This window comes from Coloeus monedula (assembly GCF_965178545.1).
Source record: "Coloeus monedula genome assembly, chromosome: Z".
NCBI lineage: Eukaryota > Metazoa > Chordata > Aves > Passeriformes > Corvidae > Coloeus > Coloeus monedula.
Genome location: NC_138822.1, coordinates 9,412,064 through 9,479,604, shown reverse-complemented (window position 1 = coordinate 9,479,604; position 67,541 = coordinate 9,412,064). Strand labels below are relative to the sequence as shown.

Genomic DNA, 67,541 nt, shown 5'->3' with positions numbered 1-67,541 from the left:
GTACATTCACATACTCGAGCATACAAAGGACCAAAGGGCCAATGTAAACATGAAGATTAATTAAAAAGACTCCTGCTGCATTCTTCCTTCATTTGATATGCTGAGGCTAACTGCAGACTGGGGCAGATCACCTGTGCCAAGCACAAAACTCACTGTTTCCCTTTCCAATGCCTTTGAAAGCAAGGCATTTTTATTTCTACAACAAATTGTTTGTACAGCTTTGAACTGTGCAGGCTCTTAATAAATGTATTTTATTTTAATGCAGTCTGAAGCATCAGATTATGAGTAGCTGTTTATTCAGAAGAAATTATACATTATTTAAACACCTTGTGAGCCATCTAGTGTTCCCGTCCTTGTAATTTTCTTCAGCTCTATTTCGCTGGTGTTGTCATAACTATGGATCTTTACTGCAGCATGGACAAGGAATGTGATGAAAGAAGCATATCTATGGGGTGAAAAACACCATAGGAAAAGGGACTGGATTTCAGCATTTGTCATGCTGTCAGCACTGGGGAGAAATAGGGTTGTGATATAACCATGCACTTCTTGATGAAGAATATATCAGAAAAGACATTTCAAAACAGGTAAAAATGTTGTACTCTATTTCAGTGAGACTAAGCAAAGCTGGTATGCAAGACAGCCTACGAGATACAAAGGACACTGCTGGGTTTCAGTTCCAGCTCAGCTGTGCCACCTTGGGCAATTATTTCTATGCATATTCCTCTACCATATTTTATCTATCTGTATTGTGAACTCCACAGGACAGACCTTTTTCCCCACTAGTTTCAAGACAGGTATCTGTGAAAATGGGCCACATTTTTAGCACAGTGTAGGAATATTCTAAAGCAGCAATTACCATTAATCACACCAGCTTTAATATGTCTATAGGAGAAGTGTTGCTGCCTGCTTCGAGCTGCCCTTCCCCCTCCCTGGTCAAACAAGCCAGGACTTGACCCTGCCATGTGCTCTGAACTCCTTTGTTCCAAGCGCGGACAAAACCAAATGTAACTCAAACTCTTTAGCAGTGTCTCATTGGCCGCTCATCCCGGGTCCGCCCCCAGTCCGCCCCTTTCGCCTTCTCCGAGTAGAAGAAGGACCCAAGAAGGGGCCTGCCCTCTTTGGCCTGCATCCCTTCTGCAAACATTTGTGTGTCTCTGTCTCTTATTGAAAGCAGGACTATAGCTTAAGCTGAGAGCTGTATTTCTCCCTCTTTGCTTCTACTGGTGGTATCAGCTTTGCAGCTACCATTTGCCGCTTTCAGAGCTATTGAAATACTGGCTTGCCCGTGCTACCTCGCTAGGCTGCCCGAGGCTTTCTAAGGCATTGAACTACAAGAGCTAGCTGGTAAAAAGCTGTGAGTACTTCCACAGAGAAGGACCTAAATCTTGGGAAAAAGTGAGTATTCAACAAAGGCTGAGAAATAGTGTCTCTTTGGAGAAAGAAATTTTAAACAAGAATCAAGGTATTAAAACCAGGTTCCCAAAGCTTTAAAAGAAGGCTTGCAGTTTCAAATAACATCTTCATTCAACAAAATGTGCTTAATTATTAATAATTGTTATCAGGAGTGTTGCTGCTGTCTTGTACAAGTGTTTACAGAAATTAGCTTCAGCAAGGTTTGCCTTGGCATGTTATTAGTGCCCACATGCACTGCACTGCTAGAGCGTACTAAAAGTTGAGTATGTCTCCAACTACCTGAGAAACACTTCAAAGCCTGAAAGTGCGCACCCTCCTCTGTTGTGCTGTAACCAGGAAAAGACTTCAATTTTACAACTTACTTTCTATAACATTTATCTTGTAATTCTGACATCTGTGAAGGAGGTAGTGTAATGCAGCATATCTGTCCATGGCTTACTGTTTTGCAGGTCTTTCAAGATGGAATATTTGTTACTTGAGTAAGTGAAATACACTTCACACCTTCACAAAATTATTATTTCTCTTGCTTAGTGTGTATTTCAACATTTCGAGGTTGAGTAGGGTTCCTCCTCAATTCCTATGATACCCTTAACAACTTTTGATCCCAAATGCTACCATGTTTAAAACTTGTGTCTTGGAGCCCATCTTGGGCTTTGAACCTACAGAGAGATCTGCCACCCAGATGAAACTTCAGTTTCTCTCTTCTCTTACCGTCTCTTTGCTTATGAGATGCAGACATGCAGCTTTATATTGAATGGAAAGGAAAACTAATGGCTGGAGGGCAGTTGTGAAACAGACGTTCCCTCTCTTCCTTCCTTCAACCAGCATGACTTTTATAGAGTAAGAATGAATGTCTGACCATGCCCTCAGTGTCATGCTGGAGATCAATGCAAAGCAACTCTGCCAAAGCAGCAGGAAGTCTGAATGTCCTATCACTTTTCATACAGGTAACTGGCCTGAAAGAGTTTTATTTACAGCATTGTTACAAACTCTTTAAAAGAACTCCAGAACTGTACTAGTGTTGGAAACACCCTGAACAATTCCTTTGTACATCCCTCTGGCAAAGACACATAAGCCCATCTATAGTGCTCTGCCCCAAGGAACCACTGAGACTAGTCCAGTTCCCTTCTGGGAATTTGGCAAGAGTTAGACAAAAAAAATAACAATTTGTGATGTCACACTCCGGGTTTTGTTCTCAGTCAAGGTTATGCTGACAGGAATTAACAAGAGTGCTTACTACAGACAAGGTCTGACTTTATTCTGAAGTCTTCTAGAGTGAGGTGAAGCACAGATCATTGTGACACTCCAATTGTCTTGGAAGGACACAATTTCATAGGTAAAGAAACAGGCCAGCTACATGTTCAGTCCTATTCATGTAATATGTGCTGCAGGTCCCACTGAGTTTAGTAATACCGACTGAACATTTGGAAAACTGGACTTGACCCTAAGTGTGCATGGTTTGAAAACATTAACTTTTTAACACAGGTTTGTTTGTTTGCTTGTTTGTTTGTTTCGTGTGAGCATGTGTGCACATAGTTCTACTGGGGATTTAAAAGAATGGCCAGATAACAAGAAATAACTGATTTCAGATGAACAGTGAATCTGCTCCAGGCTTGCAGGACTTGCCCTGAACATACCGATCATTATTCTTGCATGCACAAACGTCTGAATATGTGGACTTACTGGATTTAAATTTTAAAATACTCACAAGTATGAACTGAGTAAATTACAACTGTAAGGATTCTCTCAAAACCCCATGTATTAGTATTTAATAGTCTTCAAAATAGTATTATTGTTAAAAAAGCTCTTAAGTAGTTTCTTTAATCTTATTACCTCTGGCTGGAGTTTTTCAAGAGGCATTTTCAGGTGTTGCCTCCCGAACATGAGAAAGTAAGATAAACGTTTCTCTCTGTCTCTCTGAGTTTACAACTGTATGCTACCTTGGCTTTAGTCACCTTCCCTGCCCACTGCTGCCAAGTACTTCTTGGTCACTTTTACAATAATAATACAAGGCAAACTTATGGTTAATTAACTTGTTTCTGACACAATGCCCCTTCAAGACTTCTCAAAACCAGGGAAATTCATCATTGCTACTGATACGACCAACCACATCTTATATTATACAAGTTCTGAAAACACAGTTTGAAACCAGAAGCAGAAATATAAACACAGTTAAGGATTTAGACCAGTGTCCCCAACTCAGAAATTAACTCTTTGTAACTTCGATCCAGTATCTCATAGAGCCTGAATTAAATCCTTGGATATCAGTGCAAAAGTCTTGCAGAATTAGTCTCTGGTTCTTAAAGTACTGCTCTTACCATAAGTCAGACTAAAATTACTGCTATCCAGTGCATTATATAAATTTAAGTTCTATTTATAGCCAAATATGCTAGGCCACTCTTTTATACAACATTTTTTATTCCATCAAACTATAAAGGGCTCTTAATATCCCAATATATTTTAACTGAAATAAGGCACCTCCTCTAAATCTGAACTCTTCATACTATGGCCAAAGGATATTTGTACTTGAAAACAATGGGGAATAAATACTACCAGGTATTCCTACTCTGAGCTGTCCAGAGGGAGGAACACAAAGAAATGCCACAAGAAACGTATGAAGAGAATGCATACTGCAACTGCTTGATGAATTTTCTCAGTTGTCAGAGAGTTCTCCTGAGGAAGCAAAAATAAAAATCTGTTAGGAGAATGGTGGATTGCTTCACTAACCTACCTTATCCCATCAAACAGTGGAACAGGCTTCTCAGAGAGGTCGTAGATTCCCCAGGCAAGAGGTATTTGGACAACACCCTTAACAAAACGCTTTAACTTCTGGTTAGCCTTGAGGGGCCAGGCAGTTGGACAGGATGATCTTTGTATGTTCCTTCCAAAGAAAATATTCTATTCTGTTCTATTCTAGTCTAGTCTAGTCTATTCCCTCTTGTTGCTTATCTGTAATATACTAAAGGCTGAGTCCTGTGGGCCAGTTGCTAGGCAAACACGGAGTGCATGACTAGTCCTGCTCTGAGGAATGGGCAACCCAAAGAGAAGCAAGAGGTTGGGTACATGAAAGAGCAAACCAACAATGTAGTCATTAGAAGAGCTGTTGTAACTCTTTTATAAATCATGATTTTGACAGATGTCCACCACCTTTTGGTAGCATTATCAGAGATACCCAACTTTCCCAAATGAGCATCTTATCCCACCTGTGTTCAAGTACAGTCATACACAAAGTTGATTAGTCATTCCTTAGAACTATGGGAGAAAAAGGAGTCATTAAGAAAGAAAAAAGAGAGTGGAAAAGGATTCTCCTAAAAGCTGTGCCAAATCTCTATTGGTCAGTTCCAGCTCCCCACACTCACTTCATCCTCTGCTAGATTATCACCTTTTCTTTAGCGCTATTAGGTCAAGTGTTTGTAAGACAGGACTCATCTGAGCTGACAGAAGCGGTCTTCTTAAATAAAACTAAAGGCACCTTTTTCATATTATTTTCTAGTTCAGCCTAAAAGGCAAAAGAACTCCTCATGTTCATTTTGCAATTTTCTTTTTCACCCAACAGTTAGTTAAAAAAAAGCAGAAGAGAACTATGAATGGAAATACATCTTCACATAGGCAGATGTAGCCCTGTAAATCTGCCAGGAATATGGATGGCTCCCTAAGCAGAGAGGACAGGTCTTATCAAAAGATCATTCAGGAGAGTCTACGAACAGTTTGGTACATTAAAGAAAGCCTAGGTTTGTGCAGATTGTTATGAGCAGCAATTAAAAGCTCTTCTGATGGAAGAGGTATAAGACCAACCACAAAATTACCAGATTTGGTCTCAGTCCTTCAGCACTCTTCTAGGCATTTAGACCATGACCTGATAAAAGACACAAACAGACACTATGCTACAGCCTAGAAAGTTTTGGCATAAACAGCTTAGTCTAGAAACTAAATATTATTTAGACCCACGGGACTGCAAGTAGAGAGATTAATCTTCATGCCAGGAATCTCAGAAATTGCCCACATGGCAACTGTGGCCTGTTGGTGAACACATATGATCAAAATGCATGAGCAAAATTGAGTTCAAACTGCGACTCTGGGAACTCTTTGGTACCAAGTAATTCCAAAGAGTTGTGGAATAGAATTATTAACTGTAGTCAAGAAATACATACTGCTTTAACAAGTAACACTGTGCAGTTACAAATTATCCTTACTCCAGGTGTCCAGAAATCAAACATAGCAGTTGTTTCCCTGGCTAAAACTCCTCACCCAGTCATGTATATGCTGGTACGCTCAGTTATTTACAAAGTTCATGTGAGACAGTGCTTCTGTATCTGTTTGTGGAACAAAGCTTGTAGAGCTGGAAACAGTAATTTGTTAAATATAATGTGGGAATGAACTCTAAAATCATACTGGAGCATCTTAAGGGACAACTGACCAATGACAGATGTATAGAAAAAAACAAGTTGTAAACATGATACTCTTTCAAATTGATCGAAGTCTGTAAGAGACAATATGCATACTGAGAAAATCGCAATTGGCTGCTACCTGCCAAAAATAGATTCTTTGAATATTTGGAAAGAAAAAATAATGCAAGTGTGCTAGACATGTAAAATAAAGATGTGCTTCAATTTGTTAGAGCCATGCCCTGGTGGGAAATTTGGTCCACTAATGAAACTTGCTACTGAAAACTCATTGATAGCACTGGAAGAATGTCAAGAAAATTCTTCAGGGACAAAAAAAAGGTGCTGTGTGATAATGATATTACACTCTAACACTTATCAGCTAATTAACCATCTTGGAAGCTCTGCCATTTCCCAGACACTTCCAAATATGCTATAAACAAACAAAGCTTACCACTGGCGGGTATTGTTATGTCAAGCTGTAAAAGAAAGGCACCTGGAGGTGCTAACAAATTTATTACACAGGTGTTATGTCAAGATGTAGCAGGAAGGCACATGAAGGAGGTAAAAAACCTGTTATACCCATGTGGTGCTGTTCACACAATAAAGTACAAAGGCTTCTCTATGGAAAAGATGTGATCATTTCTCCATTATTAGGCACAGCAGTAGCCTCAGTGGAATAAAAATTGAGAAAACTTACAGAGTTTTACAGAAGAGGAGCTGTACCAGAAATCCATGTCACAGAATGTCAAGATGTAAGTACAATAAATTAGTGTATGTCCTAAAAAGTAGATGGTTAAAATAGGCAAGATAGGTGTTTCTCTTCAGTCAACAACCTAGTCAGCTAAGAAAACCTAGGCCAAATGATCTCCAATATTCAGAGTTTCATTACCAAAATTATTACATTCTGAGGATATTCTCATTAGCTACATTAGCTACATCATAACTCTTAAGTACTGTTAAAATACAAAGCTAATAATGGGTTTTTTTCCCCATCTGGGGAAAAAATGAAGAGAGAAAAACATGAGACAGAGTGTTTTGATGTTATCCAGAAGGCTTGGGGCCGGAATCTCTTTCAGTAGAAGATGCTATCACTACTCTGTGTCCCATCAAGGGAGAAAAAGTAAGAATATTTCTTCATTCAAAAGCAATGTCTGCTTTTCCAAGAGACATTCTGCTCAAAAGAAACTCTGACCATTAATTTTCTTCCGAACAGCCCCTCACCACTAGTGAAGATGAAAACCTTTCTTCTGGCTTTTCTTCATCATGATATCCCATCTTCTTTCTGCCTTTGAAATAAACAGTCAATGGGAGAGCCCACACCCACTACGTCCCTGACAGGAACCTTGATGACAAATAGGCTTTGGTTGCCCTGACAAGCCTCTCCCAGAGGCTCCATCTACACCTTCAGACTGGAGCTTCCATTTAACCTCATGCCTGGGCCTTCAGTCTCTGTTTAGCTACATCATAGGTACACTTGCCCCTTCTGTGCCTGAATCATTGTTTGGATTCACCTGCCTCTGGTGCCAGGGGACAGTGCTCTGTTGCCCAGGGGACTGCCTGGCCTGCCTTGTGGCTGCTCTCCTCAAGCCTTCTTTTGGGAAACAGTCTCTTCTTGCTGCTACCTGACCTTCCCATGATAAAAAGAGACTTGGCTGCCTAAAAGAGTCCCACTTGTCCTTACAAATAGGATGGTAACTTCAGCCTCTGCAAGCCCTCCTTAATAACAGTCCTTAAATGCTTCTCCCATCTGCTACATCCAGTAACATCTAAAAGGTTTGTAAATGGTGGCAGTGAGTAACTCAATTCAGCATAATAAAAATGCAATAGGAAACAAGATGCAATATTCCCTCACTGTCTCCAAGTATGCATTATGTATTATGTATTAGAGTGAGAACATACCAAAATTTTTGATGCACCCTCAAAACAGCCACCTCATTAGTGATGCATTACATACATACCCAACATTCATACCAATTGGATCCTGGGAGAAGGGCAATGAAAAGGACTAAGAATTAGATCTTTGCTGCCACATTTACTGTGTGGACTCCTATTAAATTTTTCTACTTTTTTTTTCTCAAGGACAAAGGGTGTCTCAAAATGGTCAGACACAACAGGAAGTGTTTGGTATTGTCTCTTCAGCACTGAGAAATGGTTATCCTGAGAGTTGAAAGAGCAAGTTCTCCTCTTGCTCCATGCCTGTCTTTTGTCTACTGATCCTCTTCTCTGTGATTCAAATGGCCACCATTGAGCTTAAACATGGATTTGGGGTGATATTCTGGGTTTCCTCTGAACTGGCCAATGCCAAATATTTATTTTAAAAACAAAATGTATTTACTTCACTGGGGGTGGGGGCTGCATGTTCCAAACTTTACAGATTCTGTCAGTTCTATGCACAAATAATGATTTTGGAGTGTAATTTTACATCTCAAATTTGCTAGATTTTTATATCAGTATTTACTTTAAGGTCTGGTAACAATTTAAAATTTTATACCAACAGGCACAATTATAATATCTTTCAATTTCTGCCATTCCTAAATATTACATACCATTTCAATGCTCTTGAAATCCAAACTCTGCCAAAGCCTTTTATTGTGCTCACCTGATCTTTTGCCACCTGCTAAAGCATCCAAGGGTCTTGCCAGCTCTGGACTAAATTGATTCGGCTACAGTTAAGAGGTTAGTTATGTTGTTTCCAACACTGGTAATTTAGTTAGTGTATTCCATGAGACAGACATACATTAATTTGTTGCCATTTGCCAATAAATGCTGTTTAGGTTTACTGTGATCTTAGAATGATTCTGCATTAAAATCAGGAGATAAAACAGTCTCAAATGGTAGGTGAGTCCTAACTAAAAAACTGTTTTCCTCATGTAAGGGTATTACAGACAGTGTAGCTAAATTCTTTAATAGTAACTTAATCTTTGACTATAGCAAGAGCAAATATAACACATTCTCACACTCACCTGAACAGAAATTTCTGGAGTTTATCTCAGGAAAAAAAACCAACCAACCTCCCCCATCCCCAGACCTCCCCAAAGACAGCTGCTGCTGAACCATGGCCACACTGTGATTTCAGTCTGAACTGAACTCAGGTTTTTGATAAATACAGCTTTTAGTAGCTTAGCAAAACAATTTTTCCCTTTTCTTCGCTGCCAGTAAAATTCTGCTGAAATTCTGCACCCCGTTTTCTGTAATGCATCAGACCCCTTAGTGGAAGACAGAGAATTTTAAATCATGATATCCAAATGTGACTTTGAGTGGTTCACTTAAAGGAACTGGTTTGGTCAGAGAAAGCATCTACTTTAGTTTCTCTCCAGAAGTGATTAGTAGAGTCAAAGATGCCGCTTGTATTTCTGACTATCAGTGCAGGGAGCAGTTTAGTGGAGTAGCCATAGCTTACCAGGAGCTGCCAGCCTGTATGGAGCATGGTAAACCAGAGAGGGGTTGGACCATGGAAATCCACGGCAGCTCTCTCCAGATGTCTGCTCTGCTACACTACTGTACTAATCCTAACCAAAAAGGTGGAGGAAGTTACCATTTTAAATCCAGCTTGTGGAATGACCTTACAATTCAGTTGCACCAGAAGAGCTGAGGCGCTGGTAAAATTGCAGCGAATCGGTTTAATCAGGACTGTTATTTCTTGAGCTACAGTCTCCACTTGAAAGCCTTTTGTTGTCAGGCTGGATCAAAGTTAAATGACCTAGTCAATGACTACCCTGCTAAGAAATCTCTTAGGGTTTTTTTCCAGGAAACTAAACAAAGAAGTTCCTACTAGAAGTGGTACTGTGTAGTATTCTGAGAAACATAATTTATCTGGTTACATAAACATAATATGATACAAAGAACTGGAGTTTTCATAGGAGAATTACCTGAAAAACAACAATGAATTGAATTATTCTGAGTAAACAGGAGCTACATAAAATGGATAATAGGCCCTCATTGAACAGAGAGCAGCTTAGAAGACACCTTTTAGCCGCCAAATACTAATTTATGTCATAAATACTCCAACCCATGAAATTATAATCACAACTGCAAAACAGAAAAACAGGTATATTTTTTTTGGTTTGTTTTCATAGTATAAGCAAATGTTAGCAATATGGACAACAACAATATCAATAACGTATGAAGGAGAAAAGCACAGTAGGTGTCAGTTTCTTTAAACTTGATAGAATAACAGCAAAGACAAGTAATTTTTGGTAAAATACTGTGCCGCTAAAAACAGATAAACATAGTTTGTTTAAAATAGATCAGGTTGACTAATTGCATCTGTCAAATTGTATTTGTATGCTGAGCAGACAAAATATTGTGCACCCAGGCCCTGATGCTATAATTGGATCTGTGCATACAGATCTCTGTTCTTCCTCGAAGTTCTATTTAATTAAATTACACTATATACCTCTTTAAAGTAAACAAGACCATCATTCAGTTTATATGTCCTTATAAAAGAGGCAGCTGGAAACAACACATCCATTCAACACAATCACACGCGCCTAATTTATGGACAGTACAACACCACGGACTTCCCTAAAGTTGCAAGAAACACGAATTTGACATAGATCAGGAAGAATACAGTTTAAATTAATGAGAAAAAAAGCAACAGACATAACCAATCAGGGAAGCAAGCAGAAAATAAATTAATACAATTAAAATTAAATTATTAAAAATAAGTGGACCAATTAAAAACAAACAAACAAACAAAGCCACAAACAAACAAAACCTTCAAACCCCAAACAAACAAAAAACAACTAAAAGTGTGACAGGCAAAGTAGAAATATAGCTTCCAAAGCTCAAGTTTGCTTCCTAGAAGTGTTTTCCCTCACATTATCTTTATCTCTCTCCCCTTCACTCCTTGCCTCCCAGGAAGGGAATGATCAAAGTTTTCTTCCTTTCTGTTGTTCCCTGCTTGTGTTAGCAACCAGCGCACAGGCCCTATCACAAAGGATTTATTTTCTTTTTCTATTATAACTATCTATCAAAATTTCTATTGGCTTTGTGAATTGCAGTTGAAAGTTAATTTAAAAGCATTCTTCAATGGCAGCAAAGTCTAGATTACTGGCAAAATGCACTTATTTCTATTTTTATAGTATACAGAGCAATTACAGGAGAACCCTTACAGTATTTTTAAATTACATTGTATATTTAACTTGTAACAAGAAACATGTGTGCTAAGGGATGAAACTGTATGTCATTTTTCACAATCTGACCTCTAAAGAAAAGTTCTTTCAAAGGACTCAAAAATCCTTAATTTTTAAATTTATGTATGTATAAAAAATCTAATTACTAACATATAAAAATATATTCCAATACATTAGAAATAATGAATATATCAGCATATTCTCATATGTGTATGTTCTCATATTAGAATATCTAAAAGAGATACATATATATTCTCACCTCCTTTTCTCATAATAACTGATTCAAATATAATCTTTTCTGAGTCTGCTGTTATGTCTAAAATTTATTTTTGAGCCTTGTGTTATGACTAAAATTCAGGGTTTTTTTCAAACTATTACTCCCCAAAGTACTTCTTTGATCATGATGATTTGTCTTGTTCCTGTAGTTTGTGGGGGAAAAGCAAACTTGTAGATATTCCTATATTCTTAGGAGTGAAGTCTATCAGACTCACAGGACATTCAAGAATTGTCATGTGACTGTCATCCATTTGATTGAGGCTGCACATTTCTTCAACGACATAGCCCAGAAAAGGAGTTAGCTCAGGGAAGTCCTCAAAGTCCACCCTACACAGGACATACCCAGAGCAACACAATTCCTTGCAGATACGTGAAAAGCGGATGTCTCTACCTGGTACCTCCAGGGCACCTCCTGCCCTTGGGCGCCCACTCCTAGGGTGCAGGATGCAGACGCAGCTCACCTGACCCATGCACAGCCACGAGTCCTTGCCCAGCATCACTCAGGAGCTTGCCGCTCTACCCTCCAGTCAGGGGACCAGGCATCTGCCCACTGTCCCACCTATGGATTTCAGAGGCACCAGCTCGAGCTGTTCTTTTGTTATTTAGTTATTGCACCCCAGAGGATGCGGACGTCTGAAACCCTGCTGTGGGAAGCCTGGGGTCGAGATGGTGAGGAAACCTGGTGTGACTGTGTGAGTGTGGGGGTGTGAAGGGGCCTCGGTCCCAGCTCAGGTGGTGCAGGAGTGACTGCCAGAGTGGCCCATGTAACGAAGTTTCCTTAACATATGGCTCAGCGAATTTACAAACCCACATGTCTAGCTTTGACACGGAGAGCGCAACAGCCACCGCTGAGGCTGCGCCACACGGAGAGAGAGACACATGGCCAGCATCCAGCTCGGGGCCGGCACCTGACTCCTGCCTGGTGGCCCCGGGTAAGCGGCCGTCTTTCTCCCTCTGTCCTGGCTGTCCCAGGTTGTCTGCGGAACCCAAAGGGCAGGACACTGGGGACCTCGAGGGATGGCGGGGCCCCCGAACTGTGGCAGCTGCCCTGACCTGTGGCTGCCCCCCTGAACCTTGCAGCGCTACGGGCTGGGGGAGGAGTGGACAGGAAGCTGCGCGGCAGGAAAGGACCTGGGCGTGCCGGTCGATAGATTATGAACATGAGGCAGCAGTGTGCCCAGGTGGCCAAAAAGGACAGTGTCTTTCGTCTTGACTTGTACCAGCAACAGTGTGGCCAAGAGGACCAGGGCAGTGACCATCCCCCTGTACTGGGCACTGGTGAGGTCATGCCTCAAGTCCTGCTTTTAGTTCTGAGCTGGAAAGACGCGGAGGTTCCGGAGGGAAGCCAGAGAAGGAAAATGGAACTGGGGAAGGGTCTGAAGCACAAGTCTGATGAGGAGCCTCTGAGGGAGCTGGGGTTGTCTAGCCTGGAGAAAAGGAGGCTCAGGGGAGACCGTACTGCTCTCTACAGCTCCCTGAAAGGAGGGTGTAGCCAGGTCGGGGTCGGTCTCTTCTTCCAGGCAACCAGCGACAGGACACGAGGAAATGGCCTCGAGCTGTGCCAGGAGAGGACACTACGGGGAATTTTTTCACAGAAGAGGTTATTAAACTTTGGAATGGACTGCCCAGGGCGGTAGTATAGTCACGGTCGCGGGAGGTGTTTAGTGAAGGAGTGGACGTAGTGCCATGGTCTAGTTGACATGGTCATGTTGGGTCGCAGGTTGGACTCAATGACCTCGGAGTCTTTTCCAACCCAAGTGATGCCGAGTGATGGGTGCGGTGTTCCCGTGCACCGCGGCGAGCAGCCGAACCCAGGCCACAGCTCGGCACCGCCGCACAGCGGCGGCACGGCCGCACTGCGCAGGCGCCGCGGAGGGAGAGGCGGCGGGGGCGCGGGCCCTCGGTGCGCCTGCGCCGCGCTCCGCTCCGGGGCGGCCCCGCCCGCCCCGCCGGGCCGTGCACGGGGGTCCCGCTCCCCCGCCGCGCCGGGGCCGCGCTGAGGGGCGGGCGGCGGCTGCTGCCCGCGGAGAGCGCCCGCCAGCCCCCCGAGGGTTTCACCTGGTGCCGCCTGGAGCGGGGCGGGGCGGTGACCGGCACATCCCGGCTCCTTCTTCCTCTGAGCAGCGGGGGTGGAGAGAGAGGGGCTGGGGGAGGTCCCCTCCGCCCCCGTCGGAGGGAGCGGAGCGAGGGGAAAGGTGGGTGTTGGAGAGGGGCTGGGTTTCGGAGGGGCCGGGCTTGGGGTGGGGATATTCCCGAGGGCTGCTCCGCCAGGTACTTGTGGAAGGAGGAAGCCGGCGGCCGTCGCCGACCTGGAGCTGAGGGGCCGGGCGCTGCCGCGGGGAACTTTGTGGTACTCAGGGCGTGCGGGTCTCGCTTCCTTTCTCTTCCTCTCTCTTTTTCTCCAGCGCGGTCGGAGTCGCGTTTTCCCCACGGCCGTGGTTTCCCGCCCCGCGGGGCCGTGGCCCCGCGCCCGGCTGCGGGCCGGGATGCGCCGGGAAGCGCCGCTCCGCTGGGCTGGGCGCGCTCCCGTCCCTCCGCGGGGCGGAGGTGGCGGCCGTCGCTCGGGGCCTGCGCTTGCCCGGTTTTTAAACTTTATTTCGGAGTTACCCCTGTTAAGGTGGCAGAAAATCCTTCGGCGCCCGGGTTTCTTAGCGGTGGGTCGCGATGAGTTTTTGGGTATTTGCGGTTTTGTGTGGTGGCTGAAGTTTAGTACCCCAAGTTTGGGGGGTGCTTGTCTGTAGCAGAGAAAACGTGGAGCCGCTGCTGTTTGCCTTGTCGCTGGTGCCTGGTGGAAGTGCATATGTGGAAGCGAACTGATTGACATCTATTCTGCAGGGTTAATCAATAATCAGAATGGTTATTCATGTAATGCATTTTTATAGACCGTACTAAAAGCCTTGACTATGCAGTAGATTGTTACAAGTATGAAGTTTCTACAGCATGTCGTCCTCAGAAGATAAAAATATTTTTAGCAAGTCTGAAGTATTGTGCTCCCCTTGCTGGGATAGTGTGATAGTAGCTGACTATCTGTCATATGTCTTGATAAAGTTTCTCAACTTGAAACGAAGTAATAAACCCAAGTTCATTATGTGTACTGCCAACTTTGTTCACTACTTTCTAAGTGAAAATGTGATTGCTGATATTTTCCTTTTACCTATTGATATTTCAAAATCCGAAGTCCGGGAAGCTTGGTCATGGTGGCAAATTCAACCATCCCAGGAAACTAACCATGCCTAATGTTTATTTTTTTTCATCATAACAGTATGCAGAGGTGAAAATGGAAATGTTCACTGAAGTCAGCACTTCTTACTTCATGCAAAGATGTAGATGTTACATTAACTTAAACTTTCATTCTGTATCTTAGTGTCTTGTAAAATGTTTGCTGTTCTGAAAATCTAGGTATTCTGATACAGAAGTTAAGGCGGCTTCTTTTTTTCCTTGTGATTCAAAAAATTTTCTGGAATCTTTTAATACTGTTATAGTAGGAGCCTTTATAGGGAGACATGTTGACAAGAACAGTTGTGTATAAATGCTGATTAATCGAACAGCAAATAGTATTAAGAATTATCTTTTTGAAGAATTTAATTTTAAAAATTTACTGCGTAATTTTGCTATGATTAGTATTTTTCACATTTGCTTTAAAACTGCATTCTGCAAGCTTTCGAGAGAAAATTCAGAAGGTTCTCAGTGGAGTGAGAATTTGTTTTTATTAATCTGTCAAATGTTCTTATGGAGGAACATGTAATTTTGTTTTTTCTTTGTTCTATTTGAGAATACAGTTGTTTTTATTCTTAGGTTGTGGAATTGCTGTCTAATGTGGGCGTATGGTTCCTATGCTGCCATACAACTAATATGATGAGTCTCTTCTCCCAAGTATTAAAAAAAAAAAAAAAAAAAAAATTCATAAAGGTTTTATTGTTTCAGTTGAGAAAGGAGGGAAAAAGAGTAATCTATCAGTTGATGTACTGCCCTGAAATACTAGAAAAGATAGCTTCATGTTGACATTCTTTCTGGTTTGGGTAGAAATGATGCAAGTAAAGTATGTGTAGTTCTTGAACTGTACAAATGTAACATCTCAAAGTAGAACCTCCCTAATGCACTTCCTTTTCCAAGAGTAAAACAAAGACTGTAGACATATTAAAGGTGAAGCAACTGAGTGTTTTTGAGGAAATTTTCTGAAGAGCCTTTTATGTGTTTCAGTGAAGTACAGGTGGTTGGTGATAACTGCAAGTTTGAGTATGTTCTGAGATGCAAAGTGCTGCCTGTGATGCTTCAGGAAGACCTGGGGCTTTGGGGTGATTTTGGGGTGGGGTTTTTTTTGTCAGAAGATGCTAAATACCTTTGGAGAATTGAATTTCATTGGGTGATCTCCAAACTGTTAGTTGAAAATGCAAGGTGTTACAATAGCTGTTGGTTAAAACTGCTTTAGTAAACCTAAAGTAAAACAAAATCTTTCAAAAGCTGTCTTGTGGCTTATTCTCAAGGGTACTTAATCAAAAAATTAGAAAGAAAAAAGTAAAAGAAGAAAAATTGCACTTCCTTGCTGCATTAATGCCAAAATGAAATACAGCCATTAATTTGTTTCTGTGGAATGCTGAGGCTAATTTAGATCCAAACCTTATATTTAGGGGTAAGAATACATGAAAGTGAACACAGAGAAATCATTTTATTTGGATCAGAAAATTTCTGTAGAAAACTGAGAATTTCAGTTTTATGTTAAAGAAATTGGGTCTTTATTTAAGCTTATTGCCTTAAGAGGAAAATGTGTCTCAAGTTAAACTGATAAAATTCAAACGAACCAGAATGATGTGAACTGTAATTTTTGTTGACTATCAAAAGCAGGCCAGATATGTACCTAGACCTGTGGGGTTTTATAATTGAGGTTAGTGGCCTCCTTGTGGGTTAGTAAGTGGGGAAGATCAGGAACAACACTAAACACAGCAGCTGTATTTATATTTTCAAGTTAGATTCAGTCATTCCGGTACCAGAAGTCTTCAGGTTTAACAACACTTTGGAATTCTGGAAGATGATGCTTTTAAAGAGTCATCAACCACTTCCATATAATTATCCATGTGTTTCTGGCTCATGAGCCTTTTTTTGATTTATTTTCTATATAGAGTTACATAATTTGCTTTTTTCTGTAGTTACTTCATAAATACCTGTTTTTAACCCACTTTGAGCTACGTGGTTGTGGGAAACAGTATAGCCTAGTATGAATGAAGTTATCCCTCCTTATGAGCTCACTGTTCACTCGCAACTTGTTTATTACTACTGTCTGATATAAGCAGAAACATGAAAATAGAAAAATATAAATAAATCTCCTAGTTTCCCTAGGAGTTGACTAATTGTCGTTCATTTGATTTGGTCTGTAGTCAAGAAAATTAATCTGCTTTGTGTACCCCATCTGGGGAGATAAGCAGTTGATTTGGGTTGTACCAGGGAGTATTTATCAGGTGTTCTGCTGACCTAATCCTGTGTTAAGTGATAAGCACAAGTGTGTATTCATCAACTTTCTTTTAAAGGATATCCTGATTAAACATAATGTTGTGTCAAAACATGAGGATGGGAGTTAGTTATGTCATAAAATTATGCCTACAGTTGCTTTTTCAAGGTACACTTCTTAATTCTTTTGCACTCGTTAACTGTTGCATGTAATTGCACTCTTGCTTTTGGTTTTCCTGCTTTTGACCACTGTATATATTTTGTACTTTTAGTTTCATTTTGTGCTGCATATTTTTTATGAAAGGCTATATTTAAGAGGCTTTTTTTTCCTTCTTCTTTTCTCATTTCAGCATGTGAAAAGTGTGCCTATTTCTTCAGGTCTGTGGACGTGAGTTTTACATTGGAGTTAGAGGCAGCATTTTTGGCACTGCTTTGCAGAGTGGGTAGGTGAAAAAGTATTTTGTCTACTCCTGTTGATACCACTCTTCCCTGCTCTTGCTGTTTCCCGCTTGGCTGAAGTTGTTCAAGCTCAGGTGTGCTGCCAAAAGAGGAGCACCATCCTCAACAGCGCATTTCTGCACCTCCCTCATAGTGTAGCAACTGTCATATGTGAACTGCATGGTAAATTAAATTATTCTGGTACCATGCTGCTTTGCAGTTGTTAGTCACTGCACTGAGAGTCATGAAAACACAAGGGTGAGGAATGACATGACTGCCTTTGCTCACTGCAGCCATAGATCAGCTTAAACTGACCAGGAAACCTCACCCTAAATTTCTTGTGAAAGCCTATGGAATGAATGCTCATATAATTCAATAAACCAACCATTATCTTTGCAATTAACTTCCTTAATCACACTGAACTGCTAGTAATTTAACTTGTTACCATTCTTACTCCTCAAAAGACATGGTGTATTGCAATGGTATTTAAAGTCAATGAGAAGATAGATCATTCTTTCTGACACTGAATAGCAGAAGCAAAGGAACCAGATTTGTGTTTGCATATGTACACTCTGTGGAAGTGTGCATACTTCACACGAGTGCACAGGTGTATGGTGAGCTCAGTGCTCTCTATTAGGATCTTACCATTTAAGTGAGACATTACTATTTTCTTGGAAGATGGATTGCATTAATGATGGGAATAAGGCTGAACCAAAACCAGTTCACATATAGGCAGAAATCAAATCTTATCACGTCTGCTTTGGGTGGGACCAGACCATATAGCAAAATCAGGGAATGGTAACCCTTTCCTTGTCTATAGGTTGCATGGTAGCTACAGCTGAAGTGACACATGAGAAGGATGTGACAAAATTTTAGAATATTGCTCCAGCTTTTGATTCCAGCTTACTAGGTGGTTCCTAGACTGCAATACTTTGGAAAAGACAATAAATATTTTTGAAGCGAGAATTCAAAGCACATTTTTGCACATACTTCATGGGCTGCATTTGAATGTGTAAATTATGCTTCAACACTGAGATACACACTCTCCTGTCTTAAATGTCTTTTCCAACCTAGATGATTCTATGATTCTTTATGTCTTCAGGCTTTCAACCATAGTGTTTTCTAGTACTAAAAACACTAACAATACTGTTGGACAGTTAGCATAAATGCATGGTGGTACAGTGATCCCAAAGACTACTGAAAAGGAAAAGAATATAGCATCCAAGTATTTTGTTGTAACATTAAGAGGTGACTTAGTTTAATTAATAGATTACATGTAATCCCTATTGGCTTTTTTAGGCCTTCTTTGTCTTCCTGACTGTGTTCAGCTTAATTACAGTTTTGCTTCTGTATGGGTTTCTTTTCCATTTCTGTAGGTTTTTTGCTGGTTCACTTCCTCATTTTATTATGCAAGATACAGCATTCATTTTCTCACTCTCTTGATTTGTCAGTTCACGTGTTTCTATTTTATAGTCTCTAATTTGTCTTTCTTGCTCCATGGGTACAGGCAGGTTGGTTGTTCTGATCTTATGTTACCAGGAAAACTACTCTAGCTTCATGTCTATTCCTTTCCCATCATCTCAGTTAGCTGTCCTTTCCCAAAACACAGTCAGTGTTGAAGTAATTACTGTGGAGTTATTCAGTACACAGTATATGACCTTAGATATGGTGAAAGCTGTAGTGCAAAACTTAGTTTCTGTGGAGGAAACTTCTTGAACTCAAAAGTAGGTGATTTGCTCATTTTTCATTTGATTTCTGTCAGTGCTAGAAACTTTTTTTCTGTGTAATAAAACCTCGTAGAAAAACTGAGTTGTCTTAATTGTCATTGGTTTGAAATTCTGTCATAGAAGATTCTCTTTCTATATAATTTTCTTCTACTGTGTACAACCCTGCTTGTAAATGTACAATGGTTTTCTAAAATAGAAAACAAATGTATGGAAGTAAAATTAAGTGCATTAAAAATATGAAAGTAACTTGAAAATAAGTCTTCATTGGTAAATGTTTTCTGCAATGTTCCATAACATACTGTCTGTAGGGAAATCACTTTGCTCATGGTAATTTTTCTGTTGCCATCTCATGAAGTAGGTTTCAACTGTATGTGTGTATATTTATATGTATGTACAGTAATGGGACTTCTATGCAAAGGTTACCCTGTCTGTATTGTTTCTCTGTAGTCTCTGCTCTATGTAGCTTGTTTTTGCTGTATAGTGGTTGCTCTCTGTAGGGCTGAGGATTGGGCAATAAATGCAGTTTTTGGTGTAAAATCCTTAAGTAACAACATTATAATTCATTAGGAATTTTTTGGTTTTGTGAACTTTACTTAAGACAAACATAGGGTTCATCTATTTTGTGTACAAAATTGGTATTTTTAGTACCTGTGTGTAACAAGTGTAGCCTAATGTGTTGTGAATTATGTTATGTTCTCTTGGAAGATATGTTTTTCGTGGTACTGGTTGCCGTTTCAGTGTGTACCTTAAAATACAAGGAGACCAACTCAGAACACACAGACACATACACAAAAAGAAGCAGAGTCTCAGCAGGATCCAGAGTCCTCAAAGCATGCAATCCAAAGACTAGATTTGAACTGTCCTAGACTGAGAAGTGTTAGTCGTTTAATTTTCAAATAAATGGTCAAATTTAAAACTGTAGACTTTCCAAAGGTGGTAACTGTTTAATAACCCGTAGTTTATAGAACACAGAGTGTTAATAGGGTGCATGGATTTAAATAATTGATAAAATTCAGGAGTTGTATTTGCTTCATAGGTTTTCTTCTCAGAACCATGTTTCTTGCGTAGCTGGTTGTATGTTTTACTGTTAAATCACTTCACAGTATACTTTAATCAGGGAAAAATAATTTTTTTACCAACTAACTTGTGTGTTCCATTGAGAGGTGGAAGAAATGAAGATTGTTAGGGGATATATTACTGTGAAGTAAAACTGAAGGGAAAAGTTAGTATTGTGTGACTGGTGTAATATTTAGGTGAAGGAATAAGCAAGAAGAACTTGTCCGTGTATACTGAAAAGATGAAGCATTCATTTTAACGAAAGATGCGGGTTTTCTGGATATGGGGGAGAATGTAAACAAAAATAGGGGTTTATTGATGCTGTGCTATCTCTTGAGTCTCCCAACAGGCTGAGATTATGACTTTTCCCTCATTTATGAGACTAGTGTATTAATACAGAAGCTTCCATCTAAAGGATGATCCTTACAGGAGCTAGTTTATTACTAGTTGTTCCAAAAGATGAAGTGGAGGTGGGCCCGAGGAACACAGACCACTGCATGAGAGAGTTTCTCAGAGTGAGAAACTGATCAGAAACTTTGCTAAGGAAGCAAAGAGGAAACCAAATACACGAGACAGAAAGGACAAGAACTGTGGGGTTCATAGGTGTGACGTTTTCCTTGCGTACAACACTACTCTCCTACAAAGCATTAAGGAGTAATTAAAAATTCAACTTGTGAGTAGAAATGTTGAATCTATTGTTGATCTTAAGGCAAATCTTTCACCTGCTAGAACAAGGGCTTATTCAAGTCATACTTAATTTATGTGATACACATCATCAAACAGACTTTTATTACTTTCCAATCTCTTTGACTTTAAGCGTGCAATTCTTAGAGCTTTTAGTCCTAGATTTAAATGATTGATTGTGCATATAAATTTTCCTTTTAAAACATATAAACATTCTTCTCTTGTGCAGGAAATATTTAATTCTGAAGCTGAAAATTCAATCGTCAAAAACCATAGTCAAGAACATGTGTCTTTAGAGTGTCACAGTTAAGTTCAGACTGGAAATTTTTTTTTAAAACTGTTTGTAAGGCTCTGAAAATTTGTAAGTTAGATAAAGTGGTTTCATGCTTTTAAGCTAAATGATCAATCAGTTGAGAGTCAAATCTTTTTGGTAGCTTCCTAAGAATCTGCTATGGTTTTTGGATAGGTAGGTAGTGAGTTTCCTCCCCCTCAATATTACTTTCTTAAACTAAGCTGTGTATATTTAGTTCTGCGAAACAATAGGAATCAGACTAACAAAAGTAGATGTCTTTTATGCTGCAAGGTGTAGCTGCTGATAAACACTGTATCCTGGAATCCTGTTTATGAATTTTTCTGTTTTTAGAAGGAACTAGAGTTAAAAATGAATGATAAAAGGGATGCTTCAGATAGCAATTTTGCAGAAATTTTGATTGCTGTTGTGATCCAGCTACTTGTTTTCTTTCTCTTTCTTCATGCTGTGTAAGTTAAATGATTTCCTTTGCAAGAGGAAAGAAAATAATCCACAGTTCATCACATTTTAATTTTTATCACAGTGGGTTTTTTTTCTTCCTTTAGGCTGTTTACCATTACCTTTGTGTAATTTGCTAACATATTTCAAATTTTTTTTAATACAGTGTTGTTACAGATCTTTTAGCAGTTGATTTAAAAGGAAGAATCTTTTTATAGCCTTTCACACACACTACTTCTTTTGTTATATCCTTTCCTGGGTTTTGCTGTTACCGTATTGTTTGGCATTAGTGTTGTGTTTTTGTCCTGTTTCTTTCTGCTGTACTTCTTTTTCAATTTTAATCTTTAATAATAAATTATAAACCAGATTATCCAGTTATGGTACTTTATAAGGCTATGTAAATTTTCTTCTGAACAAATTCAAGAGGTGATTTATTGGGATCCTTACTGGTGATTTATTTGGGATCCTGGATGTTTAGAGCATGACTTGTGCATAGCAAAGTATGAAATGATGCAAAACCCTACATAGTGTGGCATTGTATAGATACATTTGTGACTTCAAGTATAAAACCTTTAAATATAAAGCCAAGTGTACTCATCTGTACAGGACTTCATTCTGTATAGTGTTTATTTACAGATATGTCCCATATTCAATTGCTTATTAAGAATTAGAATGAAGATTTTTAGTAAAAATTGTGTTGAGTGTTCTATTGATAATTTGAGAAAGATATGTATGTGAAAGGAATGTATTGCAGTAACTTTAGTAAATTTTCTTAACAAAAAACCTGTGTTAACTCATGAGGGAATCTTAATCTTCATATATTTAAAGGTTAAACTTGCTAGGAAGCACAGACACCAATCTTTGTTTTTAGGTAAGTTTGTATTTATACTGTTGGAAAACAGTATTATTGGAAATTGTAAATGAGCAATGATATCACAAAGAAAAGCAGTCATCTTTGATGGCGGTTTCAAAGAAAGCTCTGCCTTTGTGTTGTGATGCCTGCTGGGTCTCTAGAATACTCAAACTGGTACATGGCTTGTTGTCCTTTTGGATGACTTTAAAGCCTTCATACTAAGTGAAGGTATTTCTGACTTTAGGAATTAAACTGCATATTTTATATTCATTAAAAAACTAAACTTGTCACTCTTAGTTTTGTAGCTCTTGACGATCACATGCTCAAGGTTGCTTTTGCGTATTTTGCATCTTCAAGAGGAAAATGTTATTTCCTTATGTTCTTGCCCTGTATCTAGCATAAATGTAAAGTACATAATGTTCCTCTCTTAACCTGTTAATTACTGTTACATGAGGCTTTGAAAGTGTATACAGTACCTTGTTGCCAGTACAGGAGGGAGCTTCAGTAGTTGACAGCAGAGGCAGTGGAGCAAGCTGTGTTGCTGGCAGAGCCACTGAGCATTCAAGCCTACAGAAGAGCAGCTATCAGTGCTAAGACAGTGCTTCTAGGGTGACTGACCATCAGCAGCTTGAGCCTGTGTTGGGGGGGGATCTTTATGGCAGAGGAAATGAGGTTTGCTTATTTGTGATCATTGCCCATGATGCCATGATTTCCTTCTTCTCCAACTTACTGAGAGGGTAGGTTTTATCTATATAAGGTCAGTTTATTTTTAATATAAATATATGGTTTTGAAATTTCCCGTAGTTTGTCTCCACTTTCTTTGAAATCTTGCTACTTTGGCGCCAACAGCATTGTACTTCACATTAAATCCCCATTTTGGAAGTAGGAGCTGCCTCTCTTTTGCAAACGTGAAAGAGGAAGAAAGAGTAAATGAATATAGCAATTATCTAGAGACATTGCTGTAGAAGTAGAAGATAAGGGAAATTTTCACTCTTTTCATAACCCCTAGCTTTTGTCAGAGTCAGATTCTATAAAAATTAATAAAGTATACATTAGAACAGTTAGTTTAAATACAGCAATGGTTTATCACTGCTATAGCATGAAATTGTCATGTTTTGAAGTTTGCCCTTTTGGGTACAGTAATTAATTTGGTTTGCCATGTAGAATCTTGTAGAAAAATGTACAGTTTTAATTTACATGCATGGAGAGAGGTACTTTTTGAAAGAATTGATTTCCCTTAAAATTGCCCATACTTTTTTTATTTTAGCTAGCTGTTTCATAATAAAACCTATGATCATATTCTTCCGTATTGTTGTCTTAAAAATAATAGCATAGAAAGATGACTAGCTAAATTCTAGGAAAACCATCAATACAAATATAAGTTTCTCTGGGACTATCCCATTTCTAATTAATTGAACTGTACTGAAGAATTCATGACCTCTAGAAAATTGGAGAGGAAGAAAATACTGCAGTTGAAAGCTGAGGGGAGGGTGATAAGGGTGTTACTTACAACTTTTTTAAAAATCAGAAGATTGTTTATAGGATTAATTGATTCCAGAAGTAATGCTAAATAGATGCCTGTCATAGTTTTATAATGTGGACATGTTCTAAAGAAGGATTTTGCAGTATTAGACTTACCCTTCTGTTTCCAACTATATGTGACTCACAAAGATTTTAGAAAATTAGAGTTGCTGACTTTCAGATGTTTGTTTTATGTTTTTGCTATAAATGCAGTGGGTTTTATACTGGAATTGCAGAATCATTAGCATAAATTATTATCAGCATTTTAAAAATCATAGAACAGCTGAAGGAGTTTCAAGACATGTGCCTGTTGCTGTAGTCAGTTGTGTAATATGCCTTATTTAGTCAGGGAAATTGACTGTGGTAGGTACAGAAGAATACTTTGTTTCATTAACTTGTCATTGGGTGCCACACTTTGTAGAGGTCTCTTACTGGACTGTTTACTCGGCACTGTAAGTGTTACCGGTTTCTAAAGAAATGTCCAAAATCAAACTAAGCTTTCTAAGCAACTGGTTTCAGGTTCCCACTCAGTAATTCAAGGAAAGAATAAACTTAATCTAGCTGTAGCTGTTCTATTGCTCTTACCTTACCTGTCACCAATTAATAATCACCAAAAAATGCAAAAATGCTGCCTTGAAGTAGGAGAGGTGGAAAGTCTTATGGTGTTAAAAAAGCAGTCTTAAGATTTTAGGAGATGATTAATGCATTTGGAATGATGGAGTGAGTGCAGGAATAGAGGAGGGTGTTGCAGCCTTGATTTGGTAGCTGTCCTTGTTTTGAACAACTCCATTTACATCATTTACCACAGATCTGAAAGAAGTAATATTCACCAGGTAATTGGTACAGTCCTTCTGACACTCAGAAGGCAGATGCTGCTCTCTGTGAGGTAGCTTTGTGCTTGGAGCAGTGTTTATCAGGGAAGGGTTAGGCAGCATGGTTACTTGTCCTGCCTGCCTGTTCACTTTCACTGTGTGGCCTCACAGAGAACTAGTGCAAGCAGCTTGCTGAGGTTAAGCAGCTGTCTTACCCCACACAGTTGTGCCGTGAAAACTGAAATGGTAGTGGTGGCATGAGGGCAGTATGAACTCACATCCCTGCTTAAAGAAGGGCTTGTCAAGTGTCCATATATGAAGTGAGGACAAGGAAGGATGTCAAGGTAGCTTTATAAGCAGGATTTGGCTGCTCTTCTACTGTTTCTCAGCTGGACTTGAATAGGGAATAGCCAAGTAACTAGTGGAAAACTTTATACAGAGAGGAATTAGGGGCGTGGTAGGACTCTCTAGCCTCCGTAGAAAGATTCAATAAGGATTTTGTAAGACATTGTCTAGGGCATACTACCCTCTTGTGTGGACTTTTTCAGTACTCAAGGCCTTGCAAACCCTTTTACTGTGATCTGTGTCACCATATTAAATGCTCCATGTTACGAAGTATTTTAAAAATATAACTTTTACCTTTATGTGGGGAAGAAAGAGATTGAACTGGAATTTTGTAATTTCTTTGTGGATTCTGTATGAGCAGAGTTGTGGAAACATTGAAGAAATAAATGTCGTCTTTTTCATTAATCCAGAATGTCCCAAACATATGCATTTTGTACTTCAACTTGCACAACTGACATGGTGTCAGTTTATCTTTGCAGTCTTCTAGAATGTTTTTGCATTTGGTTTTCTTTTTGCTTTCAGTCAATGACTGAGAAGGCTTATCAGTTATAAGCTGGCTAAATAAGGAGATAATGAAAGGCATCGTTTTAGTATTCCTGTACTTGAGAAAAACCTTGGTCAGCCACCTGCAAAAACAGTGGCATTCCTAGCAGTTTTCTTATACTACACCCTTCCAAGGGGTACACTATAGTTAGTAAATGTGTTGTAATTGTATGGGTAGGTATATAACTTAGTACTGATAAAATGTTAAAAATTGGAGTAGTGTTTCAGTGGGGCATTCAAATAACAACAAAAAGTATAATCAAAATCTCGTGTAAGATTCTAAGTTCTTCTGTAAGAAACTAAGTTTTGTAGTCAGGGCTCTAGACTTAGCAAGCCTGTGGCAGGCCAATTATTCTACAGTGTCTTTATTTAATGTTAATTATTTAGTTTTGTTTTTTTAAACACAAAGATAGTTAAAAGTATTTTAATTTAAAAATACTCCTTGTATCAGGTTGAAGATATGAAGACAGTTACACATTTGAAATTATGATGGTTCCCTGTATTGCAAGAAGCCCAAAGCATTGCTGATCTGTTATTAAACCAAGTAGAACAGTTGCATAGATGATGAGCTTGGAGTTTAAAAGAGTTCCTTTGTGTTTTGGCTGCTGTAGCATCTTAATGGTTGTCAGTGTAACAGCAAAATCTAGGGAGCTGTTGTAGGATATAGTGATTGAATGATGTGTCAGTTTTAAGTACAGGCACATGTCATGGATGAAGATTGTAATTTTGGTGTCATTTTTCTCTTCTTCAAGCTAGTTTAGTCCACCATCCTAGAACAGCAGTTCATTGTATGCTTCAGTGAGCTACAGCTTCAGTTTTACAGATACAGGTCAGTTGCACAGAGAGTTGCTACACAGGTCACTGCAGCCATCTGAACTGTGTTTCTTTGTGTGTGTGCTAAAAATGGAAGATGTTGGAAAATATTTTCTTAAAATGTCTGAGGTGTTTTATTCTTAGTGTGTATAAAACTAAATATGAAATTGTAAGAATACATGTTGGACATGGTAATACACCATGGTTTTTTCACAGTCTTTTGGAAACATGCAGAGATTTCTTCTGTTGAATAAATGCTCAGTTAAAAACCAAATTAAAGCTTCCATCTCAGGAAGTTATGGAAACATTTACATCAGAAGTGGTTTTTCTTCCTGCCCTCCCGTAGATAAAAGGAAGGTGCAGTGTAGTAAAAGACCATCCTTAATACTTTCTACCACATCTGCACATACAGCTTTTGTTTAATTAGTATGATATGCATTTTAAAATCAAAATATACTCTTTAGGTACATACAATACCTGAGTGCTAGTATACTCAATTTACTGCTAATAAGTGAAAATTAATATCAATATTGCTTGTTAATTACATTCTAGTATTCGTGCAAATACAGTGTGATATGCATGACATCTAGTAACCATTTAATTGACATTTCTGTAAAATACAGAGTTTATATTTTTTAGTTCTCTTAATTTAAAAATTATTCTGGTGTTTGCCACAGTTAGATGTTGTATTTAAATATACTGTTAAAATGCAGTTTCATGGTTAAAAATAAGTCTCTACTGTTGCGGGAGAGGAACGAACACGCTCATTTTCTCTTCCATCCCACACAAACACCTGTGCTCCTTCATGAGCAGCTAGATTTGGCTGAAAAGCTTTTTAAGCACCCTAGCCTAGTCACAGCCTTCTGTTGTGAATGACTTTCCCACACTAGAGAAGCATCAGGAACACATGGTTAACAAGGATGAAGAGAACCTAATTGCTCCTTTAAGCGCAGACTCCATACAAGCCAGTACTCTGAGCAGTATTTTTGCAGCCAGTGCAAGCCAGCGTGATGGCTTATCCTTACCCCTTTCTTTTGCAGTGGATCCTGCCACTTCTCAACCTTTCTTTCAGCTGAATATTCTAACTCAGCATAGGATGCTGGCAGGCTGGAGAATTGATTATACTCATAGGAAAACTCTTGGGCACTGAGTTGGTGCAAGATAAACAGTTTGTGCGCAGGTTGGAATACTGGACCAAGGGCAATGGGAACCTCTCCTTCCACCAAAGTGGTGGGAAGCTGTTTAGATCAATATATTCCATCTTGTAGAACTACTCCCTTGGTCTCTATTTTACATTAAAATGCTTTTATGGAAGAGAGTAGTTAAAGTTTGAGGAAACTTAGCTTTCAGAGGTGTTGTAGTACCTTGTTTCTTGTTGGCATTTTGAAGCTGATGCTTGGCTGGAATACTGCAGCAGTCTTAATGAGTAAACAGACGTAACTGGCAGTTAGGTGCTGATTTTTGAAAGAAGGACCTGTAGTACTCAAACTCTTTTCTGTTGGTAGTTAGAGCCTCTAATTGTTAATACTCTTAAAGCAAGTACTTCGATCTTTGACCTAAGAATTTGATGGTAAGTCGTAAGTATTTTTAAAAAATGTACTGAAAACCAGGGTTTTTTTTTTTAAAGTGTCATGGGTATGTTTAAATATGTCTCAAATTAGTTTTGCTCAAGGTCCCATGTGTCCTGTTGCAAATGCAGACTTCACCTGTGTGGCTGTGCATTTGTATTGCAGACCCAGAGCCTGCAGCCAGCTCATTTCTTTTAATAAGCATTTGTTATTCTTGGTCTTTTAAAAAGTGAGATGTAGTGGGATAGATTTTACTGTGAAGTGTAACACTTTTGAATTTGCTAATTTCTTGAGACATGTGAAAAAGTTATGTTGTTAGCATTTCTTTTCCTGAAAAATAAGTTCCTGGCAATAGTGGATAATGTATGTAGGAAGGGGGTGTTCTTGGGAAGAATAAGTAAAGGGAATTGTTGCACTTTTATATTGAGCTTTCTCTGTAACAGCTTGTACTAGTAATCTTGTCTTTTATTTCTTAGTGTGGTCCTGACAAGCTTCTTCTGGTGTCAGTAACAGACTTTTTACCATGAGCAATTCTACTCCAGCTACAGGTATACAAAAAAAAAAAAAAAAAAAAAAAAAAAAAATTTAAGTTCTTTGATTGTTCTTTCTCTGTGTTTTTTTTTTTGCTTTGTTGTTTTGTGTGTGTATGTTTACCTGAAGTTTGAGATCAGACGAGAACTTGAAAGTGAGAGAAAACTGGGTACTGCTTTTGTTAGTATTACTTTCAGCATTAGGTGTACTTAGAATGTTAATGACCAATGGTTGCATGAGTTAACTTTATGTCAAATAAATTAACTAAATCATGACATAGACAATTGCCTGTCAGCAGTGGTTTCCAAATAGCTTATTTTATACTGGGTCAAAGGACAGAGCAGATGACCACTTGATAAGTATCTAAGACTTGCTTTATTTTTGGTTGGGAAGAAGGAGGAGTCTAGGGAGCTAACTTGAAGATTTTTATTTTTGATTTCTTTGACTTGCATGTGTCAGATTGTTTGTACTTATGCTGATCAATTCAATGTGATGTCCAAATGTTTCTGCTTGGCTTGAAATAGCATTAGCTTATAGCTCAGCAATGTAATTGCTGAAATACATATCATTAATTAACAGTGCCATGACTGATCCTTTACAGTGGTATCCAAGATGTCTAAATGATATTAAACTTTAAAATAATATAGAGGTGTTTGGGAATTTTGGGATTTATTAGGAGACATTCTCATTAATAACTGTATAACTCTAAAATTAAATATAATCTCTATCAAAATATATCTGTTTACCTAATACAGCTGCTTTCAGCTGCAGCATTAGTTTTTCATTGGGGTTTTGGGTTTGTACCTCCCATCTCAGGCTACTCAGGGAATACATTTGTACCGGTCATGAATTGCAATTGTAATGAACTGGCCATTGTACATCAGGAATCAAATTTCATTTTGTTCATACGGCTTCTTTTTGTCTGTCTGAAAGCATTTTTTACTTTTACTCGAGTGTAAAATTCAGAAAAGGTGATCGCCTTTGGCATGCTTTAAAGAATTGTTGAATCAATTTTGAAATTTAGATGCTGGAAGATACAGATGATTATCACTCTGCATCAAAATTTGTATCAAACCACAGCTGGATAAAGAAGCATGGTTTAAAAAACTGAGGTTTTATATTTGAGATGTGCCAGCTTTTATTGCTCATTTAGTAACTTTGCTGAAGTTTCACAAGATAAGAAGCATTTCAAGAGTTTGCTCTATTTTGTCACCTCTGACAATGTATCAGAACCCAGAAGATACTGCTTCTGCAAGAGCCTGTCGTATTAAACTTAAGGAAAAATTCATACTAGGCTTCATTTCCTGCTTTCTTTAGTCAAGCATTCCTTGACTTAGTATAAGTCAAGGACATCTTGTCCATTTTGAACCTGAAATGTAACAAAATAGGTTGTTAGACTCTACCAGTAATATGTCCTGTCATGGCTTGGTACCGATATGTGTTTAATATGTTCATGTTTGTCTTAAAGTTCACATTTTTCAGAATGCATGCAGAGGACATGAAGCCATTTAAAATTTCTTGATGACAAAATCAATGCATAACAGAATTTTCAGTTTTGTAAGTGGGAGAATTTTTAAGTGTGGTGTGGTTGGGGCTTTGATCATCCAACTTGAAATTTTACAGGCTTCCACTAATAAAAAGACCCTCTGTAAACATCCTGATGTAGAATGACTTGTATGAACCAGTTCTCAGCCTTAGGCTGTATGTAAAACCTACAGCAAAATCTGAAATATCTTATAAAGCTCATACAGAAATTTCTTCCCAATATTTTGTGTTTCTTCTTGGAAAGCTAAATGCAACAGATTAGGTGTTAAGCCTCCATTGCCTCCATTGCAACTGCTTCTAGAACAGTATGCCTATTCTAGATGTGGTGTTCTGCTTGACTCAAGGATACTGAGTAACGTTTTTGAAGTGTAGTCGTTGGTCACTTACCAATCCAAATTGGCCACTTAAAAGTATCCAAATAGGCATTTGTTCAGAAAAACCCCCCTTCTGGCAATGTGTTGGAGTGGAAGACTTGAGAGTTTGTCTGGATTTCATGTTGTCTATCTTTTTCAAAGACTTTTGAAAACTGAAAATAGTTTGGAACAGCAGGCTTTCTTTAATAAAATAAAAACAAACCCCAAACCTTTCATTAGCAACTCAGTCACAGAAACATAAGCTGGTGATAAAAGAAAAATTAATGTATTACTTCCCAATTATGACTTGCCCCTCTTCTATGCAACTAACATTTTATAAATATCTTATGTAGTCATTTGGGGAGAAATTACTGGCCTCCATTAATAAAAAAAGCCAAAACAGCAGTAAACCAAAACCAAATCACCAGAAAATAAACAAACAGTCCAAAGCAAAGCCAAACATATCACACCATCCCCTTGCTATCAAGATTTGGAATAGCTGATGATGTCTTCTTACACTGTCCCTTTATTAGATATGAAATGTCTTTCTTAGGATTCAAAGGGCTATACCTAAGTCAGTGTCAATGCTGAGGCAGCAGTTTCTCCTTTAGGTTTTGATAAGTACACTGTGCAATGTGTTTGTCTTGTTTGCTTGTCTGTCTCCCTCCCTAAAATATTTTAGATAATGAGAAGAAAAAAAGTAAAGGAAACAGATCGCCATGTTCCCCTTCACGTGTCCTTCATATTCGTCAAATTCCAAGTGGTGTTACTGGAGCAGAAGTCGTTTCATTAGGCCTCCCTTTTGGCAAAGTAACCAATCTCTTGATGCTAAGAGGAAAAGGTCAGGTATGTAGTTTTCAATGTTTCATTTACTAGAGCAACGCTGAAGGTGTGTTTCATGTTATGACAATTTTGATCTTGTGGTTGACTGAAATGCTTGCAACAATGTCTAAATATTTCATTGATAGCTGAGGATTTTAATATTTTTAAATGTGAAAGGATGTTATGAAATTTAAGTTTTTAATATGCTTTTAGATTAAATAGTGAACTAGAAATTTGTTAATAATATTGCTAAATGTGATAACCACTTTCTGTAAGAGCATACAGATGATAAAGAACTTCATTGTCACTATTGATGATATATGTCTTCAAAGAGCCTGCCTACTTGAATTGCTAACATCCATGTTAAGCACATCTGTTTAATCCCATTAGATGTGACAGAGTAGTTTGCATCGTGAAGAAACACAGAAATCCTAAAAGTAATAAGTGTTCATTCAAAAAATTGTCTAGAGCATTGAGCCGGGTTAATACAATGCATAAACTGATGGATGTTTAATGTTCTGTTTCAACTTCTTCAATCAGTATGCATATCAGCTACCTAGGTAATAATGCTTGGTTTCAGGAATTTAACAAATTGATTAGCAGTGTGGTATGCTTAGCAGCATGGCTGCCCATATGCCATACTTATTCCATGTCTTCTTAAATGACATAGTGTACTTAAAATGTAAAATTTTCTAAGAAAACCCATAAATGGAATAAAACAGCCCCATAAACATGCACACACAAATGCATTCTAATGCTGTGCAAATTAGTACTGTACTTTTATATCATCTTTTTCTAGTGAGACTGGGATTGGGAAAAAATGATGCTTTGTTCTCTCTTGTAAACAAAAACAGCATTGAAATCAGCTATGTATTGTTTGCAGGCATTTTTGGAAATGGCTTCTGTAGATGCTGCTGTTTCTATGGTCAACTACTACACTCCTGCTGCACCTCACCTCCACAATCAGCCGGTTTATATTCAGTATTCCAATTACAAAGAACTTAGGACTGACAATCAACATAATCAGGCTGTAAGTATAATACTTCTATTTAACAGGATATAATTGTATGAGTTGTGTACTGGTTTTGGCTAGGACAGAGTTAAGTTTCCTCTTATCAGCTTGTGACAGAAAGTATTAAGGCGTTTCCTGCTTCTCACATTGCCCTGCCAATGAGAGTGCACAAGAAGATGGGAAGGGTCTCAACCAGGACGGTTGATTGCAGCTGACCCAGGGAATGTCCCACACCATATGATGTTGGGCTCAGCATTGGAAACTGGGGGAAGAATGAGGAAGGAGGGATCTTCAGACTTGTGGCCTTTTTCTTTCAAGTAATTGTTACGCTCAGTGAAGTCCTACTTTCTTGGAAATTTTTAAACACCTCTCTGCCCATGAGAGGTAGTAAAGGAATTCCTCGTTTTGCCTTGCTTGCATGTGCAGCTATTGCTTTGCCTGTTCAGCTGTCTGTAACTGAACCCATGAGTTTCCTCACTTCCACTATTCAATTCCCTCTTCCACTGTGCTAAGGGAAAGTGACTGAGCAGTGGCACTTCGCTGCATACTAGGGTTAAGCCACAACACTAGTAAATAAACAGGCTACTCTTCACTATACCAGTAGACAAAATCTGAAATACATAATTTCAGTAACTTCTTACAGACAGGGACTTCTCAATATCTGTAAAATTACTGGGGAGGAGCTCAAGTTCAAAAGTAGTTCATCGTCATAACCATGAAATCAAGCAAAGGTGGCAGGAGGACTGCTTGTATGAACAAGGAGCTCCTGACTAAGCTGAAATGTAAAGGAGAGGCGTAGAAAAGTTAGAATCATGGACAGGTGCCCCAGGAGGGGGCATTATCTGAACATGCAGGGATATGGTTAGGAAAGTCAAAGGCCACATGGAGTTGTCTCTGATGAGAGATGTGAAAAGCAGCAAGTATGGTTCCTTCAAGTGTATCAGCAGTAGAAATAAGATTTTTTTTTTTAATTTTATTTTTTTATTTTTATAATTTTTTTTTGGAATACATAGGCCTGTTGCTGAATGGGGCAGGGACAAAGGAGGTGGGAAAGGCTGAAGTACTGAGAGCCTTCTCATCAGCCTGTAGTGGTTAAGAGTTGCCCTTGGTATTACCAAGTACATGAGAACACTGGGAAAGTCTTGATGAAGGAAGTAGAGAATAATCACGTTAGAGAACACTTAAACTAATTGGATAAACAAAAAGTCTATGGCCCTAGTGAGATACACCTGCGAATGCTGAGGGAGCTGGTTGATGTCATTGCAAGGCCACTGTACAATCTTGAAAAGGTCATGGCAGTTGGAAGACGCTACTGAGGACTAGAAAAAAGAAAATCCTTCCTTATCCTATCTTAAGGAAGGACAACAAGGATGAAAAGAAAGATCTGGGGAGCCACTGCCTGATCAGCCTTACTTTGGTCCTTTGGAAGGGAATGGAGCAACTCATTCTGGAAACTATCTCCAAACATTCTAAGGAGAAGAAAGTGGTTAGTCATAGTCCAGCACAGGTTTTTAAAAGGATGTTATGCCTGACCAGTGTGATGGCCTTTTATGATGAGATGACTGGTTTGGTGGATGACACAGGAGGATATTGTTTATCTTGACTTTGGCAAGACTTTGTGTTGTTTCCAATAACATCCCAATAGATGAACTGATTAATGCAGTCTAGTTACGTGAACTGTGAGGTGATTTGAAAGGCTAACGTGGTTGTGACCAGTGGCATAAAGCTGGGGTCCAGTCACTAGCAGAGTACCCTAGGGGTTTATACTGGATTTTTGGATTCCTGGATGAATTTCAATTGTCCTCCCTTTTAGATACATAAATTATATACTGTGGTGTGTATATCATGATTTTTTTTTCTCTCTAAGAATGTTGATAGTAGTGATTTGAGCATAAATCATTCATTTGTGCTGACACAAAAGTCACTGAAGTCTTGCAAGCTGTCAGTCTGGTAAATATTATTTGGATCTTTCCTCATGTGAGAGCACTGATCTGCAAAACCAAATAAATAGCAAGATTTTTGTTTTAAGGATGTGGTTTGCAAAACAGCCTCAGGAAAAGCATATGTATATTTGCAAATAAGACTCCTTGGGTCTCTTTCCAAGTATTTTCAACTTGGTATGTAGCACTTGCTTTCTTCTATGACACCACTGTCTACTTTTAAAAATAAGCTGTTTGGCACTTATAGTTGAGTTTTATCTAAATTTTAAAGAGACCCTAGTAGAGCAGTTGAATACTGTTACTGTTCTAGTGCCTAGGCTAAGGCCTGAAGTACAGATTATTTTGCAGGGTTATATTTTTCTGAAGCTAGGTAACATGTGTTATGTGCCCTGTTTAGTCTGTCTTCCAAAGAAATAGAGTAGCTGAGACATGACTTCAGGTCACAATACTGCATTTGGAAAGGAACATCTCTGTGTAGTGCTGCTACTCACAGGAGGTATGAAGACCTTTTTCGGGAAAGCCCATGAAAAACAAGTGTAGAGACTCATGTAATCACAGAAATTGAGTTTGAGGAGTGGGATTTAAACCTATTTTTTGTGGTTGATGGCTTGGCTCTGACAGAAGAGTAGGGTGTGCATTTTTAAGCTTATCCCCATGAAACCTTAGTTCCTGAAGAGAATGAACTCCTAGTAAAGCAGAGCAAATAGTTTCTGGTATGCTGACTGGTTAGTCTGTTACAATATCGTCATCAACAATATTGTTGGAAAAATGTCTAGAATGACAATAGTTTACAGAATCAAAGCAAAATCATGTCTGTATGACATGACAAAGTAGCAGCAGTTTAAGTAGAAAAAACCCAGTTGTAAGTCTGTGAATTACACTGACTAGTTAAGGGAGGGGCATGGAAAGTAGGAGTTATGATTTGAAACAATAATAAGAAGGAAAAATCGTGTTTTGAAGTTATGTTTTATGTGCTTTTCATTTAGGAGAACTTTGTTTCAGTATGAAGAATTTGTATGTAAATTAATTGTGCTCTCTGCTATGACCTAATTTCAGAGACCCCAAGCTGCATTGCAAGGTGTGAATGCTGTGCAGCATGGAAACGCGGGTATTACAAGTGCTCTTGCTGCTGAAGGTGGGGTCCTTCCAAGTCATGGTTCTGTTCTTCGAATCGTTGTTGAAAATGTTTTTTACCCTGTCACTTTAGACATACTGTATCAGGTAATGAGGATTGCTTAAAAAAGTCACAATCTGTTCCAATGTTGCTGCTGTAAATCCATTAATTTATTTTTCTAAGTACCTGTGGTTCCTGAATCTTTTGAATGAGGACTGTCTCTTTAAAATTATTTCCTGAATTTAGGGATCTAGGTTTGAAGTAGTTCTGAATAAATGAAGTTCAAGTAAACAGGGCTTCTGTACTTTGATTTTCATGTTGTCTCGTTTAGTTCCTTGCTGTGGAAGCAGCAACAAACTTGAACTGTTACTTCTGCTCTCATGGTAAGTTAGTGAAATATTGAGTGTTATGAACTTGTGAATCCAAATTTTAGCACTCTTTCTGCTGAGTAACCTTTGTGGTTTGCATTATATTTAGGGTTTTATATTCAATTTTATAACTCAGAGCAAGTGATGTAATATGCAAATTTCTTGGACAAATATTTTTGATTGTTCATCTTTAGAATGGTATTTGACTACCTCTGAAAGCCTAGAGTAATGGTAGGCTATAGTTATGAAGGACATTACTGTAACTTCTGCTAGGTATTTGGGCTATGCTGTTGAAAGCTCTGAGTTTAATAACTTTGAGACCACTTCTTTGCATCCAGAGGATTTGTAGATACTTTACAAATGTTGTAAAGTTTTTCATACTTGAAGCTTTTGTAATTAGTAGTAATTTTTGCCACACATATGGGTTTCTTAAATAATACAATTTAAAATAACTGGGATGATTTCGTAAGAACCTGCAGCCTGGGAAGATTTTTTTCCTGCTCTGCTAGGATTGCAAACAATAGTTGTTTTTAGCAACACTAGTTTTCCTCTTATCTCTTAAAATTTTCTGTTTCTCTGTGTCTCCTCATCATGACATTGGTTAACTAGTATACATATTAGTTGTCACTTGGATGTAGCAATTTGATCTAAACCTTTTTTTTTGTATCTTTGAGTGTTGTTCACTCATTACTGAACCTGTGCAAATACTGTGTCAGCTGCTTAGGATTATTATTGCATTCAGAATAACCTGAATACAAGCTCCTGTGGTTATGGGAGCTGTACTAGTTCTAACAGTGCAACAGCAACAAGGACATTTATTTTAATTTACTTTCATTTTATTTTAGTCTATTTCAGTGCAGCACAACTACATTTTCAGTATTTGAATTGCCCTCACTCAACTACTTTTCCAATATGTCAAGAAAATTTAGCAATATTTGAAACAGAATCGTATTTGGAGTTCTTAATAGGGGAGAGTCTCCTCTAATTAAAGTATCACTTTGTGCCCAATGGCTACAATCTAACTTTTACTTTGTGTGGTGAGGCTAATGGAAATTAGTATTTTCACTGACAATGATAGCATCTTATGGAACACTAGTAGGCCAGCTGTCATCCCATACTTAGATTGTATTTTGTAAGCTGTCTTTCTTGTCAAGAAATTAACTTTTTTTAACCACAGTTCACCTTAAAATATTTATCATAAGAAGCTGAAAATTTAGTGTTTTCTTTGCAGAAACAAAATTGATATATACAGTGTGTTTAGGTTTAAAATCAAACAGGAAGGAGTACATTAAATTTCATTACCTTAAAAAGGTCTGTTAAGTTTTCTGGATAAACACGGAAAAGCTTGAGAAGCTGTATTTAGGCCTTTCTTAAGAGGAAGTGCTTTATGAACAGGAACTCAAAGACTAATTTTAAATCGCTGTGAAAAAGTTTCTGTTCTGTTTTCTATGACTAAATGATGACTGCAGCATTAGAATCTTGTTTCTGAGAGACGGAAAAACTGGATACAAAGGGTTGGGACATTAGTCTTGTATCGTTGACTCTAGGCCTAAGCGGCTGGCAAGAGATGCATATCCTTACCTGTGGCCTTTCTTTCCATTGCAAGTTTAATATTTCTCAGGGGTTTCTGCTTTCCTGACTTTGCATTGATTCTAACAGTGTGCTTGAAAACTAGTAGTATTTCTCAAATTCACCTTTCCTCTTTGATTGTTAACTTGGACATATATCATGCAAGTGCATGATATATCCTAGCTTTAATTTTGTCTTCACTCTTTGTGGCTTTGATTTTGCGTAGACACCTTCATGTAGTGTACACTCTCATTTTGAATGTATATCTATTTAATTTCAACTTTTAAAAGTATTTCTGAAATGCTTATGTTTGCAATAAATCAAATACTATTTGATTATAAAGTATAGGGGTAGGTTCAGATCTAGGGCTTTGTCTTGCTTCTTTCCTCTTCATTTTCTAATTTAGGCAGTGGATCTTAATAAGCACATCAGCTATTTAAGTTGTATTGTTGTTCAACAGATTTGTGGAATTTGCCTAATGTACACAACATAAAGGGGGATACCTTGAAATGTAGTTTGCAGTTCCCATCTCAACTGACTTCCAGCAACAAGGAATAATATCAATATAAATAGATCCATTAGGTCAGTGGATGGCTCTGTGGTGTACTTGAATAAATTTTGGGGGTTTTGACCATGAGATGGTCTATTCAACACCTGTTCCACTGACACCTGATATGATGAACCTTTCTCGGAGGGAAAAAAGGGTTCTAGCGTAGGAGCTAGTGGGGCTTGTTGACAGAGCTTTAAACTAGCTTGGAACAGGGAAGGGGAACGTGTATAAGCTAGAGAACAAGAGGCTGGAGAGGACCAGTGGAAGGGGACCTGCGCTTCCTGGTCAATGGCAAGTTGAATATGAGTCAGCAGTGTACAGGGTCTGGAGGGAGAAGCCTTATGGGGAGTGGCTGAGGAAACTTGGTCTGTTCAGCCTGGAGAAGAAGAGACTGAGGGGAGACCTCATTGCAGTTGTAACTTCCTCAGAGGGGAAGTGGGAGGAGCAGGTACTGATCTCTTCAGTCTTGTGACCAGTGACAGGACTGGAGGAAATGGCATGAAGCTGAGTTGGGGGATATTTAAGTTGGATTGGAAAAGGTTTTTCACCTGGAGGGTGTTGGGGTCTGGAACAGGCTCCCCAGAGAAGTGATCACAACACCAGCCTGACAGTGTTGCAGAAGCCTTTGGACCATGCTCCAAAGCACATGGTGTGACTCTTGGGGTGTCCTGTGCACAGCTGGGAATTAGACTCAATTGATGACCTTTGTGGATCCCTTCCAGCTCAACATGTTCTGTGATTCTGTGACTTGTGAAAGTCTGTTTTTCAAATCTCCACTCTGATTCATTATCCACATTTGGACAAATGCCTGTTTGGACTGTCCTTCCCTGCTCTTAATTGACTAGACATCGCTGAATCTTCAAGGAAATTTTATCCTTTCCCATTTTTGGTAGCCTCTTCTTTATTTTTTTACCTTAAACAAAATTCTGAGTTCACACAATTTTTGTTCAGCTCTCACAACAGAAATAGTTTTAAAAATTTATTTGAAATATTAAATGCTAGTTTTTAGTGTGCATGAATTATTCATTGCTTCTTAAAGCCCATGTTTTTTCCTTAACAGATTTTCTCTAAATTTGGCTTTGTCTTGAAGATTGTCATGTTCCATAAGAACAATCAATTTCAAGCCTTGCTCCAATTTGCTGATGCAACGAACGCATATTATGCCAAAATGGTAAGTGTAGTGTATTCAGCTTGAGTTTGTTTCTTTGGTGGGGGGTTTTTCCATGCTTAGGGACAGGGGAACCATTGGGAATATTTTGACTGTTAAGTTTGTGATTTCTTATCATTCTAACATTCTTATTGCACATGAATAGCTTTGACATCTCTCTTTAGTGAAGAGGACAGCATTCTATCATCAAGTGCAAACACATGTGTAACATATATACCAAGAGATCCATGAGTCTATCAAAAGAAAAATCATTGATAATATTCCTTGTCAGTCTTCTTGAGGCTGAACAGGCCCAGCTCCCTCGGCTTTTCCTTGTGAGAGAGATGCTCCAGTCCCTTAATCATCTTTGTAAGCCTACACTGGACCTGCTGCAAGAGCTCTATGTCTCTTTTGAGCTGAGGAGCCCAGAACTGAACACAGCACTCTAGATGTGGTCTCACCAGTGCTGAGTAGAGGGCAGGATCACCTCCCTTGACCTGCTGGCAATGCTCTCCATAATGCCCCCCAGGATGCCATGGCCTTCTTGGCCACAAGGACAGATTGCTGGTTCACAGGCATCTTGTGGTCCACCAGGACCCCCAGCTCCTTCTCTGTAGAGCTGCTTTCCAGCAGATCAGGCCTCAGTCTGCGCTCAGTTTGCCTTTGTTGAATTTCAGACAGTTTTTCTCTGCGCACCTCTCCAGCCTGTCGAGGTCCTTCTGAAAGGCTTCACAGCCCTCTCGGCTATCGGCCGCTCCTCCCAGCTTTATGACATCCGTGAACTTGCTGAGGAGGCCTCTGCCCCTTCATCCAAGTCATCTTTAGTTCTCATATAAAGAAAGCAGGAGGCAATCAATAGTCAGATGTGTAGAAAAACCTTAGCTATCTTTTCATGACACCTGTGATTCAAGTCCTAGAGAGGCAGACTAGAGACCTTTTAAGACCAGTGGTCGGGTCAGCCGATGGGTGCCTCTGTTCGCTGCCTCAGTGCGTCACCCACAGCTATGCACCACTTCTTCTGGGTGTTCTTGGGCACAGAATCCATCTACTCTGTTGTTTCACTTGAAGCCATGCCTAAGTCTGAGGACTTAAATTGGAGAAGAACCTTAAGGTCATTGAGTCCAATGATAAACCAAATGATGCCAAGTTCACTCCTAAACCATGTCCTGAAGCACAACATCTGCACATAGTTTAAATACCTCCAGGGATGGTGATACTTGCCTGTGCCAAAGCCTGCTAATCTGTTTGATGATGAAATTTTTCCTAGTATCCAGTCTAAACTCCCGTTGCAGAAGTTAAGACCATTTCCTCTTGTCCTGTCACTTGTTACGTGGGAGAAGAGACTGACTCCTACTTTGCTACAGGTTCCTTTCAGGCAGCTGTGGAGTGCATTAAGGTCTCCCCTGTGCCCCCTTTCTCCAGGGCAGACACCCCCAGCTCCCTCCAGCACTCCTCACAGGCTTTGTGCATCAGATCCTTCATGAGAGTCCCTCATGTACAGGTCAATTCATGCAGTTAAAATTTCCAAATTAGTATTCCTATTACCATCTGATACTGTGTGTTGAGTGGGAGAGAAGTAAGATTAGAAACACAGGAAGCCAAGTCATGCTTAAAGCTATGTTTTGTCCAGTTGGCTCAAGGTGATACAATACTAACTAGAAGACTAGACTAGAACTGCCCATGATGTTTAGGTAAGAATAGTGGCAGCATAATTTTCTACTTGATCTTTAGAAAGAGGACTTTAAAACCAGAAGGTGGTTTACTGTCTGGATACAGTTGCAAGGTGAAAACTGCATAATAGTGGAATGGTTTGGGTTGGAAGGAGCCTTTAAAAGTTGTCTAGTCCAATCCCCTGGAGTGAGCAGGGTCACCTTCAACTAGATCAGGTTGCTCAGAGCCCTGTCCAATGGGTACTGACCACCTCTCAGGGCAACCTGTGCCAGTGTTTCACTGTGCTTATTGTAAAAAACTTATTTCATATAGCTAATCCAAATCGACCCTCCCAGTTTAAAACCATTGGCTCTTGTCCTATCCCAACCTGCCCTTCTTAAAGATCTCTCCTCATCTTTCTTATAGCCACCTTCAAGTACTGAAAGGCTGCAATAAAAAATACGAACTTATAGTGGTGGCTGCCAGTGTGTTTTATCTCTGAAAATGTAATTATTTTTCTTCAGTCTCTGGATGGCCATAGTATCTACACTGGGTGCTGCACTCTGCGTATTGATTTCTCCAAGTTAACTAACCTAACGGTGAAGTACAACAATGACAAAAGCAGGGATTTCACTCGCATTGACCTTCCTTTTGGTGATGGCCAGCGAACCATGGAGGCATCCTTATCTACTCCCTTTGGTAAGAAACCTTCACCTCTAGTGCTTAATACACACTGAGATCAGAATTTTTAAGTGACATGTATACTCTGGCTTCATACCAGGTTCATAGAAGGGTACATTTTGCAAACCTTTTTGTTTGTTAGGTCCAGTAAAATTTATATGGAAAGTATGAAGTCCAAGTCATGATAAATGAATATCTAAAACAATAACATGAGGAATACTCGTGGGCAAATTTAAAGTGTAAAAAAGCTGCAAAATACTACTAAAATGCTGTAAAATGGTATCATTGGTACAGGTAATGCATATCAGAATGGAAGTCGCCACGAGTTGACACTGTCTGCCTAAACCTGCTTGAAAAGAAGTGTTTTAAGGGTATTAACTCCTATTTGTTGATATTTTAGGATAGTTGCATGCTGCAAGAGACAAAACTATAAGAAAATTCAAAATTCTGTACTTACTTATATATGTCTGTAGTCATCTTCTAAAAGATAACATTTAAGAAATTTTCTTAAATTTTAGAAGCCACTTTGGCATAGGGGAGACAGTGTCTGCTTGAAGTGACACTGGAGAAGTGCTCACAACACAATTTGAGCTATTTTAGCTATTGTTTTCTCTCTCTAATGACAATGATTAGCAATAATACACAGCTAAGAACTGTCTTAGCTGTTTAATAGGTATCTAAGTGCTGTCCAATGGATTAGCACACTAAAAAGGGTGGGAGAATAATTTCCTATTTTCCTTTACTTTTCTGTGGCAACTAGGGCAAATAGTGGGTTTGGATTAATTTTTTGTATACTTGAGTTAGTTAGTTTAGATTAGAATAAGAAAGTGAGTTGCACTCACTACTTTCTTGATTTTTGTCTTTACTGCTCCCCTTAAAGGCAGGCCTTGGATCTTTGTGTAATGAACAACTCTCATTATAGTCTGAGGCGGAGGAGGAGGGTGGAATTTGCCATACAGGATTACAGAAATGTGCTGTTACAGGTCTAATACATTCAAATTAATTAGACTTGGCACTTTTTGAAATGTCGGTGGAAGGGAAAAGTACAATTAGAGTAGTTTATTTCTGCACTTGCTTGTAGGGCAGAAGTAACTATGCTTTTGGAGAATAACACTTGAACACTTCTCCATATTTTCCCCCTCGTTCTTCCAAGCTTCTCATTGCTAGGAGCTTTGTTTTCTTTTACTGTAAGAGTAAGAAGTGCTGGAATAGTCTGATGTCTGTACCAAAATTTGTCTGTGTACATTCACAGTGAAGCAGCTGCACAAATATTAAAAAAAACCAGTAACAAAATAGCTGTAGACAGGGAGAAATAGGCTTCATAGCCTTTCTGTCAGTGGTGACAACATGCACATACTGTCATTGGCATGCTCTGAGAGGCTTAGGAAAAGATGTTCTACGTCATGTGAGTACTTCCACTACCTGTTATTACTAGTGGATGTAGTTTTGATGTAGAATGATAAGATAAAACTGGTAACTCTCAGAATAATACATCTTTTTTTTTTCTGTAGACTAGAAGTTATCTTAATAGCAAAACTGAACTTCTCTTGAAACTTGTTTTTCCTCTCTTTTTTCTTTAATTTTCTTTTACTTTTTGTGGAAAAGATACCACACTATAAACAAACAGATTTTGTGCCTATTTTGTATTTAAAGAGTTCTTGCATCCAGTGAGCGTAAGCAGAAATACATGAATTAGCTTGCTTAGAAAGCTAGGCTGATAGCCATGAAGCAAATGAATTAAAAAAACAAAAAATGAAAAAAGGCAACAGGGAGTTCCAGATCTTTCTGCATTAGCTCAGTTTGACAATTTTTACATTCCTGATTTTGGTATCAGGGTGCAACATGCAGGTCTTACTTGGCAGAATAAAAGCTCTTGATCTATTTCTTCATTAGTGTTTCCATTGCCTTTCTTGGATTGTGAATAAGTGATTAATAAATATATTGCCAGAACTTGTCAGTATAATGCACCGGTGTGTGTATTTCAAGAACATATTTACTTGCTTTGGTGTGATAAATGTATTCAGTTTTTTGTATGAAAGACACTTTGTTGCCACAGATAAGAGGGTGTAATGTGATGCACTATTCATGAATACTTGATCTGTGGTGTCTGTTCCATTTGTTTTTGTAATCCATAATAGATACTTCTTATGGTATTGTATCATCCCTATCAATAACCATTTGCTAGTAGCTCCATTTTAGTCAGTGGTGTGGCGGTTTTGGTAGTAAAACAGACATATTACCAAGCTTGTAGAATGTGTTTTCTGGTATTACATGCCCCATTTAAAAAAAATTAAAATCTGGTGTGTGTTTACATATGAACAAATCCACAGCGCAAGCTTGTATCTAACTGCCTCTTAGAACACAGCTTTGTGTGCTATTCTGGTAGCACTTAACTCCACATACTAATGTGGAAATCACTGAGCTATCTTTGACACTGGGACTCTCCATATGTTGCTATTCCAAATCTGGTTAATGCTTGTGATTTCCAGGGGAACTATAAAAAACACTGGTTATTTATAAAGTTACACAAACTGGGAAAGTACATCTCCTTAAAATGCTGTATATGTATACTTCATGCATTTCAGCAGCTAGTAAAATTCAGAATCTCAGATTAGTTGTAGATATTTGTATTGTTTAGCTTATACTGATCTTAGAAATATTCAGGAGTTGTATCTCATCACTGCAAAACATCTTTGACTATATTTACTTGCAGAAAATTTCTAGAATACATGTCCATTGTGTGAATAAAAACCAGTGAACACAGTCACATTAACTTTAATGGATACTAATCTGTGCTGTGCTTTCCTATTCAAACTTGTCTAATTTATATTTTGCCCTGACTTTGTTTTAGAGAGTAATGTTGAGGCTGACCAGAATATTTGCCTTCAAAAGTAGCTGAAAATTCTTTGTAAAACATAGTCTTGTATTTCAATGAGAGTTTTAACCCAAACATTTTATAAACATCTGGAATCACAGATAAAGTCAATATAGCAATGCTGGTAGCTGATTCTGATTGCTGAAATCTCTTCTGTTTTCCAAAACTTTCAAAATCTGCTTTAATTAGATGTATCTGTTCTCTCTAGCCACCCAAAATACCATCTTTCCATCATATACAGGGCATCCTGGGTTTGCCCCAGCCTTGGGCTTTCCTCAAGGTGCAGGTGAGTTTGTTTTCTAAAAATGTGGTATTTGTAGTTATGGCTAGTAACCCATCTGAATACATCTGTCCGGAGTCTTTTTTTTTAATATAGCTATCAGAACACAGTATTAATTTGAGTATTTGTAATTCTCTATCTCATATGTATACTCAGTAAAATGAGTTTTTGTAATAAAAACCATATGCTGATGTAGTGTATCTTTCAATAAGCAAAAAACTTAAATTCCATGGTGAAGATTATCTGCAAGAGAAGAAATAAAGCATTTGTTTTTCTAAGAGTCATAAAACTGCCATGTCATTCAAAGCAAATAAAGGGAAGTCTCCCCTTTTCTGGCTATCAAGTGAGAAATAGATAGTCTTTTAGACTGAGATCTTTTCCTTTCTAGCACAGGATAAACTTTTATGCTGAATTATTTTTCTTTTTTCTTGGTCTGCAATTTATGTCCCTTTTTGTTTGGGTCTGTGTAGCTGAATATTTCTTTTTCTCTGAAAGGGAGGTGCTTCCTGCTTATTGGTCAGATATTAGTAATAACTAAATTCTTTAAAAGCATTTGTAAATCGAATACTGATTTTTTTTTTTTCCAAATACTGCCTACTTTTGTATTCTACATTTTCCACTTTGAGATGTCAAGTGATGCTATTTATACCCTTCCAGGTCCTTCCATTCCGCCTGTTCCTGGAGCACTTGGTCCTCTCACGGTCACCACGTCAGCAGTGCCTGGACACATGACTATTCCTGGTATTCCAGGAAACTCCGTTTTATTAGTCAGCAACCTCAACCCTGAAGTAAGTTTGACTAGTGGAACTGATGCAAGTGTCACCTTGTACCGATTGCCAGAATCATTGCAAACTGACATTAGCTGAAGGAATAAGAAGAATTCTCTATGCTGATAATATAAAAAACAGGACAGCTCTATACTCATTTTAGGTAGCTGGTAGTATTAAAAACTCCAGTCATCAGTGAAAAGCTTCCTAACACAATTTACTTCAGGAACCCTATGTTAGCAGTGTAGCTGGTAATTGGAGAGAAGTCTGTGGCCAAATGTAAGAAATATTTGAAGATGTAAACAACATACATATAATAATTTACTGATACATCTGTTAGTATGACTCCTCTGTGTGCTGTTTTATCTGTAAAGAAGGCAAAGAATTCTTCATTACACTGGCTAAAAACCAAGGAATTAGATGGAAAGAAGGGAAGAGAAAAGGAAATAAAAGCATGCCAAATCGAGAACCTTTCTAAGTATGTGTAGGGTGTTTCTAGTTTTGCAACTTTTCCATACTGAAGAAAAAGAATCCAGGTGCACTGTTACTGACATCACTCTACATTTATTTTTAAAAGTTACTAAGTACACATATTCACTTGTCATAGTACCACACAGCTGATTTTTCATATGGTGGTAGCAAAATTACAAAGGAACACTTGGAAAGTTATTTTTGTAGTGGAAATGACATAGGCTGATCTATAATCTTACTCATGTTATTCAAACACTGATCAGTGCTTAATTAAAAGCAATATGCATCTTTTAACAAAATTAAAATCAAGCTTTACCAGGGCCATGACTTAAAAGACAATTCTGTTTGACTGTTGATAAGCAGTCCTATTCCGGCGATCTAAATTCTTGTTATACACACTCAATACATTTACTTAACTGTAAAACTGTTAGAATTAGGAGTTGTTGGCAAAATGGAAGTTACCTTCATATTCTGAGGTTTAAAAATCTGTTCACCAGTTTCTTTAAGTAATTGTGTTTCTGTTTTCGTACTAACAGCCAAATTCACAGTAAGCATCAAAAAACCAGCTGCAGATAGGGCTGTAAGACAAGTCACGTTTTCTTTGATTTTTCAATGTATCAGTGAGTTTCTGATGATGGCTGAGGGTGTGCTTTCTGCAGCTGACTATTTAAGATGATTTTCTGAATGTGTAAGGAGTATGCTTCTCAAGAATAAGTATATGTGAAGCATAGGTTGGAGCTCTTTTTAGGACACCGATGCTTTACATTACACTAATCATAGCTAAGAATTCATGTAGAACTTAGTGCTGTATTGCATGATACAGTATCAGTGTATTAAGTAATGCACAACTTCTTAAAAGGATAAAAATAAGAATGTATAACAGCATTAATTTCCAACAATTAATGCTGTTGTACATTCTTATTTTTATCCTTTTAAGATATTGTTTCTTGGCAGTTCTGTAACACTTGTCCTTCAGTATTGGTAGTCTGACCACTGTCATTTCTTTTTCTCTTCATAGGAAATCTGGTTGACCTTATTTCAGTTCCTATTTCTCTCCTGTTGCAGGGTTTCAGTGCGCATTTAAACATGCCTTCATGGCCTTTAAATTATCTGGTTTTGTCTTTCACTCCCCCTCCTCCTTTTTTTTTTTTTTTTTTAAAGAAGAAATACTGTGGTCTTATTTGAATAAGGAATTTCTTTTTAAAACAGAGACCTCCATCCTGAATTTAAATATTTGGGCTAGAAGAATAAACTCTTGATGAATTTAAATTTTACATTGATTGATGTTCTCTACTACTAAATGCCCTTGATAAATGGGCATGGGCTTACACTTAGGCTGTAATATCTTCTATTTTTGAATAATTTAGGTATGTTTGGTGCACATTTGAGAAGTTGAGCTAAGAAGGAATAGTGCTAGAGAGTGCAAGTAGTGCTCTGATATGCAAGTATTTTTAGTGCTGGCAAAACCTTTGCCTCAGTTGAAAAAATTTTGGCTGCCTTAGAGTGTAAATTATCTTCTTTGGTGCTTGGTACACAAGAATTTAATTGAGAAACACTGAAGAAAAATAATTCCTTTCCATATTTAGCTTCCTGTTCACAGCTTCTAATTGAATATACAATTTAAATACCACTTTCTATATGATTCATGCATAAACAGTTGAATTCTCTGTGTCTCTGTTTAGAATGTCTTGGCCATGTAGAGGGATGGGGACAAAACTGAAGACAAAGCAAACACATTTTGAAGCAACTGGATTTAGTTTTGTTGGTATTGTCTGTTTACAAAATATAAAGGAGTTCTTTAATGCTTTATTTTTAGTTTAGCAAATGTCTTTGATTTTTTTTTCAGGGAATGAGCTGCTAGCATACAAAGAATAAGGTCAAATAATAAAGCTACTTAGAATATTAATAGCTTCTACAGCATGACGGAATCATTCTTGAGTGATGAAAATGCATGAGCTGAAGTGTTAGCTTGTTTACGTATTTTACATGTGCATAGCAAATGTATATTAACGAGAGTGCCATATCCTGTGGTTATTGGAGGGAGTGGCTTTTGGAGAGACAGGTTTATGTATTAGTATGCAGTATCTCTCCATTCTTTTTGTTTACCATGCATTTATGGAATAGATGTCTTTTATTTGCATGGCTTTAGAAATAATATACTCATTTTATCATTTAAACAGGCCATCACACCTTATGGACTTTTCATCCTATTCGGTAAGATATGTCAAATATACCTTGAGACAGGGCTAGTGTTTCTTTTTATTTGTCTGACCCATGCTGGTTAATTCAAACTCCATTGTTCTGTTCATGTCCAGAAAATGCGTTGAGAGAATGCACTGGTTTCTAAATGGCAATAAGTGGAGTCAGAAGTTATAAGCCACAGGTAGCAAAATTGCAAAGCAGTTAGTGTCAGAAGAATTTCGGTGTGTGGTCCAATTTGTTTACTACAAAAAATGGGAAAGCAAAGTAAGATGAAAAAACAGAGGTTTCATCAGAGGAAATGCTGTACAGAATTGGCTCATACATTAGTTGCAGGGGACAACGTTTGTCAGAATAATATTTTAAAATACCTAAATTAAGAGGACTTTGACAACTATTGCACTATTTTAAAACTGAACATAAACATGCAGTAGTAGTATGACTAGGATCCTGGGGATTTTCCTCCACTTTTGAGCCTCAGAAAAAAATACACAAACTTTAAAACTCTCCTTATACTAATATTTTGACCAACCTGTTTAATGAGGTGATTATTCTTTGTAGCATTAATGTTAGTCAAAAGAAACAGACTTGGCATTGTGCTTTTCATAGTAGTGCTCTGAAAAAAATTCCTTTCTGGATTTCTACAGGTGTGTATGGTGATGTGCATCGTGTGAAGATCATGTTTAAGAAAAGAGGAATTGCTTTGGTTCAGATGGCAGATGCAAGCCAGGCTCAATTAGGTATTGATTTTTAAGGCACAATTATGCTTCAAGCTAACAGGAGTTTGTTATAAAGAAAGAATTTGCCGTCTGTTAGTAACAAGCATAAACATTAAATTCATCATTGTGCTGCATTACTGCATACAAACTTTGATAATACTCTTAGTGGCTTTTAAAAAAAGGTCCTGTGAATCTCAATCTAGTAAATACTAGAATTAAAACATACAATTTTCTTGTCATTTATTTTAATAATACATTATATTATTTTCCTGTGATTTATCTTATATCTAGCTATTTAAGAATAATCAACTGTTCTGTATTGAAATGCTGTTTTATGGTTTTTTGTCATTTGAACTGGAGATTATATTGCATCCTTATACCTTTTTTAAATGTAGTGTTCTGACATAGCCCACCTGGTAGATGTGGAAGTTGCAGTTTAAGTTCAGAATGTGAAATCTGACACTAAGTAGAAAACAGTATTCCACGATTTGTCTTTTTTTCCCCTCTATTAATTCCTGTTCAAATTACATTTCCACTGGTTAGCTATCAACTACTTGAATGGACAGAAGCTTTATGGAAGGGTCATGCGTGCTACTCTTTCAAAATATCAGACAATTCAACTTCCTCGGGAGGGACAAGAGGACAAAGGTCTGACAAAGGACTACAGCAATAGCCCTTTACATCGCTTTAAAAATCCTTGCTCTAAGAACTTCCAAAATATCTTTCCTCCATCTGCCACCTTGCATCTCTCAAACATCCCGTGAGTATCTACATGTGATCTTGGAAAGATGTTTTTTAGGTTATGTTGTCAAGTTACAAAGTCTGACATAAGTTTTAGTTTTCTTTCCTTGGCCTTTAATGATTTGTTCTGCTGTGGGTGCTTCTGGTATGTAATTAACAGCACATGAATCCTTTAACTGTCCCTTTTTTATCATTAGCAAAGAGGATAACTGAGTGAATTATCTTCTTTGAATTTGATTAGTTTACATTTTCTTGAGAGTATGCTTTTGGTTTTTACATATTAAATCATGTGTCATGAATTTTCACAAAGGTTAAAGATGTTTTTTGAGGTAATGTACGTCACAACAAATTCATCATTGACATTATTTAATATAGGTACAGTTTTTAATAATTCTAGCACTTCTTAAAAAATAGTTTCTACAGAATTCAGACCTCTTATGTGGAGAGCAAGTTGTAAGAAAGAAAAAAGTATTTAGTGTGTTCTTTAAGACTGAAATAATCTTTTTTTATGTCTAGAATGTTGTCAACAGTGTGTGGAGTAACAGCCAAACATAAGTTTTTACAGGCATCTCTTGTTAGGCAGCTGTGCAGGAAGGGGAAAAAAGAAACTACGGCATTTTGCCCAAGTAAGAAAAGAAATTATAACACACTTTGAAAACAGCTTTCTGAGTAAAATGAAAATCTTTGAAAATTGAAACGTGAAGCACATTTGCACAAATTGAAATGCAAGATGAAGTGTATTCTTTAAGATTTTACGAGATTTTTATGCAATCTGAATTTAACGGAGAAAGAAACAGGCTTGGATGAAAAACAATAGAGTGTGTCTAAAATATTTTTGTAGCACAATGTGATACTAAAATGTAGAGTAAAAGGCAAACGTTTTGGGCTGAAGTGTTGACATGGTTTGAATTGGTGGAGATAAATTTGAACAAATTAGCAAGAACTAATTTAGAAGCCAAAATTGAGATCTTGATATTATTACAGAACTCTGTGCTCTTCTACAAGCTGGGGTGAGTTTTTCTTTTGTTTGTTTTTTGTTTTTTTCAATTAGGCCTTCTGTTACTGTTGATGATTTGAAGAATCTTTTTACAAGTAAAGGATCTACTGTGAGAGGCTTCAGATTTTTCCAGTAAGTTCTCTTGTAAAATTGCTAAGCAAGTTTTCATCCTGGAAAGCAGCTAATTGCTTTTTTGTGACTTTCTATGTGTATGTAACTATAGGCAGGGTTCCATGTATGTATAGCTATAGGCAAAAGCAGTACACCTATCACAATTTTTATGATACTTTCAATCTTAAAATTTTAAATGGAATACTTTGTTAGCATGACTAAACTAAAAATAAGCAGCCTTTTGACAAATTCCGTGTGTTCAAAGTAAAATAAGTTTAAGGAAACTGCTCACTTCTTGAAAAAAACACAAGTTGTGTGTATAGAAAATGCCATATAAAAGATGACAGTGATGACAATGTATCTACATTTATTAAGGTTACTTGACATCGTTATTTTAGTACAATCACGCCTGCTAGAATAATCCCACCTATATGGACAATGCCACTATTTCTTAGAAGTCTTCAAGCCTTATTTTGATCTAGCTTTTTGAAGTCCAGAGTAATGAAAGAATGGCATGGCTTTAAGCCATAGATTTGTGAAATTTATGTAGTTTTGTTGTCTTTACATTTTAGCAGGTGCATAAATAGTTCTTTTTTTTTTTTTTTTTTGCTGTACAAGTGTCCAGTGTGTGTGATATGGCTGAGAAAAAACCACTTACATCACTTTTCTGCATTGGCTAGTGAAAATTTGGTTAGGATTAATAATGGTTTTTATTGTACTGCAGGAAAGATTGCAAAATGGCTCTTATCCAGCTGGGCTCTGTGGAAGAAGCAGTTCATGCTCTCATTGAGCTTCACAATCATGACTTTGGAGAAAACCAACATCTCAGAGTTTCCTTCTCAAAATCTACAATCTGAATTTTCTGTGAACTTTCCCTTTAAGGCTGCATAATGGTTTAGTAAAATCTTCAAACAGAGACTGAGACAGCTGTGACCAACTCTGTCTCTTAAAAAAAACCTCATTCATACACAAAGAATTAAGTGATGATTTTTTCTGATTCTAGCTGCAAGTATGTCATACCTAGAAAGATTCTTCTGTGAAATAGTTTAGGAAAAATATTTATCATAAAATTTCCTACTTAAAATGGTATTTTGAGAACGTTTTTTCAGCTTTTGTTTGAAATCAGCCTTACAAAAAAAATTTGGAGTGCTTTTACATATACCAAACGAGTATGTTTAATGAAATGGTAAATGTACTCTCTGCAGATTAAACACTAATTTGAATGTGAAATAGTGCTCGGGTTTCTTGAAGAAAAGCAAACAGTAACTGTGAGTATCCTCTAGGTAGTATTTATGTTACCAAGGTGTGTGTTCATACTTTGGCAAATCTTTACAAATAACTTGTTTATAAAAGTAAGAAGTCTGTGCTGTTCTTATAGATTAAATTATTAGAGAGAAGGCAGCGCCTTCTCTCTGTGGAATAAAAGATGTTTGACAAGTTTCTTCAAGATGTATTGGAGAATTAGGTTGACTTGACCATGGGTTGGAACTTTGATGTCCTATTTCTACTCTGAAGGGATATGTAATAGTACCTTGGAGAAAGTAAAACAAGAAAATGGTCCTGATTTAAAATAATCTTTTACATTTCTCTAAATAATTAAGTGTTTGCAATCTTACAGAAAATATTCAGGTCTATGATGGTTTCTCAAGTTTCTAAGAAGTTATTTTTGCTAAGGTCATCTTTCAGGGCAGAAAAATTAAACCTCGAGATTTTTTACCACTCTAAAGTCTAATACTTAAATTACTGTGTATTTACCTAATTTCTTATTATGTGCCTTACTATGTGTGTATGATACAATAGATTAGAGTGTTATCTGACGTATCTTGCAAAAATATTGTGGGCTTTGTGAAAATTCTCCTCTTCATCTTTTTGAAAACGTTTTCCATAATACTTCAAGATACATTTTTTTCATTAATTAACACTTTGAATTCTAGTTCCTTGTGTTTTCTTACGGAGATTGCATATAGATGGGAATGAGGTTTCATTCATTGTGTAATCACGTAGGGATTCTTTAAATTTACCTAGTTGCACTTCTCTGGTGGTAGTACTTCACTGATAAAAATTCACACCCAGACAAAATAAATTAAAAAACCCAAACAAACCTATATAGGAAAGCCAAACAGCAAATCCAGTTCAGTTTCTGGACTTAGTCTAACTTTTTGAGAGACACTGGCTGTATCAGAATATTCTCTTTCAGGTTTCTGCATTTCTTTATCAGTATTAAACTTTAGGTAATAGAATGCTACCATTCTTTCCTTTGTAAGTATGTTTGATACTGAATCTTGGTTTCTCTTTGGGGAATGAGCTGAGATGCACTTAAGTTTGGTCATGAGTGTACAGATGAATACTAATGACTTCTGATATTATTTTTAAGAGCTAAAGCTCATTTTAAGGGCTTTTTTTTCTAGCATTTTCTTTTACATAAATTAATTGAAAATAAATTTAATTTGACTTCACCACATTTTAAAGACCCATTTCTTTCAAACATGGCATTTACTTACTTCTAACTATTGCAGAATGTTTCTGCTGTAATGTTTTGCCATTCATAATTGTTTTCATTCATCTGAGCTGTATGAGTTTATCTTTCTAGAAGAAAGAGTATGTTTCTACCATGATCTGAGTATTCTGTAGTGAGCTTTCTCAAATTTTCCCTCTGAATTACTTTTGCAAAATCAGCCCAGTAGTAGCTTGCCAGCTCCTGCTGCAGCTGCACCCTGAGCTACCTCAGCGTATGTGTTCCTCAACAGTAGCAGCCAATCTGACTGTACAGATGTAGCTATAACAAGTGCCGTACAACACAACTATATGAATATGCAGAATGTACAATGTACTGGAAAGTTCAACTGGCTTAGGAATAGTATTCCCCTTAGGGATGTTACCTTTTGGATTTCACAGAATCGTAGAATGGTGTGGATTGATCTTCATGAGCGTCTCACAGGCCCACCTCACAGTCTGTCCAGGTCCTTCTGGATGGTATCCTTTCCCTCTGGGTGTGTTGACTGTACCACACAGCTTGGTGTTGTCAACAAACTTGGTGAGGGTGCAGTTGATTCCACTGTCCATGTCACCAACAAGAGTGTTTAACAGCTCTGGTAGCAGTGCTTATCCTTTCACAACCCCACACATTATTGGACTCCACTTGGACATCAAGCTGTTGACTACAGCTCTGAATGTGACCATCCAGCCAATTCCTTTTCCAGGTGTACACATCAAATCCGTGTCTCCAGTTTAGAGACAAGGTTATTTTGTGGGACAAGTGCACAAGTTCTGGTAGATGACATCAGTTGCTCTTTTCTTAGCCACCATTGCTGTAACTCTGTTGCAGGCCACTAAATCTGTCAGGCATGATTTGCCTTTAGTGAAGCCATCTATGTCATAATCTTACTGGGAACCAAGGTGGGACTCACAGACTTACAGTTCCCTGGGTCTACCTTATTTCCCTTTTTCCAAATGTAGGCTATATTTCCTGTTTTCCAGGGAAGCTTTAGTTTTCACAGTTTCATAGACTTAGGCTGCTCAGAAAACCTCTTTTCCTCCCAGGCTACATGTCATTATTTCCATTCTCTGTAGCTTTTCTTTCAATGTTTGAGTTCATCCAGGAACTCCTTGTCCATCTAATGTCATCTTGATATTTTTACCTGACTTCCTCTTTGTTGTGAGGAGGTGACTTCCTGAGCCTGGAGGAGGTGATCCTTGAATATCAACCAGCTTTCTTGGGCCCCTCTTCCCTCCAGGTCTTTATCCCATGATTTTCTACAAAGCAGATCCCTGAGGAGGCCAGAGTCTGCTCTCCTGAAGTCCAGGTAGTGAGCTTTCTGTGCACCTTCCTTGCTACCCTAAGGTCTCAAACTCCATTTCATGGTCTTTGCAGTCGAGCTGCCCTTGAGCTTCACATTCCCCATCAGCCCCTCCTCATTGGGAGAAAAATGTCTGGCATAGCACCTCCTCTCCTTGGCTCTTCTATCACTTGGAGAAGGAAGTTATCATCATGGCACTCCAGGAAGCTCCTGGATTATGTGCTGCTGTGTTGACAGATATTTGGGTGGTTGAAGTTCCCTATGAGAAACAAGGTTTGTGTACATGAGGCTGCTCCCCTCTGTCTGTAAAGGGCCTCATGTTCTCTGTCTTCCTTGGTCAGACAATCTGTAGCACACCCCCACTATGAAGTCACCTGTCCCTTGCCTGCCTTTAATCCTGACCCATTAACTCTCAGTCAGGTCCTCTTCCATCCCCAGGTGAAGCTCCATGAACTCCAGCTCATTATTGACATAGAGGGCAACACAATCTCCTTGTCTACCCTTCCATTACTTCCTGAAGAGCCTTTATCCTTCCATTCCAATACTCTTTAGAGCCATCCCACTGTTTGTCCATGACATGCAACTGAGATCATAAGCCTGCTGGCATGCCCACATCTCTAACTCTTCTTGTTTATTCCCCTTCCTTTGTGCTATTGCATAGATGCTTTGGAGTTGAGACCCTAATGAAGCTGACTTACTGGCTGGAGTGGCTAGAATTTCTTTGTGTTGTTCTTCAGGTGCATTTCTGCTGACCTGTGATCCCTCTTCAGGCTCTGGACATCTGTTGCTGGCACTGGCACCAAACTGGGGAGTGGGGTAGACTGAGGTTCCCTTCCCCCCGGCATCTTTAGTTTAAAGCCCTTCTCACCAGCTTGGCAAGCCTGTGGCAGAAGATGCTCTTCCCCTCTTCTTACAGGTGCACCCCATCAGCCCTCAGCAGACCCAGTTTCTGAAAGCAAGTTCCATGGCCGGATCAGCCAAACCCCTGGCTGGGACACAGTCTCAGAAGCATTTGTTGATTCTCCAGATTTGACTGTCCCTTTCAAACACCTTCCCTTTGACTGTGAGCACTGAGGAAAAGACTGACAGAATCTTAAAAATTTTTAACTTAGGGAAAATCTGAATGTGGGTATTTATTATGTTTACTTTTTGGTTTTGTGATACAAGTATTGTGTATCTTTTTGATTCACCTTTATTGTTCTATTTCTTCAACAGAATTATTCTTGTCAACAGACTTCTAGATTTGTGTGTATCTGAAAGATGCTGCCTCTTAGGGAGATCTGCTTTTACAAGATGTGCAGACAAGCTTTGTAACTTGACAGAACATTTTAACATTTGCTTAGCAGCATGAAGGCACTAGTTAAGGCTAGTTTTTCCCATCTAGTGTTCTGCCTTGAATAATTTTAAGCACAAACATAACCCCTTAGTTATCACAATGCATTGTTAATGAAGGATCGTGGTAAAAGAAATATTTTTTTATACTTTGTGCTTGACTCATTAGTGCCTGACTGCAAAAGCACAGTTGCATCTCAGTTCTTGATTCTCTAAAGCGTATAATAGTAGATCCCTTGATATCTGTGGAAAGAGCAACATTTGGGAAAGAATGGTATTATTCTACAGAATAAATAAATCTATTTATTCTCTAAATACAGAATGGTATTATTCTATTATCTACACTGATGTAGATAGAAAGGAACCTCCAAAAGCCTTAGTCCTACCTTTCAGTCAGATTATAGACAACTTTAAGCAGTTACTCAAAGAATTGTCCATGTAAATTTTAAAAAATCAAATGGAACAAATTATTTGTTCTTTGCTTTTCTGTTGGGCAGTCCTCACTGTGGATTTGCTTTCCTAATATGTAACTAGGCTTTAAACATACTGCATCCTATGTCTTTTGCCTTTTTCTCTGTTAACTGTATAACTCTGAAGAGGATTCTGGCTTCATCTTCTCTATACTGTGGCCTTAAGTTGTTAAAGATAGGTTTGTAATTACTTTGGCATATGTTATTAATGTCTGTTTAAATAATTGGAGAAGTATCTGGTAATGTGCACAGTGTAAGTTGGGCACATTATGTGATTCTTTGGGGCTATCCTGTGCAGGGCCAGGAGCTGGACTTGATGATCCTTGTGGGTCCCTTCCACCTCTGCCTAGTCTGTAATTCTATGACTGTATGGTTATGCCTTTGTATATGTCATGCCCTTGAATCAACTCTTAGTTACCTCCTAGTCCATTTTTTTTGATGGATGCACACTTGGTTCAAAGTGTAATAAGGCCTTTGTAACAACCCAGGAGCAGCTAAGTGCCTTTTCAAATGATTCTTGATTTGTTATATAGTGGTAAAACTTCTGCTTCTTTGAATTTCTGCACAACTCTTGAAATATCAGAACCAGTTTTTTAAACTTTGACTCATAATTTGACTCAGTTGCCTTGTCTGCTGGCCCTGTAAGTTGCACTGGTTTTGTGTATTGATAAATTGAGGTCCTTTTTATTTGGAAGATATTCCACATATCTATGGAGACTTGCCTATTTGTGACATTACTGATTACAGACAGCAAACTTGTGTCTGTATGCCTAGAAAACTTAGTGTTTGTGGATAGTACTGCCAGTGAGACCTGTGTGATCAATTATCTTTCCCTCCTCTGATTTATGTGATGAGTTGGGGATAAGAGAAAGTGATGAGTTGGGGATAAGAGATGTAGACCTACTACTTGTCATTTTATGCTGTTAGCTTATACTTCTCTTTTTCAAATGAGAGGTCAGCTGCCTACAAAAAGCATTGTGTTGCCTTAACCTTTGGCCCTGATACGTTGTTAGGTAGAGCACAACTATCGAACCTAGTATTGTTACTGTTGTGCTGAAAGGATACTAGTCAGATTACACAGAATTTTGTCTTTAAATTAACTTCATCTTCTGTAGCTTTGTTTGCTGTATACAAGATTGTTTGCCTGCTCTTTTCAAAGCAAATTGTAACAGTTAGAATAGAAAATTTCTGAAGTATTTAACTTCAGAGTTTTATCGATGGGGGATGTGATATAGGAACAAAATTGGACCAAAGTTTTTGTGCCTTCAGTAGTTTTATATGTAGAGTTTTTCATATTTGTACATGTCTTAAGTATAATAAATACATTTTCCCCCTCTGGAAAATGTATATTTATATTGTGGAAAATTAATATTGTCTACTGACTATACAAGAAGTGAACTACAGCTGTTTCAATACATATTTAATTATTCTATTGCCTTTCCCATTGCAGCTTTTTCTTTTGTACTGCAATATGTAGAAATCCAAGCATAACTCAGTGTTATTCCCAACGTCAGATAATAATGACATGTTGTGCTTGGAGCACTCCCAAAGAAATTAAATGCTTACATAATTGAAGGTCCTTGATAAATGAAAAAAGCTTTTACGTTAGCAGATTAATGTCATCACTGTAAGCAGTTTTTCAGTTCTTGGAAACTCTGCTTTATTTATGAGTGGGAAGCTACCACACATGAACTTCATTTGAAGCACTTTCCAATTCTTTTTGAATATGTTACCCACTTCGTGCAGAAGTTCTGCAGCAGCACAAGACAAAAGTTGCTAACCAAGCAGATTCTTGCATCAGAATGTCATTGCACTCACTGACCAAAGACTGTTCTGGTTTTACTGAGATACATGAAAACCTGTTTTCTCTCACACTCTTTTCTGATGGGAAGACCCAATGCAAAGTGGCCTCTATTTGAGACTATTACTGGTGGTAGAAACAGTGGAAAATGAAACTGTAATGTGAACCAAATGGTGTGAGAGAATGCAAAAAGTTAATGCATTGCTTTTAGTCCTGTACTCAAGACAATAAACATCTCTAAAAATTGCTGTCATTCCTTCATTTTACATGATCTGTTCATAGAAGTTCCTTTTGGTTTATAAAAATGTTCATCTAACACAAGAAAATACTGTAAATATTTGTACCATCATGTTTTGTTTGGTTTTTGGTTTTCTTGTTTTTAAATCTGGCAAAAGAGTGTTTGGGGAAACAAATGGAAATGTAAAATGTTTTTATATAAAAAGATTGTCTGTATATTTTAATAAGCAACAGCTTTCATTTGTAAAGCATCTTGTGGCATTGCATGAAAAGTATTCCATGTCTGTGGAGATGACTTAAAACTGAAAGAAGATGTAAGATGTATTAAAGAAACCTATTTTGTGACTGTGTAGTGCATGGTGAATTTGATTTTGTTTGTGCTGTAATATATTCTGGGTTTTTAGGTTAGTGTGTTTTCTGATTACATGATATCTATACCTAACTCTTTTCCTAACTCTAGTTGTTGTAGCATGTCTTTTAATAAATGTAATTATGGCTGTACTCTCTTATATTTTCCTGTGTTCTTGTCTATTGCTTTGGGGTTTTCTGGTCTTGTAATTGTGCAGCTAATAACACCTTATTTTCTGTTTTTCCCTTCAGCATACATGGGCATCTAAGCAAAAGTTTTTCCTATCAAAAGTATTTTAAGAGGGTTAATGCACATCTTCAGCAAGAAGTGAAGGTCAACAACATCTAAACTTTCTCATGAGCAGGGCAGAAATTCTTACTTCAGTAGGATGGAAATCTGTTCTATAACTCTAAGCCAATAGAGTAGTTGATGACTATTTTATTTGTGACAGGGATGAGAGGCTTCAGTGATGAGAGATGTGGGGCCTTATCATTAAGAACTCTTTTGTTTGTCTTTTACTATGCTGTACTCTTTTCTAGTTGTGCCAGTTTGGGAAAATTTGGAAGCATATCCTCTGAGAGAAGGTAGGTTACAACCAGCCCTCCCCCACCAGGTTTGGGAGAAAATGAATTTTCCTGGAAGGAAAGTGAAAGAGATAAAAACTATTTATTTAACAAACACACAGGAAAAGGATAATGATGCTAAATAATAAAACCTCTTGCTCTGCTGAGAGAAACCTGGGAAAATTTCAGAGTCCTTCCGTAGATCTCTCTCTCCCCCTCCTTGGAGCTGGGACAGGGTAGTGGGCCCACCTCCAGGGCCAAGGCCTCAGTGGAAATTCCTCCCAATGTATTCTGATGTTGAAACAGTCCAGCAGAGGAAAAAAAAAAGGAAAAAACAAAGTCCCAGGTAAAACAAAAGTTCAGCTCTCTGTCTCTCTCCAGAGAAAGAAAAAGGAGCTGAAAAACTAGCCAAAAACAAGCCGGGTGCCTTCCCCACTCTCACTGCCACTGCTGCAGAAGCAGACAGGTTTTATCTCTATGTCCTTGGAACATGAAAACAAACTGCAAACTGTTTTGAAAAAGTACACTTCTCTTTCCCCTCTCAGGCATAGAAAGGCACAAAATTAATTTCTGGGCATAGGGCAGCGATATGGGATACAACATCATAAAGTCACCCCAAGACACTAGTCCTAGGATCCAAATTCATATCTTTTGCACAAAGATTTTAAAAAATGTGACTAGTGGCTGAAAAAGATGGTCTGCTTTCAGTTTCCTGTTTCTCAAATGTCTTGTAGATCGCTTTTCTTTCGTAATCCTTTGGTTGCCCTTCTCTGTGTTGCACAACACTAATTTAGACCCTCTTCTTCTTGCATCCAAAATTCAGGATTGGTGGGAAACAGTAGTCTAAGGCCACAGATAGAAATATGAGGGGACTGCAGTACCTCTTTCTGAGCTAGAATTCTCAGCCAGTCTGGCAAGGATTTAATTGTCTCCCACCCAGTAAATTATGCTATTACCAATCTCTGAGTGTAGGTGCCTTTATAAGGAGAAAAATCTGATTCAGTTTAGACTGAATTGCAGGTTTCAGCAAAATGCTTATTCTCCAAGGCTACATATGAAGTCCCCATGTGTAACTCTTTATTTTGTCTGTGATACTTAAATATTTGATGAGCATTCTGGGGAAAATGCTAGCTTTTGCTGGCCATAATCTGGCTTATTTTTTGACCAAGTCTACCTGAGAAGGTGTGAGAAAGTGAAATTCCTGCCTGTTGTCTTCTTCCATTACTCCTTAACCAAAAAATAAATCCCATCTTGAATTCTTGGCTGCTGTTGTTAGCCCTGCAATACAATCACAGTAATTTTTTTCCCTAAGCAGTTTATATAAGTGTCCATCTTGGAAAATGAAAACTAAAATACAGCTTTTAGATAGAACAGATATAATTTTTTTTTTAATACGAGAATTGGTTCTAGTACTTGCCAGCTGAAAGAGAAAGGGCAGTAACTGGTGCATTTATCAACATCGAGTTTCTTATATGGTTTGGATCAGTCCCAAAAGATTTCTCTATAGCCCTGGGGCTCACCCATTAACAGAGGTGGAAAGAAGATAATGTGTGCTTTGAAAATGAAATAAAAAGTCCCACTTCGATTTTCTTAACTGTGCTGAGATATTTGTACATGAGTTCTTTGGCATGGAGCAGGTGAGTACAAGGCTGTCCAAACAAAAGATCATGAAAGTGGAAGTTGTGGTAGAATACGTAGGTGAGAGAAGGTGTGGGAGGTAGATACTGAGGGAAGAAGAGACCTCAGAAAAGCAAATCATCCCAAAGACCATTTCCAGACCAATGCCTTTGCTGTTGACTGTAAACTCAACTCAGATGCTGCAAAAAAACCAGAGAGAAACAGTCCAGTGACAATGAGAACAAGCATCTTAAGGGTAGTGTTAAGGTAGCAGTATGAGTTGCCTGGCTCCAAAAGAGCTCTTACAGGGAGGCTAATACTTTAGTCTCAAGTTAGTGATCATTCTTATTCCATAGTATTTCATGCTTAGTCTAAGATAAGTTCATCAGGGTAACACTTTTAGGTCCTGTGTTTCATTTCCAATCTGCTTCAAGCACAGCTAGTCTGTCCTTTTGTGAGAATCAGAGCTTTTAGGGGAAGCAAAGCATGTAATTTCTCCATTAAATCTACTGTGTAAAATGTTTTTCTAGCTGTGCACCTAAGGGAGATAGAAGAAGGCTGGAGAGGGATTTTTCACAAGAGCAATAAGACAAGGGCAAATGGCCTTAAGCTGAAGGAGAGTAGGTTTAGATGAGATACTAGAAAGAATTTCTTTACTAGGGCGGTGGTGAGACCCTGGAAGAGGTTGCTAGAGAAGTTGTGGACTTCCTATCCCTGGAAGTGTTCAAGGCCAGGTTAGATGGGGCTTTGAGCAACCTGGTCCGGTGGAAGGTGTTGTTGCCCATGGCATGTGGGTCAAACTGTGTGATCATTCAGGTCCCTTCCAACCCAGGCCATTCTATGATTATATGAACTGTTTCTCTTACGTGTGCGTATTATTTGTACAATGAAGGCTCTGTAAGTTCGTATTGAGGGTTTTCTGTGGGGTTTTTTCCCTCCAGGGCCCATCTTGGCTTGCAAAGCCACATTACTCAATACTTGGAAACTTTTTTTAAAAGAGGGTGGACTGAAGGATGTTGCATAATACTGCAGGCTTACAGCTCTGTGGTTGGGTACAGGTTCTATTTCTACCCTGCTATGGTGCTGCCTAGCACACACTTAGAGAGTATATTCAGTAAACATCACTGCCTGTAAAAATAGAATTGAAGCTCTTTTTAAAACAAATATGATCTCAACACAAAAAAATGACAAAGGCTAAAGAAATTGGGATTACTCTGCTATTCAGTACTATGTTTTCTGGTGATCTGGGAGAAACTGTCTGTAGCTCCATAGTCTATTTTAGTCAATGCAGTGTGGGTGGGTGCTGGAAAGGAGAGTTGTGGGTTCTTTTCTAATTAAAAGCTTTTGACAAAACCTGAAGTTGTCAGGTTTAGTTCTTATCAAAGACCACGACAATGTTACTGGCTGACTTTTCAGCATTACTGACCTCTCTTTCTTTTCTTCCCTCCTCCAATTCTCTCCTATGGCCAAATTGTCCAAAAGCAGTGTAAGATTTCATAGCAGCAGTGCAGTACATCCAGCAAAATGTCATTTCTGTATATGCAGAATTTGACTCATCTGGTCATCAGATTTGAAGTATTTTGTGGATTGTATAACTAAGGTTCCCCATTTTGAAAATTAGTTTTTCTATTTAAGGTCACAATAAATTTCTGAAAACAGTTTGCTACCCAAGTAGTCTCTTCTATGACATCTATTAACTGAAAGTGGTTTCTACACTTTTCTTCATACATTATGTTTGGTTGGGTGACATGCTCTTTTCCTGTTTGTGTGTATGTTCTCATTATGACTGAACAGCTTAAAATTCTGTCTTGCTGAGTCTTTAATTATCTTGTCAAAAGCATACAGGGTTTACACTGTTGCTCTTTGTTTTTCAACAAGTTTATCCTCTTTCTTAGAGCTTTCATTGGTCTATCCAGATACTGAAGTGAAGATTTTTGACAGCAGACCTCTCCCGATCAACTCCATCATTGCTGAGTGTGTTTCTTTCAACAGTAGATGACTATGCATTATGCTATTAGAGCATAAGATCTTTCAATGTTAATTCAACCACACAGGTATGAACGTTAATAAATGACACCACACTTCTTCATGCTAAGACTTGATATGGTTTAAGTGTCTTTTTTTCTGCTCTGGTTTGGCATTGCTGGCTACAGCCTGCCTGACACAAGATGGCCTGAGTTAGTTTCTCCTTCAGGGCATGCTATATATGCTTGTAAGATTCCCAAAGAATGTACTGGAACTCTCTGTGGAGATCTTTATTCACCAGTCAATGCAGAACTATGCTGCTTGGGTGAAGTTGTTCAGTCACTGTGTACCTCTAGCTTTTACACAAACTGCTTATTCTGCAGTTTAGATTCTCCCGATTTTATATTGTGGGAAGATTGCATTTTTCATTTATTTTCTTTTTTATGTGTATGATTTTAATCAAGGCCCTTCAAAAGTATTTTCAGGTCATTGTTGCCACTCACCAGCAGGAAAATAGACAAGGGAGAGATTACTTTTGAAGGGCCTGACCATAAGATGTTAGCAGCAGCATCCTGTCTTGCCTGGGATATCTCACTCACTTACTGTCTCATGAAATCTAACAGGAAAATTACTGATAACTTTGCAGATCATTGCCTAGAAACACTGGACTTGATTAAGATGCTGAATATAACTTTGGGAATCCTGATGACTAATCTTGATTTTGTCTCTTTCAAAAGAGTCTAAACAACCACACTTCTAAACTGACATACACACATCTTCTCACTCTCCAAATGATGGGGCTGTACCTTCAGCCAAATTTTAAAACGATTTCTGGTGTACAGCTGGTTGTACATCAAATGGGTATAAAATAAAAAAATCTGTAATTGTAATTGGGCAGTGGATTCATGTAGCACATAGCAAGAAAAAAATTCTCAGCCTCATACAGGCCTAAATGGTCAGTCGTCATTCAGTTCTCACAGGCTTACGTTATTTGAATGTCAAGTTTTTCTGCTGCTTAGAGAGTTCATGAGCCAGCGGTGTCCTTGTGGCCAAGCAGACCCATGGTATCCTGGTTACATGGAGAGGAGCATTGCCAGCAGGTCCAGGGTGATGATCCTGCCCCTCTGCTTAGCCCTGGTGAGGCCTCACCTGCAGTGCTGTGTCCAGTTCTGGGCTCCCCAGTAAAAGAGAGACAAAAGAGAGTGTCCAGCAGAGAACTATGAAGATGATTAAGGGACTGGAGCATCTTTCATATGAGGAAAGGCTGAGGGAGTTGGGCCTGTTCTGCCTTGAGAAGAGACAACTGAGAGGGGACCCCATCAGTGTCTATGAGTATCTGAAGGGGGGGTCAAGAGAATGGAGCCAGGCTCTTCTCAGTGATGCCCAGAAATAGGACAAAAGGCAGGAACTGATGCACAGAAGTTCCACCTGAACATGAGGATGGACTTCCTTACTGTGTGAGTGACAGTGCACTGGAACAGTGACAGTGCATTGGAACAATCCAATCTCTGGATTGCCCAGAGAATTTGTGGAGTTTCCCTCCCTGGAAATAGTCAAGAACCGTCTGGATGGAATCTTGTGCCATGTGCTCTCCGATAACCCTACATGAGCAGGGAAGTTGTACCAGTGGTCCCTTCTAACAATTCCCATTCTGTGGTTCTGTGATTGTGAGATAAACTTGATTTCTTGCAGATACTCTTTGAAGATAAATACGGCTTTCAGCTTTGCAATTCAAATGAAAAAGAAAATAAAAAGACTAGGTGACCTTTTATTTCCATATAAATGCCAGTCTTAAGTCTTTATTACAATTTATAACAATGCAGAAATGCCATCACCCAGGGTGTATTTCTCCTCTGATTGCCAGTAAATGTAGAAATAATAGAGTTATACCTAATTTAATTTTCCAAGATCAAAGAGCAGAGCTTTTGCTGGTTTTGTGACAAAACAAAAGCACTCTCTTTTTTTACGCCAATGAATGCATAATTTTATGAATCTGAAATCCAGCTCATGCTGCTGGCTTTGTATTTCCAGGGTCTAAAAATACAGTAATTTAAGGTACTTTCTAATTGAGATAAAAACAGCTACTTTAAACTTGATAAACAGCATGTGAAAGTTTAATTGCTTACAGAACAACTCAGAGAGTGAAGGTTGAGGTATTTACTATGAAAAGTATGGTTATTAGATTCCCTTTTCTTTCCCACTCCAAAGTGTTGATGCAAATATGAGATTGCCTGGTGACAAAATACAATTGGTCCATAGAGAAAGATGCCATGGCAGAAGAATCCCCAGCTGCCTGAACAGCTTCAGAATGGTTTGGTTTATTATCTCTGGTCACAGAACCACAGAATGGTTGGGGTTGGAAGGGACCTCTGGAGATCGTCTGATTCAACTTTCCTGCTAAAGCAGGTTCACAGGAACCCGTAAGACACAAGTATGGAATTTGTCTTCATAGATAATATAATTTGACAAGTTGCCATGTTTCCCATCTAGTATTTTTAGACTCACTTTTACACTTACCTTGCCCAAAAATACTGCAAAGCTGATGGTCAGAGAAGAATAATACAAGGATAATACTGTAGTCAGTGGGATTTGGGGGTTTTTTATGTACTTATCAAATAAATTATCATTCATTTTTGCCTTACTGGTAAGTTGTTCTAAAGTTTTATACAGCTGCAATAGAAAGGCCAACACCCCTGTGGGTGAGCTTGGGGAGCCTGGGAAAGAAGAAAACCTGAGTCTTGTTGCCAAGTTCCTTTCTTCAGATTTTAGCATACATTCTAGGATCTGAAAGGAAAAGATGTCTGTTCATCTACATGGAGCTAAAAAAAATCACATTACTTTTTATTTGTTCATTTATTTATTTTTTTAAAACGTATGAAGGGTGTGGAGGGCTGGGAGCCCTTGGCACAAGAGCCGTCTGCACTCCCTTGGAGGAGAGAGGCCTGAGGCCAAGAAGATCTTCCCCAGAGATGAGCAACCTTCCTCTGGGTCATGGTGAGAAACTGAACCACCCCCATCATGCCTTGTTTCTATATGGTAATAGCCTGTACCCAGTTGGCCACTTGGTTTCTACCCCACCCCCTGCCTTTCCCCTAAAAGCCCCCTGTTTGTGCCCCTCAGAGGGAGTTCTTGTCCCTGGCCTCCCCTTCACAGAGACTGCTGGACAATAAAATCTACCCCTGTGGAACTGCTATACGAGGCTCCTGTCTCTCTATCCCAAGTTTGCCTTGGGTGATTTCACAAAGAGCTGAATCACAAGAGCTGGAGTCACTTATAGCAGAGAAGTTGCTACACTTGCTGCCCAGGGAAGCCTGCTGCCACTGCCCCTGGCAGAGTTGTTCTTTGCAGGACGCTCTCTCTAGGAAGGTCATGGCACACTGATGCTGACCAGCATTGGACCTCCTGCGATAGAAGGGGAGGCTGTTACTGTTCTTTTCTGAACTTTTCCTTATGCCTCTCTGCCTCTTTCCTCTTAACTATGGTCTTAGGTCAGCACAGCCCTCAAAATAATGGCACAGCATGAAACAGTCAGAAGCAATGGCTATCAGCAGTGTCCTTAGATCACATTCCTGACAACACTAGGACACTGCCCTATAAACTGACATGCACTAATTTATTGTGGTTTAAAAACTTCTAAAAACTGGGGTAGACTGCAGTGGTGTGCAAGCTTCTACCACAGATAGTTATTTTGCACCATACACACTTATGTAGGAATACTATCCCAGTTGCACATCTAAGTGGGAGGGAGAAGTGAAGAGACGCAGAGAGGGGTTATCTTATCAAAGCTCCCAGTGGGTTTGTGGCAAAGCCCAGTTTGGTCTCCTATGCTAAAACCCACAGATAGCAGCCCTTTTGCTCTGGAGAGCTGCTTTTCTGATTAGCAGCAACTGTCAGCAGGCTTTATCACCTACTATGCCCTTGTTGTGAGATGTACAGGGCATGCTCTGATGTATGTTACATCTAAGGCGTATCCTCTAGGCAAATTGTATAGAAGCATTCAGTATTTAAGGTTCAAATTCAGGTATCCAGTGCTTTTGCAGAAATCTCATTTACTTTTTCATCTTTACTTCATCTGCTAGAAGCTGAGACAGTGGCATAGGCACCCGAAGAGTACAGACAGAAATAATGCAAACAGCTTGAGTGATAACATTTCCTTAACCAAAAAAAAAAAAAAAAAAAAAAATCATACAAGAGACTGCTTTACTTCTGCACAATATTTGCTGAAGCATTTTCAATAGAAACTGAAGAGGGTCAGCCGATATTTTCTGATTTGACAACTGCTGTTGCTTATTCTGGGAGCTAAGTCGGTGACCAGAAACCAGTTATTAATTTGATTAATTTAAAATAGGTAAGAGAGGCAGAATTCAGATAGAAGGAATCTTCCATCAAGCTGTACTTACTCTTTTCATTGCCAGTTGGAAAGAAGTGCTTGATAGCAAGCTGTTCAAGAATGTAACTGCACTATGAATAGCTGAGTGATCTGTTAACAAGGATGAAATACATTTATTCACTCTGGCTGAAGATATTTGCTGTGTTTTTAAAAATGTGTTTGCTGAAAGAGCTATTAGTATCAAATATTTTGTCTTCATGTGTCAAAATAAGCAATGTAATTTATGCCAAAAATCCTTAGGAGAAAAAAAAGATATTTAGATGACATGGTGATATTCATTGTCAGCAAAGGACACAGAACAAATACAGATGGCTGAGAATTAGTTTAATCCAGCTTGCCTTTCTGATTTTCAATTACTGGCATTTAGACACTTGCAAGCTAAAAATGCACAGGAAACTTCCATGCATCTCTGGATTAATTGAGTTACTTTGACCATCACAACTATTTTCTCTTCACAAAGAAGTGAAATTGAAGCAAATACTGACTGGTACATACATCTTCTGGATAATTTAATGTTAGGGATGAAGGAAACACTGTAATTATGAAAGAGGTTTCCTTTAGGTTTAACAAGGAAAAGATTAAAAATTTTATTCTATCCAGAACAGAAAATACAGGTCGATGTTAGTCTGTATTTTCATTAGAGAGATTTTTATATGACACAAGCAAGATTTGCCCAAGATATTAAGGATCAGCATGTTGGGACACTAATCTGTATTACCCTCCTGAATCTTTAATTATCTTTCTATATAAATTAGCTAAGGCTTGGGCAGGTGACCTCAGGGCAGAAGTGATTTGTGATTAATCTCAGTGGTAGATTCA

The 67,541-nt window shown here is 38.4% G+C and overlaps 1 protein-coding gene across 7 annotated transcripts; it reads left to right on the top strand.

Annotated features, from left to right (window-relative positions):
• Nucleotides 1-13,185: 13,185 nt before the first annotated feature.
• On the top strand, nucleotides 13,186-62,449 carry PTBP3 (polypyrimidine tract binding protein 3). 7 transcript variants are annotated; one of them, XM_082301238.1, is made up of 17 exons: nucleotides 13,377-13,404; nucleotides 17,002-17,094; nucleotides 28,236-28,307; nucleotides 30,871-31,034; nucleotides 31,894-32,040; nucleotides 35,019-35,183; nucleotides 38,624-38,734; nucleotides 40,885-41,059; nucleotides 44,125-44,202; nucleotides 44,854-44,984; nucleotides 47,615-47,648; nucleotides 48,281-48,373; nucleotides 48,896-49,112; nucleotides 50,145-50,222; nucleotides 51,407-51,469; nucleotides 58,727-58,771; nucleotides 62,263-62,449. In XM_082301238.1, the coding sequence occupies exons 3-15, from the start codon at nucleotides 28,283-28,285 to the stop codon at nucleotides 51,432-51,434; spliced, it is 1,446 nt and encodes a 481-aa protein (XP_082157364.1). In that variant the 5' UTR covers nucleotides 13,377-13,404; nucleotides 17,002-17,094; nucleotides 28,236-28,282; the 3' UTR covers nucleotides 51,435-51,469; nucleotides 58,727-58,771; nucleotides 62,263-62,449. The 7 variants fall into 7 exon arrangements, with proteins under 7 accessions (XP_082157368.1, XP_082157364.1, XP_082157366.1 ...); XM_082301240.1 differs by lacking the exon at nucleotides 58,727-58,771; XM_082301236.1 differs by lacking the exon at nucleotides 58,727-58,771 and having other exon boundaries at nucleotides 50,926-51,469.
• Nucleotides 62,450-67,541: the final 5,092 nt, after the last annotated feature.

What these genes read in the sequence shown, in the direction of transcription:
- PTBP3 (XM_082301236.1), top strand. Translation starts at nt 28,283, where the DNA reads ATGAGCAATTCTACTCCAGCTACAG. An exon ending in CTTTAGACATACTGTATCAG is followed by an intron (nt 35,184 to 38,623) that starts GTAATGAGGATT and finishes TTTCCTTAACAG; the next exon opens with ATTTTCTCTAAATTTGGCTT. An exon ending in ATCCTTATCTACTCCCTTTG is followed by an intron (nt 41,060 to 44,124) that starts GTAAGAAACCTT and finishes TGTTCTCTCTAG; the next exon opens with CCACCCAAAATACCATCTTT.